Below are 60,208 nucleotides of genomic sequence, written 5' to 3'. Positions count from 1 at the left end.
GGTCTGCATGACTCCAGACAATGGGACGTCAGACAAAAAAAGCTGTGTAAGTTGGGTGGTTTGCGGGGGGACATCCAAGCAACCCAGCCTGCACCAGCCCTGGGTTCTCAAACTCAGTGACAGGGGACAACGCGTTCTGATGAATCCATTATAATCCGTTGAGATGGCCAATTCGATTCCTCTTGGTTCCCTTCTCCGAGCCCTGCTCTGACATCCCCCCATCACCCGCGTCTGCGGAATGATGGATGTTCTCGGGATTATTATCCATTTTATCTCCCCCGCTTTTAAGATCAGGGCTGGGCTTGCTTTTCCAGCCTTTGATCTCTTATCTCTTGGTTCTTGGACTTGCTTTGACAGCAGACAGCCCCCATCGTCCTTTGAAAGAGCCCAGTAAAAATGCCTGGGCCTGCCTCCTCCCTAGACAGCACCAAACAATAAGAAACACCTGGGAAGGATGGGGCCAAGAATACTCTGCTCTGTGGGGTATCCAGGTGGCCTCTGTGGGTACAAGAAAGAGCTGTCGGAAGCCCTGAATCAGTAGCACAGGTGATAGGGTGGTGACGCCCGAGAGATGACTAACAGTGTTTGGCTCTGTCTTGACTCTCGACCTTGAGTTGATTCGGCTGTCACGTAGGCAACGGGGAAAATGTGTATTTTTTGCAAACCCAGCTTTTAATCACAGGTAGTAAGTGTCCTTAATGTGTTTGATATCTCAGCGGTATGTGCATGGTTGGACCCCTCTTCCTGGCCTCCGTGACCTCATTCTCAGGCTCCCCCCCCACCACCTGTCTGGCTGTTTCTTCTCAGACTCCGCCACGGCCTCTCCCTCTATCCATCAGTCCCCCGTGTTGTGTCTTATGTTCTGTGCTCTGTCTTCTATATCAAGAGTTCATAACCCAGGACTGGATGTCTGAATTGAGTGGTTTACTTTCCTCTCGCCTCTGAAACTGGCTCCTTCTCCAGTGTCGACTACCTCAGCAAACAGCAGCGCGATCCCTACCCATTGTCCATGCCAGGGACCTGAAAGCCACCTTGCCCCTGCCGCACAAAGTCCCCTGCTTCCTATCATGCGTTGTGAACCAGGCATTTGCAAAACCCTTGCCAGTGGAGCCTCCAGATTTCCATTGAATGTCTTGTTTTTTAAACAGTATGTAATGATTTTCATTTCTTCTATTATAGTTGGTTTGCAGTGTTCTGTCAATTTTCTCCCATACAGCAAAGTGACCCAGCCACACACACATACAAATATATATACATTCACATTATCCTGCTCCATCCCAAGTGAGTAGATATAGCTCCCAGTGCTATACAACAGGATCTCATTGCTTATCCATTGCAAGTGCAATAGTTTGCATCTATTACTCCCAGATTCCCAGTCCATCCCATTCCATCCCCCTCCCCCTTGGCAACCACAAGTCTGTTCTCCAATCCATGAGTCTATTCTGTGGAAAGGTTCATTTGTGCCATATATTCGATTCCACGTGCAAGTGATATCATATGGTATGTCTTTCTCTTTCTGACTTACTTAATGTGAGAGTCTCTAGTCCCATCCACGATGCTGCCAATGGCATTCTTTTGTTCTTTCTTATGGCCGAGTAGCATGAGTGGGTGTCTGGGGCCCCACTGTACTGTTGTCTGTTTCCTCCCGCGTAGATTCAGGTGAAACACATATGACCTGAATACAGCCCAGGCGATGGATGTTTCCGCGGCACCACATCGGGACCACAGGCTGCGGGTTTATTGGCCCTGGGAGGGTAGCCGGCGTGGTGAAGGGGTCCACCAGACCTCTCTCTCCATTGCGTTCCCTCTGCCTGTAACAGGTTAGAAATCTGCAGGTGATGCTCTTGAAACTATGTGGGTACCCTGCTCCCCGGCACCTTGAGGATTAGCAATGGATGATTTTGGCCTGAATCTGTGGTTATACTGGCAGCTGAAAAGGGTGAACTTTTTTTTCAATGGGCATATCGTTGATTTGTAACGTTGTGTTTGTTTCCGGTGTAGAGCAAAATAATTCATAGATATATATGTATGTATTTGTTTTTCTCAGAAAAAGCTGCAAAACCTACCCCCTATGTACCTTTCTTTTTTGGTTTTAATTGACAGGTGAGATTGTTTCCTAGAGCTCCTCCTTATCTTTAAAAGACGGCAGCGTGGCCCTCCGCTGTGCAGATCGTTTGCCGTTTATTCAACCAGTCTCCTGCGTAAGGGCATCTAGGTTCTCTCTGGATGTTTTGCTATTTCAAGCAGCGAGCAGCCTTGTGCATGTGCTGCTTTGCGTTTGTGGGGGTGCATCTTCGGGATGAAATCCCAGAAATGAGGTTACGGGGTTAAAGGCTCCATACCTGCTTCGTTAGATGTTGTCGACGTCCCCTGCCTACTGGTGGGGTTTGCTGTCCCTCCGGGATGAGTTCTTCCCAACCCACTGTTTCCCCAAGCGAGTGCTGTCCATCCTCAGAACTTTTGTCAGGCTCACAGCTGACAGATGGTATCAGTATAATTCCAACTCACATTTCACTTTTGAGTAAAGATAAGCATATTCTCATGTTTACGGGCCATTGGTATATCTCTTTCTACGGGAGTTCTCTGTTCAAGTCTTTTGTCCACTTTTTATCTTTTTCCTCCTTGATATATTTTTTTAAATTTTTCCCCTTGATTTTTTTTTTTTTTCTTTTTAGGGCCACACCTGCAACATATGGAGGTTCCCAGGCTAGGGGTCGAATAGGAGCTACAGCTGCCAGCCTATGTCACAACCACAGCAACGCCAGATCCAAGCTGCGTCTGCAACCTGCAGCACAGCTTATGGCTACACTGGATTCTTAACCCACTGAGTGAGGCCAGGGATCGAACCTGCATCCTCATGGATACTAGTCAGGTTCTAGTCAACGGAAACTCCCTCCCCCTTGATTTTTTTTTTTTTTTAAGCCTTTCCCATGGCACGTGGATGTTCCTGAGCCAGGGATTGAATGCAAGCCACAATGGTGACAACACCAAATCCTTAACCACTAGGCCACCAAGGAACTCCTCCCCTTTGATTTTTTTTTTTTTCCTGCTGTACAGCACGGGGACCAAGTTACACATACATGTATACATACTTTTTCTCCCATTGTTGTGTTGCGATGTAAGTATCTAGACAGAGTTCTCAGTGCTACACAGCAGGATCTCATTGTAAATCCATTCCAAGAGCAATAGTTTGCCTCCGTGAACCCCATGCTCCCACTCCCTCCCTTTCCCCCGGGGGCAGCCACAAGTCTATTCTCTAAGTCTATTATTTAAGAGCTCTTTATATGAAGAGTTCTCTCCTTTTTAAAATTTTATTAAATTTTTTAATTAAATTTTATTAAAAATTTAATACTATATTTTTAATATGGTTTTGAAAGTTACTTTCCATTTGTAATTATTACAAAACGTTGGCTATGCTCGCCATATTATATAACATACAATATGTAGCTTATTTTGTACCTGAGAGTTTGTACATCTTACTCCCCAGCCCCTAAGTTGCCCCTTCCTTCCCTCTCCCCACTGGTAACCACTAGTTTGTTGTTTATATCTGGGAGTCTGCTTTTTTTGGGTTATATTCACTAGTTTGTTGTATTTTTTTTAGATTCCACAGATAAGCGCTATCACACAGTATTTGTCTCTGTCTGATATATTTTGCTTCACATAATACCCTCCCCGTTCACCCATGTGGCTGCAAACAAAATTTTGTTCTTTTTTAGGGCTTAGTATTCCCTTGCATATATGTACTGCATCTTCTTGATCCATTCATCTGTGGGTGGACACCTGGGTTGCGTCTCTAGCTTGGCTGCTGTGAATAGAGCTGCGGTGAACCCTGGGGTTCTGGATCTCGAGTCCAGCCTCCTCCGTCCATTCTGCCAGGTAACCTCATGCATCTTCCTTCTCACTTGGATTAGGACAGTTACGTCCTAAAACTGGCTTCCAGGCCTCCATTCTTGGCTTTCTCCAAGCCATTCTCTACCCTTGGCCCCCAGAGTGCTCTCTCGTCTTCAAATGCAGCTCTGATTGCATCACTGCCCCCACTGAATGGATTCTCCTCACCCTTAGGATAAGCAATTGCCTAAGGAGGCTTTGAAGACCACCTAACCTCGCCCCCTCTCCCCTTTGCCCTTGTCCCTCCATCCTGTTCACCTGAATCTCTCCTACTTCAGGCTCAGAGCTCAGTCTAAACCTCACTTCTCCCAGGAGGCCTTCGTTGACAACCCTCCCCCATCTCTGTCCCTGGAGCACCACTCACCTCTCTTGGTTTTTGTATATTGGTTTGTTTGTTGTCTTTTAGGGCTGTACCCACGGCATATAGAGTTTCCTAGGCTAGGAGTCAAATTGGGGCTATAGCCACCAGCCTACACCACAGCTCACAGCAATGCCGGATCCTTAACCCACTGAGTGAGGCCAGTGTCCTCATGGATGCTAGTCAAATTTGTTAACCACTCAGCCACGACAGGAACTCCCCTACCACTCTTGTTTTATCACTAGCCACAAGCACCAGGAGGGCAGAAAGGGTGCCTAGGGCCACAAGAGCCTGACACCCAGTAGGTGTTCCATGAGTACTTTTTTGAATGAATGGCCAGTGCTGCAGATGGACAGGTGCTCTGTGCTGGATGAGCACAGGAGGAACAGGCCTAATGAATCATTTGTTCTGCACTCGAAGACCTGACCCAGGTTTCTAAAGGTTCAGTGCTTGCTTTCAGAATTAACCGGCAGGTGCTGCTACATCTCCTTCCAGCTGGACATTCTGATCCGAGTTGCTTCAGTTCCAATTGCCAGAGACTCTTGAGCACCAGGGGGAGGAACAGAGTTAGGCGTTTGTTATTGAGCAGATGTTGATAAATGAAGCTGAAGGTGACAAGCTGTAACTGAGCTTCTCCAGGCTTGACTGAACCGGCCATCGGTTAAAAGGTTCAGATTTCAGCCCCCGAAGTGCAGCGTCACTGTCTTGGATGGGGGATGGCAATCGGTGTCGCCGGGAGTCCATCCTGAAGGGCTCTGTCCCTTTAGTCCTTATCACAGGACTGGAAAGAAAGTCAGATTTGGTGAAAACAGAGAAGCGCTGAGAATACACCAAGGTACTTAGCTCCGACGGTCCGAAAGCAATGCTGGGGAAGGGCAAGCAGACCCCCCGCCCCGCTCCTGGCTCTAGGGCCCCAGAAGGACCCCCCAGGGCAGCAGCTTCCAGTGACTAAAACCCTGCCTGCAGCAGAGTACAGGATGGGATCCATCCTCGCATAGTGAAGCCCATGGCATTGACCACACCGCATGCGGCAGAAGCCCTGCTGCCGAGGACACTGCAGTGTCCTGAGCTGCTCAGTTTGTCCACCGAGCCCCCAGGGGCAGAGGCGGAGCTGTGGGTCCCGCTGTTCCCACCTCCATCCTGGCCTCAGACAGAGTTTGCACGCAGTAGGTGCTCAGGGGACTCTGTTGACCTGCCACTACCACTCCGCTGTCATAGTTGCCACGACATTGCACGTGGGCAAATCCAGGGGACACCAGCGACTTTGTCCCTCAATAAGGGCTTTGGTGTAACCAGAGCGGGATCTGGGCGAAACTAACCAGGGATCAGGGGCTAGTGAGCCCCGTGGGAGGTCCTCTGTCGTGAAGGGGTACCTGATTGACAAGAGTCTTGCCTCCCACTGTCCCCATTCTCTCTCCTCCCCGACCTCCCCACCCCCCCAGCAGGGCTGGGCTCTCACACACCAGGCCTGCCCCCGAGAGGGACCCATTCCGCAGAGAAAAACCCACAGTTCTGCCCAGAACTGTGCCCCTTGCCCGGCTCGCTGCAGGCTTCCTCTGGGCCTAGGAATTCCATTCCAAAGGAGATCTACTTGTTTCTTTCTGTTACTTTATCCAGCAGGCTTACGCTGACCCGAGGAGGGTGACTAAGGGGAAAGGGAATATTTGCAGCCAGGGGCCATCGCAGTTGCTGTATCAAGTATCTTTTGGGGCAGTGGATTTCATGACAGGTGTGTTTTTATTCAGGAAAAATAATGCACTTAATTTAGAGGGAGTTCTTCTTCCCTTCCAAGAATATTCCCTCACCCTCTCCCCTGCCCCCATCCCACCCGCCCCGTGTGAGCCCGGATGATGGCAGCCACCGCGTTTATCGCCGAGACACCATCGCGCCATACACCGGAAGACCTAGCTTCCAGTCTCTGTCTTTCGGTGACTAGGTGAACTCACTGAGCCACAGTCACAGCTTTCTCCTCTTTCAAATAGATGCCAGCCTTGCCCCCATCAGCGTGGAAGGGCTGGGGAGGGGGTTTTAGTGAGATGACCTGAGACTTGGGATGCTGCAGGGGTCCTCGCTGGAACCCCATGGCAGGAAGGGGGACCCAGGTTGGTCTCAGCTCACTTTTGGGCCAGACACATGAAGGAGAAGGCACAGAGTGGAAAGGGAGCTGGGTTGGGGTATTTTCTAAAATTGCCCTTGCCCAATGGATTGGTTATTTTTTTTTCTCCTAGACATTTAAAAAAGTGATTTGAGTGAAACAAAATGTACATCCTTTAGAAAACTTTTATCAAAGTAATACATGCACATAGGCTTAAAAGACAAATGGTGCTAAAAGACATGGAAAAACACCAGCCCCCTTCCCCTTCCGCACATTCGCAGTCTTGCTCCCTGGAAGGAACTATCCTTAGTGTTCCTTCTTCTCCGTATTTCCCTTTGCATTTATCCTCACTTTTTTTTTTTTTTTTTTTTTGCTTTTTAGGGCCACGCCCACGGCATATGGAGTTTCCCAGGCTAGGGGTCTAATTGGAGCTGTAGCCACCAGCCTGCGCCACAGGCACAGCAACATGGGATCCAAGCTGCGTCTGCGACCTGCACCACAGCTCAAGGCAACCCCGGATCCTTAACCCACTGAGCCAGGCCAGGATTCGAACCCGCAACCTCATGGATGCTAGTCAGATTCTCTTCGGCTGCGCCACAATGGGAACGCCTCTCCTCACATTTCTAATTGACACTGTTTCATTCTTCTCTCCTCTCTGGATCTGCCCTTTGTACACCCCCGTCAACGTCCCTCAGCGAGAAGGTGCCCCTCCCACATCGCAACTCCACCCCTCTCTCCCAGCAACACTCCCGCCCCAATGGGGTCACATCACAAGTTTGGGTTAAACCAGTGGTCAATGCTCTGTTTGTTATGACTATGCACATAGTGTCTTAAGACCTCAGGCAGAATTATCCTGCTAATGTGTGAGTCAGATCACGTCCCTTCTCAGCAGCAGCTCCCCTTTCAGCCAGTGTGAAAGCCAGGGTCCTTACGGTGGCCGACAGTCCCTTTACATCCGGGTCCCTCTTGCCTCCCCGACCTCATTCCTGAGTCTTCTCCCCTCCCTAGATCTGCTCCAGCCCTGCTCTTCCCGCTAGTCCTAAGTGCAATAGGCTTACTCCAGCCGTAGGCCCTTTGCACAATGCATCCTTTTCCTTTATTTCCTGGAATTAATCACTACATTTTGTTGTTTTTATTTGCTTAGCATTCTATATACCAATTGCTAGTTTTTTCCTCCCCAAGTGCTTCAGTGTTTTGGATACTATTTTTGGATACTGGATGCTATTTTTGGATACTGGATACTATTTGGATACTGGGTACTATTTTTTTTTCATTGTGGTTTGTTATAGGATATTGAATATAGTTCCCTGTGCTATCCAACAGAACCTTGTTGATCCATTCTATATATAATAGTTTGTCTCTGCTAGTCCCAAACTCCCAATCCATCCCTCCCCGCCCTCCTGCCCCAGGGGAACCACAAGTCTGTTCTCTGTGTCTGTGAGTCTGTTTCTCTTTTGTGGATAAGTTCATTTGTGTCATATTTTAGATTCTGTCTTTAAGTGATATCACGTGGTATTTGTCTTTCCCTTTCTGCTTACTTTGTTTAGTATGATAATTTCTAGGTCTATCCTTGTTACTGTGGATGGTATTATTTCAGTATTTTTCTGGCTGAGTCGTATTCCATTGTATATATGTACTGCGTCTGGATACCATTTTCTATGTCCTCAAACATGTCATTGTCTTTTATTCCTTGGGTGTCTCCATCCCGGTCCCCTCTCAACTGGTTTTCACTGTCATCCTGGCATTTGCTTTCACTGTCCTCCTGTATTGAATCCCATGAGTGCTAATTCCACATCTCTCTTAGTTTCCTTCCTTGTTCGGTTGACGCACATCCTGCAGTAGCTGTTTCAGAGACGATATATGTGTGAGGTTAAATTAAGTCCTTGCATGTTTGAAATGTTTTATTCCACTTTCATACTTCATTGGTCATCTGGTTACAAGTATTCTAGGCTGAAACTCATTCTCACACAGAAGTTTGAAGGCATTGCTCCATGATGTGCTAACTTCTTGTGGGTATTTAGAAATCTAATGCCATCCTGGAACCTTTTTTTTTTTTTTTTTTTTTTTTTTTTTGCTTCTAGAAGCTTTGAAAATCTTTTCTTTTCTCAGGATCTTCTGAAATTTGTGCTGATGAATCTTGGTGTGAGCCTTTATTTATTGTGTCAGACACTCAGTGGGGCCTTTCAATCTGGAGACTCATGTCCTTCAGTTCTGGGAAATATTATTTTTGCTAGAATTTCCTTCCTTCCATTTCTCTCTTCCCCTGTTCTCTTTTGAATTCCTATTAGTTGAAAATTGGACTTCCTAGACTGGTCCTCAGTCTTATCTGTCCTCAAAGTATTATTATTATTTTTCAATCTCTTTGTCTTTTTGTTCTATTTTATCTCCTAAACTTTCTTTAAGCATTTTCTTCTTACTCTCCTTTTAAAATATTTCCAAAATCTTGGAGCTCTCTTGTGGCACAGCAGGTTGAGGATCCGGCATTGCCACTGCAGTGGCTTGTGTTGCTCCTGTGGCATAGGTTCAGTCCCTGGCTCTGGAACTTCCACATGCTGTGGATGTGACCAAAAAAATATATATTTCCAAAATCTCATTCTTTTTTTTCTCATTAATCACTCTAAAAATAACACCCAACTCTATCTCTCCTTTTTTTTTTTTTTTTTTTTTTTGTCTTTTGTCTTTTTAGGGCTGCACCTGCAGCTCGTTTTCAAAAGCAGGAGAGGGGAGTTCCTGTTGTGGCTCCGCAGTAACAAACCCAACTAGGATCGTGAGGTTGTGGGTTAAATCCCTGGCCCTGCTCAGTGGGTTAAGGATCCAGCACTGCCATGAGCTGTGGTGTGGGTCACAGACACAGCTTGGATCCCGTGTTGCTGGGCTGTGGTGTAGGCCGGCAGCTGCAGCTCCGATTCAACCCCTAGCCTGGGGACTTCCATATGCTGCAGGTGCGGCCCTGAAACGCAAAACAAACAAAAACAAAAAAGCAGGAGGAGGAATGTCATCACCCCCTACACGTGTCATTTCGCCCCCTGATTCTCATGCTATGCCTCATTCTCACTTTCTGTAGACCTCGTGCCTCCGAGTCCCCAGAACACAAGAGCTTCCTTTTGCTTGTTGGCCTCCTTGTTTGCAGAGACCCAGCGAGGGATCCCCAGTTCCACCAAGTCAGCCACCATCCTCCCCATCTTCCACATGGGCGTGGAACTCTCTTATCCATGTCTTCTCTGCTCCCACTCTCTCCCTTACAGGTTATGTGTATATATTTTTTTCCTCTGCTGCCGTCCTAGGGAGGCGTTGGGAGTGGGAAGTCTGCCATCTGCCATGCTTCCTGGGAAGTGGGTTGCATTCCAGTAACAAAATTGGCTGTATTCCTTAAAGATAAGGGAGGGCAGCTAAAATACCCAGTCAGTGGGCAGGATGTGCCTTCTCGCCTGTAAGCCACACATGCCTTCCACGAGGGGCCAGCCATCAAATTCCCCAATGGTGGACTCGCCTCCTAGAGCTCTTATGAAGATTCAGCCAACTAAGGCGAGTAAAACACACAGTGCCTGGCATTTGAACACTAAAGTGCAATTACTCTTATCATTTCGAATGAACTTGACTGAGGGCTCTAACTTCTAACGCTCCTATTCTGTGCCCTTTCTTTTGAGCTTCTCCCGGGAGGTCCACCAGCTCCTGGGTCTTGGGGCTCTGGGTTTCGAAGAGACGAGGGGAGATGCTGGTCTCGGTTGTGCATAACTGGTATATACAGGGCACGCAGCTCAACCCAGAATGTTCTTGGTTCTTGACATGAACCCATCTCTTTGCAAACACAGATATTTTGTCTTTCTCCTCAGCCCTCTTCTAAAGTTTTCTTCTATGTATTCCTAAAAAAAGGACACAATGAACTTCTTTGCAGATCAGATACTGACTCACAGACTTTGAAAAACTCATGGTTTCCAAATGAGACAGGTTGGGAGGTGGGGGGATGCACTGGGGTTTGGGGTGGATATGCTATAAAATTGGGTTGTGATGATCATTTTACAAGTATAAATGTAATAAATTCTTTGAGTAATTTAAAAAAATCTTCCATGTATTCCTGCGCAAACGCATCTTTTTTCTCTTTTGTACATTTTATTGAAGCATAGTTGATTTACAATGTTGCATTAATTTCTGCTGTACAGCAAAGTGATTAGTTACACATATACGTCTTCTTTTTCATGTTCCTTTCCCTTACGGTTTATCACAGGATATTGACTAGAGTTCCTTGTGCGCTACAGTAAGACCTTTGGTTTATCTATCCACATTTAATAGTTTACATCTGTCTGTTCCAAACTCCCACTCCATTCCTTCCTCCGCACCCCCTTTCCCCCTGGCAACCACAAGTCTGTTCCCCTTGTCTATGAGTCTGTTTTTGTTTCATAAATACGTTGATTTGGGTCATATTTTAGATTCCACATATTAGTGATATCATATGGTATTTGTCTTTCTTTCTGACTTACTTCACTTAGTATGGTACTCTCTATCTCACGTTGCTGCAAATGGCTTTTTTTTTCATTCTTTTTACGATTGAGTAATATTCCATGGTACAGATATATCATATCTTCTTTATCCATTCATCTGTTGATGGACGTTTAGCTTGTTTCCACGTCTTGGCTGTTGTAAATAGTGCTGCCATGAACACAGGGGTGCATGTTATCTTTTCAAATTACAGTTTTGCCTGGGTGTATGCCCAGGAGTGGGATGGCTGGATCCTATGACAACTCTGTTTTTAGTTTTTTGAGAAATGATACATATCGTTTTCATCATTAGAGTCACTCTTTAATTTGTAAGAAAGAGACCCTGGTCCCAGTTCTGTCTTTGCCACAGATTGCCTGGAAATAGCTCAATCGTGGCATCTAGATTCAGTCAGCCCGGTTTGAATGCCAGCTCTGCCACTGATTTGTGGTGTCATCAGTAAGCACTCAGTCTTCCATGGGCTTAGTCTCCGCATCTGCCCAAGTGGTAATAATAGGACGTAACTCATAGCACTGCTGCGGGGATTAAAGAGATAATCCATGTGAAGCTCCCAGCCTAGCACACAGTGTTCAAAAAAAAAGCTAGCTACTATGGCTCTTCTTATCGTTCCCCTTTTAAGCCCTCGCACAAACTTTGTTGCTCTGAGCACAGCTGGAGATGAGTTTCTTAGGGGTTTGAAGCTTTTCAAATGGCTGAGGCAGAGGAAATGTGATCTTGATTATGTTTGTAGCTTCTACTAGACCACATAGCAACAGAACAACATAGCAACTAGAGAAAGCAGTTCTGTTGTGTTCAAGTCAGTCAACTTGCTTTTTTTTTTTTTTTTCTTTTTTTGGTGTCATTCTGACATTTTTTTAAAAAAACTGCTTGAGAGGAGTTCCTGTCATGGTTCACTGGTTAACGAATCCGACTAGGAACCCTGAAGGTGTGGGTTTGATCCCTGGCCTCGCTCAGTGCGTTAAAGATCCAGCTTTGCTATGAGCCGTGGTGTAGGTTGCAGATGCGGCTCGGATCCCGCGTTGCTGCGGCTCTGGCGTAGCCCGGGGGCTGCAGCTTCGATTAGACCCCTAGCCTGGGAACCTCCCTATGCCGCAGGTGCAGCCCTAGAAAAGACAACAACAACAACAAAAAAACTGCTTGAGTAGTTTTCATGTCATAGAGACAAAGCTCCTCGGATAGAAATGGTACTTGATTTTTCTGTCTGCTCAGGGCAGTTCTCATCACAAATTTAGAAGGAATCATAAACTCCTTCCCTCCGTTCTCTTGAGCCTCTTTTATAAACTACTTACCAGATTGTTGCCACAGTGCCCTCTAGTGGAACGTAATGATTTCCTTGAGTTGGGTTGCTTAGATTTTCTTAGTTCTTGTCTATTTTTTCTTTTTTAATTGAAGTACAGTTGATTTACGATGTCTCAGGTATACATCAAAATGTTCAAATATATATATATAATATATATATACTTTTTCCGACTCTTTTCCATTATGGGTTATTAGAAGATGCTGGATATAGTTTCCTGGGCTGCAGAGCAGATCTTTGCTGTTTACCTATTTTATATATGGTAGTGCGTATCCCATTTATTATTTATTATTCATAGTATTAGGATAATTTGAAGATATGGCTTATCCACATATTTCACAACACTTTAAAAAATTACTTAACGATTTAATTTTCAATCCTTTTGAACTGTGAGACTTGGTTTTCACCATCTAAGATTCTGCCTTCATCCAGAGCTGTGCCACCTGCTGGGCACATACGTCCTGACTCCTGTGGTCCCTCTGGGTTCAGAGCGGTGCTCGAAATTAGTCCACAGCAGTTCTGGGGTGGTGGGGACAGCAGGCCTCACAGAGCAGGGGCCCATTGCTCTGCATGGAGTGGGGGAGGGGGGTGCAGTTAGAACTCAAAGAACCTGCCCACAATCACCCATTTGTGCCAGTTCCTGTGCAGCTTCTCCCCAGTGGGATGTGCTGATGATCCTGAAGGCGATCTGAATATGCCACCCCCAAATATGCTGCATAAGGATTATTTTGAGCTGAACGTAGCTGAGAAACAACAGGTGCAGGAAAAGTCCTCTGCCCTCCCCTTTTCTACCTAAAAGTAGGGCATAAATTTCCTGTGAGGAAGGTGCCCCTCTGTATCAGGAGGAGGAAACTAACTCTTATCACCGGAGCTTCAGGTCACACGGAGGTCCATCTGCATAAACAGACCTTACTAAAATAACTCCTATATTCCACTAGTTTCCCCATACATCCCCTGGCCACTTTCCCAGAATTTACCCCCTCTAGAAACCCAAAGCTCTTTTTCTCTTGTCTAGTCACTTCTCCACAATGTATTGCTCTTTATTAAAATGGTATCTAAGCCCCAAGTCTAGCTGCTGCTTTGAATTTTCACTTCTTTTTTGGTGATGTCCCCAGGCACCCCAAAATATTAACATCAGTCAAAATTGTATGCTTTTTCAGAAGTGAGGGTGATCTGGCTGCAATATCTGTCACCCCGTTGATCGCCAGGGTTGACTGGGCTGATCTAGCTGGCTAGGCGGGTGTCCCATTCGTCCCTCACCGCTCCATGTGCGTCCGCCCCAAAGCTGCATGCTCGGTTGAAAATGACAACATCCCCGATAGAGGAGGCTCATTCTTCGGTCAAGGGTATAGGAGTAGCTGTGCTCCCCTGCTAGAACCTCCAAACAAGCTTTCAGAATTGTATGCTTTTTCTTCTTCTAATTGCTGTTGGTTTAATTTGCATGTCCCCAGACACTGAACCTAAGAGGATGCAGGAACCATTTTTCCTTTCCTACGATCCTAAGTGTGGAGACAATTGTGAAAAGAGCAGGCGGTGGGTTAGCACCCTTGGCTCCACCCCCCAGGGAGCATCTTGCAGCCGCTTTGACTCTTGAACTTTTCTACCTTATCCAATTCAACACCTTCAGCCGCTGTGCCTAACAAATGGCTAAAGGCAAGAAACCAACCACACCAAGAACCCAGGGCACACTTGGCCCTACCTCATCTTGACTTTCAAGGGGCTCGGTGTGCTCTGTGAAATGTTAATCCTCCAGGGTGAAATCCAAGCTAGTTTATCCTCAGAGCTACCAGAGCCAGTAGTGACGGTGAGCAATGAAGCACTAAATTTCTTCTCCTAAAGTACAAAGGATCCATTCACCAAACTCGCTGTTGCAGCACAAAAAGCTATTCTTGTATCAGATCAACAAAGGGAACTGGTCCAAGTGCAAAGACAATTTGAGGCTTATGTTCTGTTTCCTGTGGAAAAGTGAAACCCAAGAGAAGCGCACTGGTTGGACAGAACAGGCCCCACCAAGGTGCAGCATTTCTTGAACTGAAGTTCTGATCCAGCAGGTTTGTGGTGGGGCCTCGGAATCCATACTTTAACAAGCACCCCAGGGGGGTTCTCTAGCCACGTATTGGAGGGTCGCCCACATTCTGAGAAATACTCGGTGGTGTCTGCCAAGATTTAATAGCAGATGCCATTAAAACTATCAGGAGCACAAGGCCATGACAATATAGTAAAAGAATAAGTATAATTACTTTTTCCAAGGTTTGGCTCAGTTGGACTTTGCTTGGCCCACATAAATGCTAGTAGATAGGTATTTATAAACAATAAACTTATGTTTAGCATCCTGAACTATATATAGTTGGTCTTTTTAGGGCTGCACCCGTGGCACATGGATGTCTACTCAATGTGCTGATTCACTTTGCTATAAACCTAAAGTTAATACAACACTGTAAATCAACTATACCCCAATAAAGTTTTTAAAAAATTTTAAATGAAAGTAAGGAGTTCCGGAGTTCCCGTCGTGGCGCAGTGGTTAATGAATCCGACTAGGAACCATGAGGTTGCGGGTTCGATCCCTGCCCTTGCTCAGTGGGTTAGCGATCCGGCGTTGCTGTGAGCTGTGGTGTAGGTTGCAGACGCGGCTCGGATCCCGCGTTGCTGTGGCTCTGGTGTAGGCCAGTGGCTACAGCTCCGACTGGAACCCTAGCCTGGGAATCTCCATATGCCGAGGGAGCGGCCCAAGACCAAGAAATAGCAAAAAGAGAAAAAAAAAAAAAAAAAAAAAAAAGAAAGTAAGGAGTTCCCATTGTGGCTCAGTGGAAATGAATCTGACTAGTATCCATGAGAATGCAGGTTCAATCCCTGGCCTCACTCAGTGGGTTAAGGATCTGGTGTTGCCCTGAGCTGTGCGGATCCTGTGTTGCTGTGGCTGTGGCATAGGCTAGCCTGGGAACCTCCATATGCCATGGGTATGGACCCGAAAAGACAAAAAAAAAAAAAGTTAAAAAATTAAATAAAAATAAAAGATTTTTGAAGTGTAAACACTAAAAAAAAAAACCCTGTTATTTCTATACACTAATAATGAACAGAGAAATTAAGAAAATAACCCCATATAATTGCATCGAAAAGAACAGAATGCCTAGAAATAAATTTAACTAAGCAGGTGAAGTACATGTATATTGAAAACTGCAAGCGATTGAAGAAGACACAAACAAAAAGATATTTTATGCTCATGGATTGAAGAATTAATATTGTCAAAATATCCATACTACCTAAAGCAATATACCGATTCAATGAAATCCCAGTCAAAAATTCCAATGGCATTTTTCACAGAAATAGAACAAACAATCCTAAAATTTTTATGGACCCATAAGAAACCCCAAATAGCTAAAGCAATCCTGAGAAAGAAGAATAAGGCTGAAGGCATCACATTCCCTGATTTCAAACTATATGGCAAAGCTATAGTAATTAAAGAAGTATGGTATTGGCATAAAAACAGACACATAGATCAATGGAAAAGAATAGAGAGCCCAGAAATAAACCCACATATATTGGTCAATTAATTTATGACAAAGGAGCTAAAAATAAACATTGAAGAAAGAACAGTCACTTCAATAAATTATGTTGGGGAAACTGGACAGCTTGCAAAAGAAGGAAACCGTACCACTGTCTTACATCATACAGAAAACTAACTCAAAATATGCTGAAGACTTGGATGAAAGACCTGGAACCATAAAACTCCTAGAAGAAAAACATAGGCAATAAACTCCTTGACATTGCTCATGGTGATGATTTTTTGAATCTGACACCAAAAGCAAAAGCAACAAAAGCAAAAATACAAGTGAAACTACATCAGACTAAAAACTTCTACATAGCAGAGAAAACCATCAACCAAATGAAGAGGCAACCCACTGAATGAAAGAACATATTTGCAAATCATGTTGTTGTTGTTTTTTTCCCACTGTACAGCAAGGGGATCTAGTTATCCTTACATGTATACATTTTTTCCCCACCCTTTGTTCTGTTGCAACATGAGTATCTAGACATAGTTCTCAATGCTACTCAGCAGGATCTCCTTGTAAATCTATTCTAAATTGTGTCTGATAACCTCAAGCTCCCGATCCCTCCCACTCCCTCCCCCTCCCATCAGGCAGCCACAAGTCTATTTTACAAGTCCATGATTTTCTTTTCTGTGGAGAAGTTCATTTGTGCTGGATAATAGATTCCAGTTATAAGTGATATCATATGGTATTTGTCTTCATCTTTCTGGCTCATTTCACTCAGTATGAGACTCTCTAGTTCTATCCATGTTGCTGCAAGTGGCATTATGTCATTCTTTTTTATGGCTGAGTAGTATTCCATTGTGTATATTATATATACCACATCTTCCTAATCCAATCATCTGTTGATGGACATTTGGGTTGTTTCCATGTCCTGGCTATTGTGAATAGTGCTGCAATGAACATGCGGGTGCATGTGTCTCTTTTAAGTAGAGTTTTGTCCAGATATATGCCCAAGAGTGGGATTGCAGGATCATATGGAAGTTCTATGTATAGATTTCTAAGGTATCTCCAAACTGTTCTCCATAGTGGCTGTACCAGTTTACATTCCCACCAACAGTGCAGGAGGGTTCCCTTTTCTCCACAACCCCTCCAGCACTTGTTATTTGTGGACTTATTAATGATGGCCATTCTGACTGGTGTGAGGTGGTATCTCATGGTTGTTTTGATTTGCATATCTCCTATAATCACCGATGTTGAGCATTTTTTCATGTGTTTGCTGGCCATCTGTATATCTTCCTTGGAGGACAGTCTATTCAGGTCTTTTGCCCATTTTTCCATTGATTATTGGCTTTTTTGCTGTTGGGTTGTATAAGTTGTTTATATATTCTAGAGATTAAGCCCTTGTCCGTTGCATCATTTGAAACTATTTTCTCCCATTCTGTATGTTGTCTTTTTGTTTTCTTTTGGATTTCTTTTGCTGTGCAAAAGCTTTTCAGTTTGATTAGGTCCCATGGGTTTATTTTTGCTCTAATTTCTATTGCTTTGGGAGACTGACCTGAGAAAATATTCATGATGTTGATGTCAGAGAGTGTTTTGCCTATGTTCTCTTCTAGGAGTTTGAAGGTGTCCTATCTTATATTTAAGTCTTTTAGCCATTTTGAGTTTATTTTTGTGCATGGTGTGAGGGTGTATTCTAATTTCATTGCTTTGCCTGCAGCTGTCCAGGTTTCCGAGCAATGCTTGCTGAATAGACTTTCTTTTTCCCATTTTATGTTCTTGCCTCCCTTGTCAAAGATTAATTGACCATAAGTATCAGGGTTTATTCAAATTATGTTTTTGACAAGAGGCTAATGTCCAAAATATAAAAAGAACTCATACAACTCAAAAGCAAAAGAGAAAATCAATTAAAAATGGGCAGAGGATATGAATAGACATTTCTCTCTCTTTTTTTGGCCACACCTGCAGCATTCAGAAGCTCCTAGGCCAAGGATGGAACCTGCACCACAGCAGTGGCCCAAGCCACTGCAGTGGCAACACAAGATCCTTAACCCACTGCACCACAGGAGAAGTCCATGAATAAACATTTCCCCAAAGAAAACATACAGATACTCTACTTCATGAATCATCAGGGAAATGCAAATCAAAACCACAATGAGGTAACACTTCACACCTGTTAGAATGGCTGTTCTCAAAAAAACAACAAATAACAGGTGTTGGCAAGGATGTGGAGAAAGGTAACCCTTCTGTACTGTTGGTGGGAATGTAAATTGGTGTAGTCACTATGGAAAACAGTATGGAGGTTCCTCAAAAAACTAAAAATAGAACTACTACGTGATCCAACAATTTTACTTCTGGGTATTTATCCAAAGAAAACAAAAACACTAATTCAAAAAGATATAAGCACCCCTATGTTTATTGCAGCATTATTTATTATAGCCAAGATATGCAAGCAACCTAATTGTCTATAGATGGATGAACAGATAAGTAAAATGAGACATACACAGAATGGAATATTATTCAGCCATAAAAAAGAACAAAATTTTGCCACTTGTGACAACACGGGTGGACCTTGAGGACGTTATGCTAAGGGAAATAGGTCAGACAAAAAAAATAAATAATGCATGATCTCTCTTACATACGGAATCTAAAAAATTAACTTAAAAAAAGAAGAAACCGAGCTCATAGACACAAAGACTAGATTGGGGATTGCCAGAGGCGAGGAGAGGGGTAGGAGAAATAACGGAATGGTTTTTGAATTTTAAAAAGAACAAAAGAGCCCTGCCCTCAAAAAGCAAACACTTTAATAGGAAGAAAGAAAAAAGAATAATAAACATACCAAGCATATTATCTAGTAGGAAGGAAGGTTAAGTAGGATGGGGTTAAAGGGCAGGATAAGGAAGATGGTGCAGATTGAAACAGGGGTCAAAGAGGTTTTGCTGTAAAAGTGGACATGCACTTGAAGGCCGGAGCGAGAGAAGCCTGCAGATCGCTGGGAGCCCCAAATCCTCCTCCTCTCCTTCCTGGACGGTGCTGGATGGTGCTGCAGCCACAACTCCATGCCTTCAGTAAGCAGTTCATTAAGCAAAAGGGAAGGAGGCATGCGTTTCTAATCCCAATTATTTAAAAATGACCAATGACAGAGGTTTAGTCATTCACTTATCTCCAATGCCTAGCAGTGTGTGAGGATTCAATTAATATGTATGTGTTGAATCAATCAATTCATCTATAATCAGTAACTTTTAAAATTGAAGAGAATGTGGAGTTCCCATTGTGTTCAGTGGAAATGAATCTGACTAGCATCCCCGAGGATGAAGGTTCGATCCCTGGCCTCCCTCAGTGGGTTAAGGATCTGGCGTTGCCGTGAGCTGTGGTGTGGGTCGCAGATGTGGCTCAGATACCATGTTGCTGTGGCTGTGGCATCAGCCGATTCAACCCCTAGCCTGAGAATGTCCACGTGCCTCAGGTGCGGCCCTAAAAAGACAAAAAACAAAACAAAACAAAACAAAAAACATAAAATTGAAGAGAATCAAAGACACCCCACATAACGTCTCCATAAGTACTAAACTTGATACAAACTGTATAGATAATAGATCCGAGGCTTTTTAAAGATGTAAACATGTCACTCATAAGATAATCAGAATATGACTTAAGTTTTGAATTTTCCCTCCCAGGCCTTGTCTGTATGCCTCACTTACCATAGGTATGATTTAGTGTTCTGTAATCACAAACACACAATTTAAAAACTAGATATACTCATCATTTATGCAATTAACAGTTAATTGACACACAATTTTTATTATGCAATACTAATTTTAAAATATCTCAAGGAGATGTTCCCATCGTGGAGCAATGGAAACGAATCCGACTAGGAACCATGAGGTTGCGGGTTCGATCCCTGGCCTCACTCAATGGGTTAAGGATCTGGCATTGCTGTAGCTGTGGTGTAGGCCAGCAGCTACAGCTCCAATCTGACCCCTAGCCTGGGCAGAATTTTCATCTTTTGATAACTGGAACTCACAAATGTATAATAATCTTTTAAAAAATCTTTATAATTAAATTGACTCTTGGTAGGTAAGCAAAAGCAATCATAAAAAGAGAATCTGTTTCCTATAGCTTTTTCTCTGGTTAAAAAGGAAAGAATCACTACATTTGGTCATTTACTGTAAAGAAACGGTAAATCAAATTTCCACTTTGGTGAAGCCATTACATCATCTTCATTTGTCATGATTCCCTTGAAATTTTGGTTCCTAATAACTTCCTTCCTCCCTCCCTTTCTCCCTCTCTCCCTCTCTTTCTCTCTTTCTTTCTCCCTCTCCCTCTCTCCCACCCATGCCCACCACATGCAAAAGCTCCTGGGCCAGGGATTGTATCCACACCACAGCAATGATCTGAGCCACAGCAGTGACGACTCTGGATCCTTAACTGGTTAGGCCACCAGGGAGCTCTCCTAATAACCATTTCTTACAGTCACAGTCTCAGAAGAAGTCCAGGCATAAAAACAAATAGAAATTTGTAGTTTTCATCACTCTCACCAGTTAGGCACTTGCGTTTCGGGAAGACTACATTATTTACACATTCACTTAACAAGTCCCTTTCTGCTCTCCGTGGCTGGCATGTTTCAGAATGGGCAGCGAGGGGCAGCCTCTGGAATCAGACCTGAGTTCAAATCCAGCTCAGGCTCATGCCAGTTTTGTGATCTTGGTCAGATTACTTGTTTGTCTGCATCTCAATTTCCTCATCTGTAGAAAATGGACACAATACTCCCTCACAGAGCACATTATGGATTAAACTAATGTACGCACAGCGCTGTGACATGGGAGACACACAGGACATGTTTGATGCCCTTTTTCTTTAAGGTGCTTGATGTCTTGACATACTCGGAGGAACATTCATTTACAAGGTCGGAGGATATGGTGTCACAACAGCAGATACCAGAGGCCAGTAGTTCCCAGGCAACACTTCAGATACCAGCATCAACCGAAACCTTTTTAAAAACTTCTTTTTAGCAATACTCAACAGGGTAGGGGTGCGGTATCTGAGTATAGTATGCACTTATTTCCTAATTAAATAGGTAATATACGCTGATGACTAAAAACTTAAATGATGGAAAGTGATGTGCAATGAAAAGGGAATTGCTCCCCCCATTCCCAGCCCCTGGCCCCTAGTCCCCTGCCACGGGGCATTCATTTGTTCCAAAGATATGTCTCATTTTCCCTATCTTTTTTCTCTGTGTTCTTCAGATTGGATAATTTCTATTCTAAGTTCATTGATTTTTTTTTCATTTACATTTTGCTGTAAGCCCATGCAGTGATTTTATGTTTCTGATACTGTGGGGTTTTTGTTGTTGTTGTTGTTTTAGTACTAGGACTCAATCATTTGGTTATTTTTTTCTAATAGTTTCTATTTCTTGATGATATTTATTATTTATTCATTCACTATGAATAATTTTCCTTGATCACCGGTTCTTATCCCATGATCTAGTCTCCTTATCCATTAAAAAATCTTTTTCCAGGAGTTCCCGTTGTGGCTCAGTGGTTAAGAACCTGACACAGTGTCTGTGAGGTCTGTGAGCAAGTGCCTAGCGCAGTGGGTTAAGGATCCGGCGTTGCTGAAAGCTGTGGTGTAGGCCTGCAGCTGTAGCTCCAATTTGACTCCTGGCCCGGAAACTTCCATATGTGCAGATGTGGCTATAAAAGAAAAAAGAATTTTTTTCCATGTCTATCTATCCTATATAGATAGCATTTCCTATCCACCTAGAGAATGAAGAATTAGACCTGGGATGCTGGAATAAATAATGTAGGCTCCTGGAGTTCCCATCGTGGTGCAGCGAAAAGAATCAGACTAGGAACCATGAGGTTGTGGGTTTGATCCTTGGCCTCGCTCAGTGGGTTAAGGATCTGGTGTTGCGGTGAGCTGTGGTGTAGGCCGGCAGCAACAGCTCCGATTAGACCACTAGCCTGGGAACCTCCATATGCCGTGGGTTCGGCCCTAAAAAAAGACAGAAGACATAATAATAATAATTAGTGTAGGCTCCTGAGTCCACTAGCTGAGAGAAGGCAGGTCTCTCCTGGCCACTCACTGCATCAGGGGAAACACATTTCCTCTGCCTGGGGGAAAAGGAAGCAGAATTGCTAAAACCATGCCCAAGAAAATAATTTCTTCTGAAATGATTCCATTATCTCTTCGTCATAGGAAGTATTTAACATCTAATTAGTGTATATTAAAGTCACTGAAAATTGCTTTCAAGATGAAATGAGGCCAAAACTGAGAAGAGTGTCTAGAAAAAAATAACCACTCATAAGCTTTTTTTATAAATGAATGAATGCCAAAAAAATTTAAAATAAATTATTTAACTGAATTGTATTTCCTAGTAAAAATACCAGAACCTTCCAAGAAAAGCAATGTCTGAGGGATTTTTTTTCCATGTAGATTTTATATTTAACACATTTAATAAAGAATAGGAGTTCCCATCATGGCGCAATGGTTAACGAATCCCACTAGGAACCATGAGGTTGCGGGTTCATCCCTGGCTTTGCTCAGTGGGTTAAGGATCCGGTGTTGCCATGAGCTGTGGTGTAGGTGGCAGACGCGGCTCGGATCCCGTGTTGCTGTGGCTCTGGCGTAGGCCAGTGGCTACAGCTCTGATGGGACCCCTAGCCTGGGAACCTCCATATGCCACAGGAGCGGCCCAAGAAATGGCAAAAAAAAAAAAAAAAAAAAAAAAAAAAAAAATCCACACCATGGCAGAGTATGTCTGGATATTATAGTTACGTTTGTTCTTTATGATGAAATTATCAGACATATCAACAAGATCTCAAGATCCAGTTTCTGAGAAAGGAAGATGGGAAGGGGTACAGGTTCAAGCAGGGACTTCTACAAAAGCTTGAAAATCACCTGATCCTGGGAGTTGTAAAAGATATTTTATTTGATTAATTTTTTTGGCCATGGTGTGCTTGACTGGGGACCTCGGTTCCCTGACCAGGGATTGAATCTGGGCTGTGATGGTGAAAGCACTGAGTCTGTTATAACTGCTGGACCACCAGGGAACTCCTGAGATATTTGATTGATTGGTTGATTGATTGATTGTCTTTTTAGGGCCACACCTGCAGCACAGGGAGGTTCCCAGGCTAGGGGTCAAATCGGAGCTATAGCTGCCAGCCTATGCCATGGCCACAGCAACACCAGATGCGAGCTGCATCTGTAACTTTTTTTTTTTTTTTTTTTTTTTTTTTTTTTTTTTTTTTTTTTTTTTGCATCTGTAACTTACACCACAGCTCGCAACAAAATTCTTCAAGATCTTAGAAAGCATGTGATTTGAGTATAATTTTTAAAAGTTGTCCTTCGTGATTACCTATTTGGGGCTTGTGAAAACCAGGAAAGGATGCTATCGTGTTGTCCTTTTATCCTAATGCTCCTCTCATTCTCATGGACATTTCCCAGTGTGGCCACGCCCTCCGACTAGTGGATTTTTACGGAGGCTTCCTCACACGGGCATGATCAATTACCAACTTGATTTCTAGTTCCTCTCCCCTCTGTAGAGAAACTGGGGGTGGGGCTGAAAATGCCAAGCTTCCAATCACGGCGTGTGCGGTCTACAAACCATGCCATGTGACCAGGAGGGACCAACTTCTTCGGCTTGGTGACCAGCCGCCATCCAGGAGCCCATCCAGAGTTGCCTCATTAGAACGAAAGCTGCTCCTAGTGTTCTTATCACTCAGGAAATTCCAAGGAGCCCTGTGAGGGTAAAGACTAAAAATATATTTATTATAAATCACCACATCACCGTATTCTTTCCCCCTCTTTTTTAGACACTTGATAGCATGCAGTACCAACCTTCTGCACAATGGTATTTATTGTTGTTTGGGTTTTTTTTTTTTTCATTTAATATTACCCCTGGGGATTATTTCATTTGGTGTACAAGGACTTTCTTGTTTTTTACAGCCTCATAGTTTATGATTACAAGCCTGTACCGTAGTTTATTTAATAAGCCCCTTATTGGTGGGCATTGGAAGTTGTTTCTAGTCTTTTTCCATTATCAACGATGCTGCAGAGAGTACCATGCTACCTGCAGGCATCATTTTAAAGCCCTCTCATCGCTGCTTTCTTTCTTACCTTTGATTACTTCGGCCTTGTTTCTGGAGAACCTGTCAAGCAAGCCCTGAATATTTGAACGTGTTCAACTTCCTATTTGATTGACTAGAAATCAGCCAGGAGCAAGCCTTCTAAGACTGATCAAATGATACTGATTCTGGAGTTCCCATTGTGGCACAGAGGAAACAAATCTGAGTTGGAACTTGAGGTTTTGAGTTCTATCCCTGGCCTCACTCAGTGGGTTAAGGATCTGGCATTGCCAAGAGTTGTGGTGCAGGTTGCAATTGCGGCTCATATCTGGCATTGCTGTGGCTGTGGTGTAGGCCGGCAGCTGTAGCTCCCATTAGACCCCTGCCTGGGAACCTCCATATGCAGCCCTAAAAAAAAAAATACATAAATATACAATTCCCTGGGTGTTTCTAAAACAAAACCCTTAAAGACTTGAAACAAAAATAGGAGTTCCTACTGTGGCACAGAGGCTTAAGGATCTGGTGTTGCCACAGCTGTGGCATAGGTCGCAGCTGTGACTTGGATTTGATCTCTGGCCCAGGAACTTCCATGTGCCATGGGTACAGCCAAAAAAAAAAAAAAAAAGTACTTCCTGTCATGCCTCAGCCGAAACAAATCCAGCTAACATCCATAAGGACACGGGTTCGATCCCTGGACTCACTCAGTGGGCATTGCTGTGAGCTGTGGTGTAGGTTGCAGATGTGGTCGGATCCCATGTGGCTGTGGCTGTGGTGCAGGCCAGCGCTGTGGCTCCGATTTGACCCTTAGCCTGGGAACTTCCATATGCTCAGGTTCAGCCCTAAAAAAGAAAAAAAAAAAAAGTTTCATAAAAATTCATCCAGCAATCTTCAAGAGGAAAGACCATTGTCTTCCTCAAGGTCCAACTGCCGAGGCACTGCCAAGATTCAGATGCGATCCAGGAGCCCAGACTCCAGGGACGGACAGCCTGGAAACAGGATCCTGCCCAGGATGTTGTTGGCTGGGGGCGCAGCCCACAGGAGAGCTCCCAGAGGCAGAAGGGGGCACACGCTGACCCCTCACGTGGCTTGCCTTTCCTTTGGAGATCCGTGTAGCACGTGGGAAAGACATAGCATGGCCCCTTGGCTCAGATTCCAGAAGGCAAATGTGGGCGAGATGTCTCGCCACATTCAGAAGAGGTCTCAGTCGAGCCTCTGGCATTGCACGTTGAAAAGGCCACTTTGGACCACCCTAGAGATGACCCGCCTGAGGGCAGTGCTCGGATAATGGACACAGTGGTTAAATTACAGAATCTGGAGTCAGGTCCTTAAAGCCTCTTTGTTTTTCCCCCAAGACAACTAATAAGGGGTGGAGCTGGGATTCCAGATATAGTACCATATCAGCTTCAGTATCTATTAGGCCGCAGCTGCAGCTCTGATTTGACCCCTAGCCTGACCCCTCAAACTTCCATATGCAGCGGGCGCAGCCATAAAAAGAAGAAAAAAATTAGCTGCATGACAGAGAAAATCCTGCAATAAGTTTTAAATGATATTATTTTCCAGACACACAGAGCCTTGGATTTTTTCAAAACTCTGCTGAATAAACCCTTCCTAATCAAAGCACCTTTCAGATGTAGTTCAAAAATACGACAAAAGCTGGTTTTAGTCCGAGGTCTGCAAAATGTTGTTTGGCTCCAATGAGCTAAATGGACACATAACATGTGTAATATATGACAGATTTGATGTATGTATTTTGATGACTTTTTCTAATAGTTTAAAATAAAAGCCAAACGTTTTGCGAAACCAGTGAAACATCTATGCCAACCCCTGGAGTTCTGGGCTTCTGCAGTGCCCTCTCGTTTTACCAATGAGGAAACTGAGGACCAGAGAGGGGAAGCAGCTTGCTCAAGGGGTCACTGGCATCACCCCTAAGTGCCTGCCCCTCAGCCTCTCCTGGGCAGTTCATCTTCAGCTCTGCAAAGGGCCACAGTTGAGTTAATGGTGCTGCAATCAATAGCTCTTGTTCTGCATATTTTCATGCTATAACGTTATTCTAGGAAATTTCCATTAAAATAATCAACACCTGCTGGTATGGGAGTATTACATATAATTTGGGACTGTAGGTAAACTGAAACAAGTTAGGAAGAAAGGGTATAATGAAAGTTGGAAATTTTAGAAGTCAGGGACTGCACCGCCTGGTTTTTCTTTGTTTGTTTTTTAGGGCTGCACCCACGGTGTATGGAAGTTCCCAGGCTAGGGATTGAATCGGAGCCGTAGCTGCCAGCCTATACCACAGCCATAGCAACGCCGGGTTCTTAACCCACTGAGCGAGTCCAGGGATTGAACCCTCATCTTCATGGATACGAGTTGGGTTTGTTACTGCTGAGCCACAATGGGAACTCTTCTTCTTTATCTTTGAATAATGAAATTTCACCAGAATAGGATGTATTAATATAGGTGGACATATAATGTGTGTATTACGTGTGTGTGTGCGTGTGTGTGTGTGAGAGAGAGAGAGAGAGAGAATTATTTCGGATGGGTTTTTCAATCTCAAGACTTGACTCTTAAATTCTGTATGATATCACTTATATGTGGAATCTAAAAGAAAAAATCCAAAAAAACAAAAAACTAATGAATATAACAAAAAAGAAGCAGACTCACCCATACAGAGAACTAACTAGTGGTTAGTTAGTGGCAGGGGAGGGGCAAAGAGGGATGGGGGGATGGGAGGCACAAACTATTGGGTGTAATATTGGCTCAAGGAATGACTATAGAACACCAGGGTATAGCCAATATTTTGTAATAACGGTAAGTGGAAAGTAACCTTTTAAAATTGTATTAAGTTTTTTTGGCGTTCCTGCTGTGGCAGAATGGGATCAGTGGTGTCTCTGGAGCTCTGGGACGAAGGTTCAGGCCCTGCCTGGCACATTGGGTTAAGGATCTGGCATTGCCCCGGCTGTGCCCTACCTAGGTCACAAAGTGTGGCTTGAATCTGATCCCTGGCTTGGGAACTCCATATGCTGTGGGTGCAGCTAAGGAAGAAAGAAAGAAAGGGAGGAAAGAAGGAAGGGAGGAAGGAGAAAAAGAAAGAAAGAGAGAGAGAGAGAGAGAGAGAGAAAGAAAGAAAGAAAGAAAGAAAGAGAAGAGAGAAAGAAAGAAAGAAAGAAAAAGGAAGAAGGAGAAAAAGGAAGAGGGAGAGAGAGAAGGAGGGAGAGAGAGAAGGAGGGAGGGAGTGGGGGGGGGAGAAAATTGTATTCAATTTTTTTTGCTTGATTAACTTAAATAAAGTCTTTAGCTCCAGGACATTTTCCCTTTCTCTTTCCTTCACCTTCTATTCTTCATTTTCCCCCTTTCTGGAAGTTCCACTTGACAAATATTAAACCTCTTGGGTCTATCCTCTTGGACTTAATTTTTCTCCTGTATTTTCCATCTCCCAGTGGACACGTGACGGGGGTGTGTGGGGGGTGGCACCTCCTCCCCACACCTGCCCTCAGAGTTGCCCATTCAGGCCTCTCAGTTTCTCCAAAGGAAACGCATTGCATCTATTTAAAATCAACTTGGGTGTGTGTTCCCGTTGTGGCGCAGTGGAAATGAATCCAACTAGGAACCATGAGGTTGCAGGTTCGATCCCTGGCCTCGCTCAGTGGGTTAAGGATCTGGTGTTGCCGTGAGCTGTGGTGTAGGTCGCAGACGTGGCTCAGATTGGCATTGCTGTGGCTGTGGCTGGCAGCTGTAGCTCCAATTAGGCCCCTAGCTTGGGAACCTCCATATGCCAAGAGTGTGGCCCTAAAAAGCAAAAAAAAAAAAAAAAAAAAAAAAAAAAATCAACTTGGTTTTCCAATTAAAACCTTTCAGTTCCAGGGACGAAGTGTCAAGAGGTAAGTAGGTGTAAATATACATTTATATGTATATATATGCCACATCTTTTTTATCCATTTCTCTGTCAGTGGACATTTAGGTTGCTTCTGTGTTTTGTCTATTCTAAGTAACGCTGCAGTGAACACTAGGCTGCATGTATCTTTCCGAATTATGGTTTTTCTCCTGATAGATGTCCAGGAGTGGGATTGCAGGATCATATGGTAGTTCTCTTTCCAGTTTTTCGAGGAGCCTCCATACTGTTTTCCATAGTGGTTGTACCAGTTTACATTCCCAGTAACTTCCCTTTTCTCCACACCCTCTCCAGCACTTATTATTTATAGAACTTTTGATGATGGCTATTCTGAAAGGAGTGATACCTCTTTGTAGTTCTGCTTGGCATTTCTCTAATAATTAGTGATGTTGAGCATGTTTTCCTGTGCTTTTTGGCCATCTGTATGCCTTCTTTGGAGAAATGTCTATTTAGATCTTCTGCCCATTTTTTGATTAGGTTGTTTGTTTTTTGTGATATTGAGCTGCATGAACTATTTGTCTATTTTGGAGATTAATCCCTTGTTGGTTGCTTTGTTTGCAAATGTTTTCTCCAATTCTACAGGTTGTCTTTTCGTTTTGTTTACAGTTTCCTTTATTGTGCAAAAGCTTGTAAATTTAATTAGGTCCTGTTTATATTTGTTTTCATTTTCATTACTCCAGGAGGTGGATCCAAAAAGATATGGCTGTGATTTATGTCAAAGAGTGTTCTGCCTATGTTTTCCTCCAAGAGTTTTATAGTATAGTATAGTCTTACATTTATGTCTTTCATCCGTCTTGAGTTTATTTTGGTGTGTGGTGTTTGAGGATGTTCTAATTTCTTTCTTTTACATGTCACTGTCTAGTTTTCCCAGCACCACTTATTGAAGAGACTCTTTTCTCCGTTGTATGTTCTTGCCTCCACCGTCCTAGATTCACTGACCGTAAGTGCGTGGGTATAAAGTCTTCTTTTGAAATAATTATGCCTACAAGTAGAAATGAGCGTATTTTAAGAAAAATATCAAAATAATTTTATAAGTGGTAAATGTCAATGGATATGTCAAAAATGAAGAAGTTGGTACTAGGATGACAAGTTTTGGAAGCATAGTTTTATTCTAACCAACAACAACAACAAAAAAATCTCAAAATCACTTCAAACTTCAGTGCACCTTGCCTGCCTGTTTCTGCTTTGAATGTAACTTTTGGTTGCATGTTTCTGAGTTTGGCAAATTCTAAGCCCTGAGCTGCGTATCTGCTTTACATTCTATTACTCCCTACCTATATACTGATGCCAGACACACTGAGTAATCATTAATAATAAGCTGTTCCATATGTCCTCTATTGGACTCATTCTTTTGCTGGTCTATGTTGGTGCAAACTAAGATTTTTCTTTTGCAAATGTTTTCAAATACTTGCAATTACACTTAAACTCCAGAATAAATAGTTGAAGGAGAGTTATTTTCTTCTTTTTAAAGTATGTCAAGAGATGCTAAAGCATCCAAGTTAGGCCTTTCAGAGGTCAGAACCAGCAGAGGAAAGTCCACTTGGCTGGACTCAACTATAAGCATGAACTTCAGTGAGAGTTTCAAGGTTTTTCTATCCCTCTCCAACCCGTGGAGTAGGGGCAGGGGATTTAACTTGTATAGGGATGAAAAATACAATGGTTACCTTCGATCATAATTAATATTGCAAATTTCATGTACTTTGGCCAATTTCCAACAGGTCCAAGAAATTTCCCCTTCTTTATTTAAACTGAGGTGAGGGAACCCCAGGGTCAGGGCCTCCAAAGGAAAAGACAAGGGCCATTCAGGGTTGGCTCGCTCTATGAGGACGCCGCCTCTTTTTTTTGGTCTTTTTAGGGCCGCACCCATGGCATATGGAGGTTCCGTGGCACATGGAGGTTCCCTGGCCAGGGGTCCAATCGGAGCTGTAGTCGCCCCCTGCTAAGCCACAGGTACAGCAACGCTAGATCCAAGCAGCGTCTGCGACCTACACCACAGCTCAAGGCAACGCCGGATCCTTAACCCACTGAACGAGGCCAGGGATCGAACCTGCAACCTCATAGTTCCTAGTCGAATTCGTTTCCGCTGTGCCACGACAGGAACCTCTTTTCTTTTCTTTCTCTCTCTCTCTCTTTTTTTTTTTTTTTTTTTTTCCTTCTTTAGGTGTCCTTGGAATGGGGCTGGGACTCCGGCCGGTTCCTGCAGGACGGCCTTCCCCCAGGTCCGCCGAGTGGGGAACCCGGGCTCCAAGCCCTGAATAGCCAAGTGTAGCCAAGACCCGCGAATCTCCCGCTGGGTTGTGGGTGGTGGCAAGGATACCTTGCTCCTTAAGTCGCCGCTGCTCTGAGGTGCAAGGAATATGAATATGCAACACGAGCTCCTCCGCTGGCCAATGAACAGGCGGTGTGTTTAATATTCATAACACTAACATAGATCTCGCGATATGTTAGGGAGGCGGGCTTCACGAGGCAAAGCCTCCTCTAATTGGTTGCCCTTTAGGAGAGGTTGACTTCGATTGACTGGTGTAAAGGGTGTCGAGGAAAGTTTGCCATTTGGGCGCGAGATTTGAACATCCATTTTCTGTTTCAGGCTATCCGGGGGAGGACACAGGTCTGCAATCTGCATTACGTCCCCCACAGTATAATTCCTTTATTTTCTACATATTAGTGCTTTACCAGTATTACAGCCATAAAGAACATGTTCCATCACCGTACTCTTAGTTTGGGAAATAAAATCTACTACTAGCTCTGGGTCCAGTCCCCGCCCCCAGCTGGAGACGGCCGTCGGTCCGCTGAGGGGCAGGCCCGGGGTGCAAGAACGAGCACCTCCTTCTACCTCCTCCTCTTAACCTCCTCGCGGCCGCGGGAACCCGAGGAATCCCTTCCCCCGGGTTTGCGGCTTAGTGGTCCCGGGCCAGCCCAACCCCGCTGTACACCTGGGGAGTCCAAGGTGACCCAGTCCTCAGCAGGGAAAAGGCTAGTCGCAGTTCCTGACTCCCAGCTTGGGGGTTTGGTCGCTGTCTCCTGTTTGGTGTCCCGAGTCTTCCGGCCCTAGCGCTCCCAGGCAACAACCCTCTACCTCCAGCGGGGGAGGGTGGGGGTAAGGAAACTCAGAACTCGCGCCTGCGCAGAGCCTTCCGGTAATACAGCCTCGTTGCAGACCCCGCCCCCTTTGCCCTGTTGACGTGTCGCCGGTTGCCATGGAGACTGCGCTGTTTACCTCCCAGTTCTGCAAGAGCCCGGAGCTCCAGTTGGGGTAAGGAGATCCCATCCTGAAACTATCGTAGTACTTTGTGGTGCTGAGGTAAGTAAACCCTGGTTCCACCCCACCAACTGTGAAGGGTAGCCCTCAGACCTACCCAAAGTCTGTGCCCACTGGAATCAGCCAGAATTTAGGTTTAATTTCGACCTCATTTAGCTCTAATTTCAATTTTTCTGGGAGCTCCTCAGACTTATCCAAGAATCCTGGGTTAAATGTTGAGCCCCACACTCAGACAACCTCAGCAGAGGCCATAGGAAGGGCTGGATTAGGAGAACCTGAGTTGTCAGAGGTGGCCGGGTGGCCTGGGGTGCAGCCCGGTCAAGATCTGACTCCAGTTTCATCCTTGTATGCTTGAAGAACTTTAGAAAGGTCCAGAAGCCTTTAGGGGCAGGAGCTGATTTTTTTTTTTTTTTTTTGTGGGTGTTTTGTTTTTGTTTTTGTGCTTTTTAGGGCTGCTCCCACAGCATATGGAGGTTCCCAAGCTAGGGGTCTAATCAGAGCCCCAGCCACCGGCCTACACCACAGCCACAGCAACGCAGGTTCCCTAACCCACTGAGCGAGGCCAGGGATAGAACCCACAACCTCACGGTCCCCCGTCAGATTAGTTTCCGCTGCTCCTCGTCGGGAACTCCAGGCGTCCCGATTTCCTGAGTGGGGATGTGGGTGGAGGCATATTTTAGCCCCATCTGGGGAAGGCGGCCCTCACAGTCAGAGCTGATGCAGATGAAGTGGGGAGAAGTTCCTCTTTCTATTGCTGCTGGCAGTTGCCTGCTGCCTCCCAGTGTGTTCCTCTTGTTTTCTCCTTTTCTTTGCTCTGGGAAGGTTTTGTTTCTTTCAAGTTCTGGGTAGGCTCAACAGGCAATTCCTAATGAACCTGAGCACTGCCCTTTGACCTAGCACTTCTAATGAATCATAAAAAGGAGTTCCCGTCGTGGCTCAGAGGTTAACAAATCTGACTAGCATCCATGAGGACGCAGGTTCAATCCCTGGCCTCGCTCAGTGGGTTAAGGATCCACTACTGCCATGAGCTTTGGTGTAGATCAAAGACACAGTTTTGATCCTGCGTTGCTGTGGCTGTGGCTGGCGGCTGCAGCTCTGATTCGACCCCCAGTCTGGGAATCTCCATATGCTGCGGGCATGGCCCTAAAAAGCAAAGGAAAAAAAAAAAATACATGCATGTGTTCACCAAAGAACACTTCTGAGAATATTGATAGCCTTCTCATGATAGCCCCAAACTGGAAACCTAAATATCCATAAACAGAAAAGAGAGAGAGATTTTGGTATATTCAGAATATATACTATACAATATATACTGCACTGTAATGAGAATGAACCAAGCTATAACTATATGAATAATACTGATAAATTTCTTACAATGTTGAACAAAAAGAAGTCAGATACAAAAGACCACAGAGTGATTTCATTTACATTAAGTTCAAAAATACAAAAACTAACATATAGCGTTAAAAGTTGGAATAGTGGTTACGGTGTGGGTGTGGGGGTGAAGAATAGTGACCAGAGAGTTCTCATGGTGGCTCAGTGGGTTAAGAACCTGACATAGTGTCCAGGAGGATACAGGTTCCATCCTTGGCCTCACTCAGAGTGTTAAGGATCCAGCATTGGTACAAGCGGCAGCGTGGGTCACAGATAGGGCTCAGATCCAGCGTTGCTATGGCTGTGATGTAGGTGGCAGCTGCAGCTCAGATTCAACTTCTAGCCCAGGAACTTCCATATACCACAGGTACAGCCCTAAAAAAAAAAAAAAAAAAAAAAAAGAGTGGCCAGAAAGAGGCAGGAGGTACTGCTAAAACTTGTTTCTTAATCCGGGTGCTGGCTATCCAGAGGTTCTCATTTTGTGTACAGGTTATGGTTTGTGCACTTTTGGGCATGCCATGTCACGCTGTAACAACAACTGACATTTAAAAAACTTGCTTTCTGTAAGTCTGAAAAAAAAAAATTCTGCTTTTGGTCAGGACATTGGAAACCTCAAATGGCCAAATTACTGCAACCTCCGCCCAAGTTCTTGCCCTCAGAGTGGCACATTGCTAACAAGAACCACTACCACCGAGCAGAGGCCCAAAGGTCACGCTCCGAACGCCTGGTGGCAGAAAGTCAGAGGCTTGTGGATGAAATCGAAAAGACCACAAGAAAATCTCAAAGCGATGTGAACAAGAAACTAGGTAAGAAGACACACTTGGCCTATTTGTGAGCACATTTGGATGATACTGTGGACGGATGGTGACACTGTCACTTGCACTTCATGTTCAGGAGTGGCAGTGTAGTATCTTGAAATAGGAGGGAGAAACAGGTGTACTCTCCAGGTTCTGTCTTTAAGTTCCCTGCCCTAAGTTAGATCCATGATAACCCAGTCTGATTTTCAGCCACCTGTCATTCATTCTTTTATCGATTTGATACATATCTGCTGAGCATCTAAGAAATGGACCAAGCACAGGGACTATCACAGGGATGACCAGAGTCTCTGTTTTTTAGGGGCTCCTGGATTGAGGAGGAGAAAAATACAAAAATCACTAAGCAGACAATAACTGGATAGGTGCTGGGGAGAGGGTGCAAAAGTAGGGGTGAGGAAGGCCCTTGAGAGTTGGAAAAAACTTCCTAGAGAGGAATATTTGAGATGAGTCTTAAAGAAAGAGTAATGCCGGCGTTCCCGTTATGGCACAGCGGAAACAAATCTGACTAGGAACCATGAGGTTGCGGTTCGATCCCTCGCCTTGCTCAGTGGGTTAAGGATCTGGCATTGCCGTGAGCTGTGGTGTAGGTTGCAGATACGGCTCTGATCTGGCATTGCTGTGGCTGTGGTGTAGGCTGGCAGCTGCAGCTGTGATTAGACCCCCTAGCCTGGGAACCTCCATATGCCGAGGGTGCAGCCCTAAAAAGACAAAAAGACCAGAAAAAAAAAAAAAAAAGAGTAATGCTGTCTTGACAGTTCCATTCCTACAAACGTGATTTAAAAGTTGGTGTGCTTTAATCAGCAAAACAAGAATAAACATAAAACCTTCCAAATGCCAAACCCAACAGTCTGTCAGGGTTGGGCAGGCAACACAGGAGTTTGGATAAACCCCCTTGTGGCAAATGGGAGTGGTGGTGACTACAGGCACCTGGAGAATGCATTCTCCATCTAAGCAGGGAGCAGCTACTCGATTTCAACCCTTTTTTTTTTTCCAAAAAGAATATGGGCCTGGTATTGCCAAACTGCCTGATTTTTTCTCTTTTTTTAAAGAAAATGTGAGCGTTCCCTTTGGACACTCAGTGTCCATAAGGGTTCGGGTTTGATCCCTGACCTTGCTCAATGGGTTAAGGATCCGGCGTTGCCGTGAGCTATGGTGTAGGTTGCAGGTGCAGTTCGGATCCCATGTTGCTGTGGCTGTGGCGTAGGCTGGCGGCTGTAGCTCTGATTTGACTTCTAGCCTGAGAACTTCCATATGCCACAGGTGCAGCCCTAAAAAGCCAAAAAGAAAGAAAAAGAGAGAGAGAGAGAGAGAGAGAGAGAGAGAGAGAGAGAGAGAGAGAGAGAGAGAGAGAGAGAAAGAAAGAAAGAAAGAGAAAGGAAAAGAAAAGAAAAGAAAATCTGGGGAGTTCCCATTGTGGCTGAACAGGTTAAGAACCCGAATAGTATCCATGAGTATGCAGGTTGGATCCCTGGCCTCGAGCAGTGGGTTAAAAATCCAGCATTGCCGCAAGTGCAGCATAGGTCACAGATGCAGCTTGGATTCGACCCCTAGCCTGGGAACTTCCGTATGCTACAGGTGCGGCCCTGAAAAGTTAAAAAATAAATAAATAAAATTTGGAAAGATAGAATTATCCACTTTTTAAATGCTGGCAATTGTGGTGTATTTTTTTTTCTTTTCTTTTTCTTTTTTTTTTTTTAGGGCCACACCTGTAGCATATGGAAGTTCCCAGGACAGGGGTTGAATCAGAGCTGCAGCCACAGGCCTAGGCCACAGCCATAGCAATGTGGGATCCGAGCCACATCTATGACCTACACCACAGCTTGCTGCAACACTGGATACTTAACCCACTGAGCAAGGCCAGGGATCAAACCCACATCTTCACGGATGCTAGTTGGGTTCTTAACCCACTGAGCCACAGTGGGAGCTCCAATTGTGATGTATTTATAACAATAGGCAGAAAGAACAAACACATCTATAGATAAAACCTAGTCTAAGGGCTGCTAGTTTTCTGGCCTCCAATAAACCAAAGCTTTATTCAGGCCTGCAAAGTTAGATGTTAGGCTTCTCCTGATAAGTTGATCCTTATACCTGATACCAGCCTATACCAAGCAGACCTGTCCTAAATAATTGTGTAGATAGGTAGGTATTTGAAATGAGGATGCACCATTCATTTTTCACAATAATCATGTTTTAATAGGCATGAGAAGAAAGTTTTTAAGGTCTGAGTTGATTTCATTGATTCATTGACTCATTATAAAATTAGCCATTGCAGTGGCATTAAAAAACATCAAATATCTAGGAATAAACCTGACAAAAGACAGGTAAGAATTCTGTACTGAAAATGATGAACTGATATTGAAAGAGGTTGAAGAAATTCTAAATAAATGCAGGGATAGATTAGCTAATAGATTGGAAGAGAGTGTTTTAAAGATTCGATTCTCTTCATATTAATCTGTAGATTCGATGCAAAGTCAATGAAAATCTCGCAAGTTTTTGTGGTGAAATTGGCAAACAGCTTCTAAAATTCGCATAGAAATGCAAAGGGGCAAGAATGGACATAGCTTTCTTGAAACAGAACTAAGCTGGAAGGCTTTCACTGAGGATTTAAGGCTTACTATAAAGTTATAATAAGGAACACAGTGAGGTATAGTCAGAGACAGAGCAATATTGACCAATGGAATATAGTAGGGTCTAGAAGCAAACCCACACATATACAATACATTGGACTGTATTAAAATGAAGAATCTTTGGAGTTCCCTTGTGGTGCAGTGGGTTAAGGATCCAGCCTTGCCACTGCAGAGGCTCAGGTTGCTGCTGTGGCATGAGTTTGATCCCTGGTCCAGGAACTTCCACATGCTACATGGCCAAAAAATAATAATACAATAAAATGAAGGAATTTGTTTATTAAAAAGACTTCATTGGCGCTCCCATCGTGGCTCAGTGGTTAACGAATCCGACTAGGAACCATGAGGTTTCGAGTTCGATCCCTCACCTTGCTCAGTGGGTTAAGGATCCAGCCTTGCTGTGAGCTGTGGTGTAGGTTGCAGACTCGGCTTGGATCCTGCTTGCTGTGGCTGTGGCGTAGGCCGGCGGCTACAGCTCTGATTAGACCCCTAGCCTGGGAACCTCCATATGCCGCGGGAGTGGCCCTAAAAATGGCAAAAAGACAGGGAAAAAAAAAAAAGTCTTCATTAAGAAACTGAAAAAGCAGGACCTCCCATCATGGCTCAGCAGTAACGAATCCGACTAGGAACCATGAGGTGGCGGGTTCAATCCCTGGTCTCACTCCATGCGTTAAGGATCTGGCGTTTCCGTGAGCTGTGGTGTAGGTTGCAGATGCGGCTTGAATCCCACATTGCTATGGCTGTGGTGTAGGCTGGCAGCTGTAGCTCCGATTCGACACCTAGCCTGCCACAGGTGTGGCCCTAAAAAGCAAAAAAAAAAAAAAAAAAAACTGAAAAAACAAACCACAAAATAGGAGAGAATAGTCATAACATACATACCTGACAAAGGATTTGCATCCAGATTTATATATAAAGAACTTTTAAAAATAAAGAAGAAAGAGGCAGAAAACTCAATACAAAAAATGGGTAAAAAACTTGACAGACACCTAACAAGTGAGGAAATCTAGTGCACGAGGAAGATAGAATTCAGGTTAAAAAGGCAAGTAAGTGAAATTATTCCAAATTGTTCTCTTGGACTAAGACAATGTCAGTAAATAGGGAGAAATGGGGCAGATTCGAATCGTATTTTGAAGACAGAACCAGCAGGACAGGCTGAAGGACTGGGATGGGGCACAGAGGTGTCGCAGGGCTACGCTCTCTCTGAAGGCTTTACGGGGAGATTCTGATCCATGTCTTCCTCTTAGTTTCAACTGTCGCTTGTAAATGTCAGCATTCTTTGACTTGTGATACTATTTGGCTTTTCCAATATATATACATTCATATTCTGATAGAATAAAAGTTATTAAAAACAGTGGGCATTGAAGTCGATGTGTAGAATGATATTCGGATGAATTTGATATTGCATGTAAGAAGAAATCTTTCTTTCCTTCTTTCCTCCCCTCCTTCCCTCTCTCCCTGCCCCCCCCTCCAATAAACACTTACAAAAAGACATTAAAATGCCTCAAGGAGCGCTGCTCTAAGAAGAAAAGAAAATATCTCAGGTAGTTTTACAATAGTCTGATTCAAGTTTCCAATCCAAGAGTTGGTTGCCCAGGAATTAGATTCACCCTGGTGTAACTTCTCTGTGTGGTTCAGAACAGAGGCTTGAGGAAGTCAGGTTCTGGAAGAAGGAGTTAGATGACAAACTCGAGCAGCTGGTGTCCGCAACCGAAGACCTGCTCATATATCAGACCAGATTGGAGAAAGCGCTCGAAAGCCTTAAAGAGCCCCTGCACATCACTGAGAAGTGTCTGGAATACAGGTAGGAGGCAGTGAATGCTCTCTAATGAATCACCTGTCATGAAAAATGAACCGCTGGGTAGTAGAGCCTGAAATTCTCTGGGGAGGCCTCTGGTGCGGGGCAGCAGAAGGAGCCGTGGATGAATTCATGTCTCACTTCTGCCCTTGACCAACTGAAGTGTCAGTTAGGACTAAGTCTGGCTGCGGGTCATCAGAAAAATGAGCAGAATAACCTTGAACTTAACCAAGTTCGTTTCCTTCTCTCTCACATTTAAGGAATCTGGAGATAGGTCAGGGTTGGCATGGTGGACCAGTGTCAGGCTTGCAGGCCTTTTCTGTCTCGTTTGGTCCATGTGCGTGGCTTTGACTCCCAAGGCTACCCCATGATTCAAGATGGCAGCTGGAGCTCCAGCCCTTATGCCTACATTCCAGCGAGTAGGAGTAATTACGGTTTGGTATCCCCCATTTCAACCTGCACTCCATTGACCAGAGCTTAGTCACACGGCCACACCAATGCAAACTGGGGAAAGGGAGTCTTTCTTTGGCACAGGTAGAGCAGATAGAGTTACTAGAGGACAACAAGACTGCTCCCCTCCACAGAGCCACGTGGAAGCACTTTGCAAACCAGAGAGCACTCTACAAACATGCCTCCTGGAAGTCCCATGAGTAGGGTCATCCTCTCTGCTCTGGGGTGATGCTGATTTCCAGACCTGATCCCCATCGCAGCCCTTGCCGGAGCCCCCTGCTGCCAGCATAGCCCCCTCTGTTCAAGAGCATCCTCCATTCTGGTTATTTTCTTTCTCTTTCTTTCTTTTTTTTTTTTGGCCCGAAGCATATGGAAGTTCCCAGGCCAGGGATCAAACCCGCACCACAGCAGCCACCCAAGCCACTGCAGTGACAATGCCAGATCGTCAAACCACTGCGCCCCAGGAGAACCCCCATTCTAGCTACGGAGTTAACTTTCCCCAGGGCAGATCTTCACAGGTGACTCCCACGCTTAAAACCCTTTCCTTACATCCCTACGCCCTAACACCTTCCAAAACGAGGTTCCTCACAGGTGGGGCCCCCGTGACCCCAGCAGTGGGTGTGCTTAGGGGCACTGAGCTGCTTGCAGTTTCCCACATGCATCGTGGCTCAGTCCACGCTGTTCCTCCTTCCCAGAAAGCCCTGTCACCTCAGTGAGCTTAGGCGGGCAACGATCCCCCAGCCAGGCTGAGAGAGTCTGTGAAGCAAAGGTTAGTAGTAGCAGATCAAAGAGGCCAACATCGGTTGGCTGGAGCCTGCACCTAAGGGTGACTAGGATGTAGAGGTTGCTGAGTGGACTGAGCACTTGCTGTTCTGTGCCAGGTCCTCTGCTGGCTGCTTTCGTTCCTTGCACAAACCAGGGACGTACTAATAGTTACCCCCATTTCACAGAAGAGGAAACCAAGGCGCAGATAAGTATTCAGTGAGCCTGAGGCCACACAGCAGGAGAGGGGTGGAGCCTTCCACACACTGTCACGTGAGCAGATGGAAAAGAACAAATATATGGCAGTGACGGATCAATTTTGGGAGTAAGCGGTTAAAAGCAGGTGCAATGCCCAGTTCTAGGACATGGGGTGAGTTAACCTCTGTGAAACTCCCTTTGCTCACCTGTACTTGAAAGGTTATGTGAGAATGAATATTCATATGAAGAGCTCAGCTCGTGGCTCAGCAGAGACAAATCTGATATCCATGAGGACGCAGGTTTGATCCCTGGCTGTAATCAGCAGGTTAAGGATCCGGCATTGCCGTGACCTGTGGTGTAGGTTGCAGACCCAGCTGGGATCCTGCCTTCCTGGGGCCGTGGCGCAGGCCAGTGGCTACAGCTCTGATACCACCCCTAGCCTGGGAACCTCCATATGCTGCAGAACCTCTGTGTGTCCAGATAATTTTAAAAGTTGGCAAATTTCAAGTTGCCTCCCTCCGCTCATGGGATGACTGACCGACCACCTTTGTCCCGGTCAGGGAGAAGCGAGTTGGCATCGACCTGGTGCGTGATGAAGTGGAGCAGGAGCTGATCAAGGAGGCCGAGGTCATCCAGGGGGTGAGGGCACTGCTGACGCGCACCCTGGAGGAGACGGCCGAGCAGATCAGGTAGGCTGTCGGGGGTCTGCCCTCGTGTCTTCACCGACCGTATCTTAAAAAGGCAGCAACCACCCAGGCCGTGCCCCACGGCACAGAAGCAGTGGGGTTTAACATCCTACCAGCTCTTTTCCAACCTACAAGGTGGCACAGGGAACACTCAGGATGAGACCTGGACCACCTCTCGTGCGTGACAGTCGCCCTCTGGTGGTGGGTCGGGAGGGAGCTGGAGTACAAACTGGAGGACAATGGAGCCAGTTCTCCCCGGGTGGACCTCGCAAATAGGATGCCACAGCGGTGACATGGGAAAATGTCGCAGTTGGAGGGAGGACTTGAAGTTCAGGCTTGCACACGTTCATTTGTCACCAAGTACCTAATGGGGTGTGTGTGTGTGTGTGTGTGTGTGTGTGTGTGTGTGTGTGTTTGGGGGAATGGGAAGGTGGGAGGAAGGGCCTCCTTCCTGCACTAGGCCAGCTTTAGCTCCGTTTTGCAGGGTCTCCCCAGAGCCTGGGGTAGGTGCCCGCGGGGCTTTGCAGAGGGAGAAATCCAGCTTGGCTTCTCCCTTCAGGCTGAACCGCTCTGCCAAGTACAGTCTTGAGAAGGACCTGAGGGACAAGTTCACGGCCCTGACCATTGACGATATCTGCTTCTCACTCAATAACAACTCACCCAACATCCGCTATTCTGAGAACGCTGTGAGGATTGAACCGAAGTGAGTGGGTCTCTGCCGGCCCGGCCATGCTGTGTGACATCCCAGTGCTCCTGGGACAGGTAGCAGGACCTAGGACGTCCCCCTGACCATAGGCTGCAAGCTGGGAAGAAACAGGCTTAGGGCAAAGGCTGGCGCTGAGTGGTGACAACCCTGACACAGGGCCGAGGGGTGCCTCGGTACCTCGTGTATCACATTCCTTCCAGTCAGCATTATGCTAAGATCCCCCAGTGTGGCATAAAGCAATTCCTTTTCAAGCCAGCAGTGTATGCATTTGTTTGTTTTCAGTATGGACTCCTGTTCTCCTGTTTTATTCAGTGTGTTGTAATCTGGCACTATTATGATTTATTTTGATACTTAAATTGCCCCTACCTGTATGATTTCGACCAAGTCGCTCCCATCTTCCTGAGCCTCAGTTTTCCTCATCTGTCAAATGGGGGTACGAAAGTTACTAAGCTCACTAAGCCACTGCAAGGATTAAATGAGACGCTGTCCGGAAGGTGCCAGCCCAGCGCGTGCCGCAGAGTGAGTGGGTTTCCCCAAAGTGACAGCTATTGCCGCTGGCCACTGCTCCCTCTGCCTAGAGCTGGGGAAATATTCTAGTGCTTCTGATGGCGGAGGGAGGCTTGGCTGCTTGGTTTCCAGTAGCTTGTCCCCTTCCCCCCGCCCAGCCCAAATGCACTGTGGCTGAATGCACGGGTTGTCTTCCAGCTCTGTGAGCCTGGAGGACTGGCTGGACTTCTCCAGCACCAACGTGGAGAAGGCTGACAGGCAGAGGAACAACTCGATGACACTGAAGGCCCTGGTGGACCGCATCTTGTCCCAGACGGCCAGCGACCTGCAAAGGCAGTGTGACGTGGTGGACACCGCGTTCAGGAATGGGCTGAAGGAGACCAAGGATGCCAGGGACAAGCTGGCTGCTCATCTGGCCAAGGTGAGCTCCCGGGAGGGACCATGGACCAGCCTGTGCAGAAGGTTTCACCCCGGAAACCTAGCATGGCCTCTGGGCTTGTGACCCTGGGCGACCTAAGGAGTAAAGTCCCCCACCTCGCTCCATCTTAGCAGCAGGCTCTGGGTGCAGGGGGCCTGGACTCGGCCCCACTCCAGGCCTCCTGTGTCATTGCTGCAGAGCACAGGCTGTCTGCCTACACTGGGCCTAGTTCCTGCTCCTGCGAGATATTCTTAGACATTCTTTATGACTCAGAAGTTCCATGAGTTGAATGCAACCAATTCCTCCAAACTCAGCTGCCACCCTGGTCTGGCCGATTGTCTGTCCTTCCCAGTTATCCAGCTGAGTGCTGGTAAACTGGCTCCGGCGGGGAGGGTGGAGAAGGCAGTGGGGACTGGGAGGGGGAAGGCCCTGATTTGTAGAAGTTGCAGATTTCTGTAGCATAAATACTTCTACTATGGTCGGTTTCAAGTTGCCCATTAAACACTGGTCTGGTGGAATTCCACAATATCTAACAATCAGCCCAGTAAGCCAGCTCTAGCCCTCCTCCTGCACCAGCAAGGACCCTGGATCCTGAGCCTCTAGGCCCACCCCACAGGCTAAGCTCAGGGACACTGAGTAGAGTCCAGCAGAACAAGAGCTGAACTGGGACTGAAGATCTGGGGGCCCAAGTTCCAGTCCTGCCACAGACCAGCTGAGGGACGTAGGCAGGTGAGCTTGTACCTCAGCGGGAACATCGGGTCAGTTACAGCTACCCCATGTGGCCACTGATGGCATCTCACTGATGGTGAAACAGACACAGAGGGCAGAAGGGACCCCAGGTGGCAGGTGCACTGCTGGCAGCTTGGGATTAGAGCCTTGTCCCCCCGCGGCCTTCCCACCTTGCCTTCCGTGAACCCAGAGTCCCCCTGTCAGAAAAGGTCTCTGCGATGAGCAGAGCAAACCACAATGTCATCGGGTGTCATACTGCAATGTTCAGCCAAACGACAGGGAGAAGAGGCTGCAAGTGAGTGTGCAGAGCCCGGAGCCAGACAGGCCGGCTTTGACTTGCGACTTCAGCACTTGCTGTACGATCTTAGGGAGGCTACTTAATGTTTTGTGTGCTTTTGAGATGGTCAGTCAAGCACAGCCACGAGGAGGAGGGAGGCTCAGGAAAAACGAGGTTTATTGGAAATTCCCTGGGGGTCTAGTGGTTAGGATTTGGCCTTTTCACCGCTGTGGCCTGGGCTCAATCCCTGGTCTGGGACCTGACACATCCAGCTGCTTCAAAAAACAATCAACCTTTTTTAAAATGTATTATATTCACAGGTCCTAGTGGCAGGAGGCGGGGCTCCCCAGGCCAGGCCACCGGGGCAGACAGCAGGGTGCTCAGGAGGCAGAGAGTGGGAATGCGGGGAAGGGGCAGGCCACAGCCTTTCCTGGGGCAGGCAAGGCAAGGCCGGGGAGTCGTTTGGGATCTGCTACTGTGTGCCTAGCCTCAGTGGGCTGTGGGCTGTGGCATGGTCCCCAGTTGCCTGGCACCCGGCCCTGGGATGCTCGAGGAAGAGGAAGATGGTCACCTGAGCTGAAAGGGCACATGGCAGGGAGGTCTCTGGGCTGGTGAGTCTTCATATCCCAGGCTGCTCGGGCTGGGTCCTCTGCCATCTCTAAGAATCAGGGAGCCCAGGGAGGGGCAGCCTCCCCACAGCCAGACAGGTTTTCTTAGGTGTCAAAGCATCATAATATACAGAAAGTTTAAAACATTTCCAATCCACTGTTCCTTAGTTTCCTCCTTAATAAATAATAAGGACAGCAACAGCCCTCACCTCCGAGAGTTGGTAAGGGTAAAATTCGACAACCCAGACAAAATATTTAGAACAGGAGTTCCCACTGTGGCACGGTGCGTTAAGAACCTGACTGCAGTGGCTTGGGTCGCTGTGGAGGTGCAGTTTTGATTTCCAGCCCAGGATCCAGCATTGCTTCAGCTGTGGTGTAAGTCACAGCTGTGGCTGGGATTCAATCCCTGGCCTGGGGAACTTGTACATGCTGTGAATGCAGCCATAAAAAAAAAAAAAAAAAAAGAAAAAGAAATTTAGAAGTTCCTGTTGTAGCTCTGCAGTAACAAACCCGACTAGTATCCATGAGGATGCAGGTTCAATCCCTGGCCTCACTCAGTGGATTATGGATCCAGCATTGCCATGAGCTTTGGTGTAGGTACCAGATGCAGCTTGGATCCCACGTTGCTGTGGCTGTGGTGCAGGCTGACAGCTCCAGCTCCAATATGACCCCTAGCCTGGGAACTTCCATGTGCTACATGTGCAGCCCTAAAAAGCCAAAAAAAAAAAAAATTATAACAATGCCTGGCCCATATCCATTTTATATGTGTACACACCTATGTATATATGTTTATATAATTTTTATATATAGTCAATATAATAATCAATGAAAATTGGCAGCTGCTGTTGATGATAATAATGATGATTGAACACAGCCAAGGAATAGTCAAGTGGCTTCCTGGTGGAGTAAGAACTAAGTCCAGGGAGTTCCTGTCGTGGCGCAGTGGTTAACGAATCCGACTAGGAACCATGAGGTTGCGGGTTCAGTCCCTGCCCTTGCTCAGTGGGTTAACGATCCAGCGTTGCCGTGAGCTGTGGTGTAGGTTGCAGACTCGGCTCGGATCCCGCATTGCTGTGGCTCTGGCGTAGGCCGGTGGCTACAGCTCCGATTCGACCCCTAGCCTGGGAACTTCCATATGCCGCGGGAGCGGCCCAGGAAATAGCAACAACAACAAAAGACAAAAAGACAAAAGACAAAAAAAAAAAAAAAAAAAAAAAAAAAAGAACTAAGTCCAGGCATGGAGAGTTCCCTGGTGGCCAATGGTTAAAGATCCGGTGTTGTCACTACTGTGGCTCAGGTCACTGCTGTGGTGCTGGTTCAGTCCCTGGCCCAGAAACTTCGTATGCCATGGGCACAGCTGAAAAGAAAGAGGTTGGAACCAAATTAAGAAGAGGCAAGAAGCTGGTCTTTGCAGGGGCCTGTGAGAAGCCCTGTCCTGCTGGGGGAGACCCTGGCAGGAGCTGGGAGCTGTCTGGCGGAGGCCTTGGAGGCCACATCTAAAATGAACACCCCAAGTGGTCTGGACAGGCTGGAACATGGACTAAAACAGACCAGGCGAGACTTGCTGCCCCATCCGGAGACACTGACCAAGGCTCCATGAGAAAAGGCTCTACCTGGTCGTCATCTGGCTGGAAGCCTCTGTGGTCAAGAGGCAGAAAACTGAGGCGAGCACCTCCAAATTAAAGGGTAGGGTAGCCCCCGTTTTGATTTCAATAACACCATTGTTTCCTTATTGAATGAAACCTATTTTGACCCCAGTAAGACTTAGAATTAGTACCACAGTGTTTAAGATAAACTAACCAAGGGTTTCAATTACCTTAATGAGTCAGCAGACTTTTTCCATAAAGGGTCAGTTAGTAAAATAGTTTAGGTTTTGTGGACCAAGAGGCAAAATCAAAGATAGTACATAGGTATTAATATAATAAGAGAGAAAACAAATTTCCACACATTCTTCATCAACAAAATTAAAAATAGGGAGTTCCCATCATGGCTCACTGTAAATGAATCTGACCAGCATCCATGAAGATGCGGGTTCGATCCCTGGCCTCGTTCAGTGGGTTAAGGATCCAGCATTGCCGTGAGCCGTGGTGTTGGTCACAGACATGGCTCAGATCCTGCGTTGCTGTGGCTGTGGTATAGGCTGACGCCTACACCCCCGATTAGATCCCAAGCCTGGGAACTCCATATGTCTCAAGTGCAGCCCTAAAAAGACAAAAAAAAAATTAAAAATATAATAACCGGGGAGTTCCCATTGTGGCTTAGTGGGTTCAGAACCCAATGGTATCCAGGAGGACATGGGTTCCATCCCTGGCCTCAATCAATGGGTGAAGGATCTGGCGTGTGGTGTAGGTAACAGATACAGCTCAGATCTGGCGTGGCTGTGGCTGAGGCGTAGGCTGGCAGCCGCAGCTCTAATTCTACCCCTAGCTTGGGAACTTCTATATGCCATACCTACAACCCTAAAAAGGCAAAAAAAAAAAAAAAAAATTTAAAAAAAATCTATTGCAAATATTCATCTGCTAATGCTGATCTGTAATGAGATTTTATATATTTCATCTTTGAAACCGTTCCTTCGTTCAGATAAGTACTGCCACAAACAGATAACCGTCTTGGAGCAGACAATTTTAATTGAACACTTTCGCCTGGAAGGCATCCACAGATTCCCGTTAGACTGTTCTCCTGATATCCGCCTTGTCATACGTCATTACATTTCAGATTAATCACTCCCTGTGGAAGCGTAGTTAGAGGCTCTTAAGTGCATAGTTAAGTGGATTTTGAAGAATGGAAATTTGCTTTGAGTTTCCAAAAAACCCTTCTGCAGCTTGGAGAAATACTTCTGCAAATGTGTGTGGGAATGGAGGTCTTGCTTCATGTTTTAGCGGTGATGGCGGTGGTGGTTTTTTATGTTTTTCTATCTTACTGGAGTATAGTTGACTTACAATATCGTGTTAGTTTCAGGGGGTCAGCAAAGTGAATCAGTTATACACATACATCCACCCATTCCTTTTCAGATGCTTTTCCCACACGGGTTATTATACAGTATTGCGTAGATTTCCTTTGCGACACAGTAGGTCCTTGTTACGTATCTATTTTATCAACAGTAGTGTATCTGGGTTGATCCCAACCTCCTCATTTTTCCCTCCCCACAGTGTTTCCCCTTTGGGAACCATAAGTTTGATTTTGAAAACTTTGCCTGTTTCTGGTTTCTGAATAAGTTCTTTGGTATCTTTGGGTTTTTTGTTTGTTTGTTTGTCTTTTTGCCATTTCTTGGGCCGCTCCCGCGGCATATGGAGGTTCCCATCCTAGGGGTCCAATCGGAGCTGTAGCCACTGGCCTACATCAGAGCCACCGCAACACGGGATCCAAGCCTCGTCTGCAACCTACACCACAGCTCACGGCAACGCTGGATCCTTAACCCACTGAGCAAGGCCAGGGATCGAACCTTATGGCACCCATGGCAACCTCATGGTTCCTAGTCGGATTCGTTAACCACAGGAACTCCTGAATCATTTTTGTTAGATTCCACATGTGAGTGATCTCATATATTTGCCTTTCTCTGTTGGACTTAGTGTGATTGTTTCTAGGTCCATACATTTTGCTGCAAATGGCATTATTTTGTTCTTCTTTATGGCTGAGTACTATTCCATTGTATATATGTAGGTTGCTTCTGCATCTTTGGGCAGCACAGAAAGAGGATAAAGCAGTTTGATATTACTTGTGGCTCAAGTCATGTTAGTTGTTGAAATAACTTTAGTGCAGTCAGTGTTTGAAGGGCCTGTCTTGCCCTGTGATTTTAGGTTGATTCACTAAGAATTATTTTACAGTGTGCAACAAAAGCTCATTTCCAAAGCCACTCAGTGTTTGATAACAGTGGTTGAGGGTGGTTGTACTTGTTCAGAAAAATTTCAGTCTTGGCCCTGAGCTAAAATAAATCACAGAAACGTTTCACCACTGCTAAACCATGGTACCAGGCAAGTCGGGAAAACCAGCTTCTACCTCTGACGAAAATTCTCAGAACCGATGATGGTCAAGTCCATGAAAGCTAATGAAGTTCATTGACACTGCTGGTTCAATACCACATGACGGATCCAAGTATTTTCTGCAAAGCCCTTCCTGATGTGCAACATAATCAATAGCCAACCACAGGCAGTATTTAAATAGCTTACGTTTCCACAGGCTCTAAATATGTTCAGCTACACCTTCTTGTGCTCAACACAGAGAGGTACCATCATCAGCTCTCTCTCTTCTCAGCAGGTTCCACTTCAGGTTGTATTGACCTTGTGCTTGCTTCTCAATGTTTTGAAAATATCTTTGCCTGTATTCTTTCATGCACCCATTCATAGAGGCTCATTCTTTCATCACTTCCAACCCCGCCTTGACCTTGAATGAACAACCCTGAACAGAGTTTGAACAGTAGCGGAACCCCCAGTTCAGGAAGAGCCTAGGAAACCATCCAACGTCGTGCGCTTTGGTTTGCGTGCTTTTAACTGACTCTCGATGTTCCTCCGAAGGTCCTTCACTCCTCAAGTAGCTCTTCAGGCAGAAAGACCAATAGTCTGAAAATAATTTCTATCCTCTGGAGCCCCTTCCTCAGCTGCTGCAAATCAATCACAATTTCATTAAGTCACCATCGAGTAACTGGTGTTCCTTCCTTGGAAAACCCATGACCACTTGGAACCTTATTTTGATGACAGCCTCATTTTCATTTTTGTGAAGAAGTTCTGCGGGGATGAGATCCTAAGTTTCTAATGTTTCTGGCCGTCGCTCCCTGGTGAGTTGGGAGTCTTGCAGGGAATGCTTAGTCCGGTCCTGCTGTCTCCTTCAGCACAACCATGGTGTCGTGGCACCACAAACGCAGTGCTTTGCTACCCAAGAGATGAACAAAACCGACCCTTCGCTGTACCTGACAACTACAACACACGAAGCCCATTCTTCTTGTCTTGACATGATGGGCATGCATTGGCGATAAAAAATAAAGCAAGATGCCACCATATGGTGACACATAAACACTCGGAAAGCTGTCAAGTTATGACCATGTCACTCGGACCGGCCTTCCTCTAGACAGCAGTGCAAAGCAATGAGAGTAAAACACACAGTCTGTTACAACGTCCCAACTCTGCCTTGCAGTTCAAAAAGCAGACGTGTAAATGAATGAACACGGCTGTGTTCCAACAAAACTTTAGTAATAGACCCTAAAAATGTGAACTTGATATAATTTTACAAGATACAACATGTTATTCTTCGTTCGATCTTTTTTCCAACCATTTAAAAATGCAAAAACCTCTCTTTGAAGAGAATGTAAAGAGAAATATTTGATAAAGGACCGTTACTCAAAATATACAAAGAACCCTTAAAACTCACAGTCAGAAAACAAACAGCCCACTTATAAACTAGGCCAGGAGTTCCCATCGTGGCTCAGCAGAAACAAATCCAACTATGAACCATCAGGTCGCATGTTCCATCCCTGGCCTCGCTCAGTGGGTTAAAGGATCTGGCATTGCCATGAGCTGTGGTGTAGTTTGCAGATGCAGCTCGGATCTGGCGTGGCTGTGGCTGTGGTGTAGGCCAACAGCTGTAGCTCCGATTAGAGCTCTAGCCTGGGAACCTCCATATGCCATGGGTGTGGCCCCAAAAAGCAAAAAAAAAAAAAAAAAAAATGGCAAAAGTGAGAGTTCCCACTGTGTGGAGGCGGATTAGGGATCTGGGTTGTCACTGTAGCAGCGGGCATTGCTTCTGAGGCTCGGATTTGATCCCTGGCCCAGAAACTTCCATATGCCAAGGGTGCAGCCAAAAAAAAAAAAAAAACCTGGGTAAAAGATCTGAACAGACACCTCACCAAAGAAGCATATGGCAATGAAGCATATGAAAAGATGCTGAACATCATACCTCATTAGGGACTGAAATTAAAACAAGATACCACCACATACCTACAGATAATCTAAAACAGGGAGTTCCCTTTGTGGCTCAATGGTTAACGATCCCGACTAGGATCCATTAGGATGCAGATTCAATCCCTGGCCTCACTCAGTGGGTTAAAGATCTGGCGTTGCTGTGAGCTGTGGTGTAGGCTGCAGACACGGTTCAGATCCCCAGTGGCTGTGGCTGTGACATAGGCCAGCAGTTGTAGCTCTGATTCGACCCCCAGCCCAGCAACTTCCCTACACCTTGGGTTCAGCCCTAAAAAGCAAAAAAAAAAAAAAGAAAGAAAGAAAATCTAAGACATTGACACATCAAATGCTGGCAGGGAACTGTCATTGCTGGTGGGAAAAGCAAAATGGTACAGCCACTTTGGAAGACAGTCTGACAGTTTCTTACAAAACTAAACATATAATTCAGCAATCTCCCTCCTTGGTATTTACCCAAATGTGCTGAAAATGTATGTCCACACAAAAATCTGCATGTGAATGTTTATAGCAGCTTTCTTCATAATCGCTGAAACTTGGAAGCAACCAAGTTCTCCTTCAATAGGTAAAGTTTATCCAAACCGCTGTAACCATACAACGGAATATTATTCGATGATAAAAAGGAGCAATCAAGCCACACAAAGACATGGAGGAAATTTACATGCATATTACTCATGAAAGAGACCAATCATAAATTCGTACTGTATGACTCATACTGATTGATTCCAACTATATGACATTCTTGAAACGGCAACACTATGGCGAGAGTAGAAAGGTTACTGGTGGCCAGAGCTTCAAAGGGGGGCTGAGTGAATGAGGGACGAAAAGGAGGAGCACAGAGTATCTGGGGGGCAGTGGAACCTATTCTGTATGATAATCTTTTTTTTTTTTTTTCCCACTGTACAGCAAGGGGGTCAGGTTATCCTTACATGTATACATTGCAGTTACAGTTATTTCGCCCACCCTTTCTTCTGTTGCGACATGAGTATCTAGACATAGTTCTCAATGCTATTCAGCAGGATCTCCTTGTAAATCTATTCTAGGTTGTGTCTGATAAGCCCAAGCTCCCGATCCCTCCCACTCCCTCCCTGTATGATAATCTGATGGCAGATACTTGAATGCCTTTGTCAAGACCTGCAAAATGTATACCACAAAGAGTGAATCCTAATATTAACTGTGGACTTTAGGTAATGAATGCGAGTTGTTAATAATGCGAGGAAACTGTGGGAGGGGAGATAAGGTATATGGGAATATGGTATATGCTCACTTTTGTTATAAATCTAAAACTACCGCAAAAAGGAACGTCTATTCATTTAGAAAAAAATTCCTGTTTCCCAGTCTGTACAAAAACAGGTAGCAGACTGGATTCGACTCAGAGGACATAGTTTACTGACTCCTGATCTAACCCATAGTGTCAGTCATTTTGTTTTAAAGAGTCTGTGTATTTTGGGTATTTTAAAGTATTTGTAAAATACTTAAAATATGATCTGATTTTTTAAAATTATACCTTAAGTATATTTAATTAAAAAATTAGGAGTTCCATCGTGGCACAGTGGAAATGAAGCCGACTAGGAACCATGAGGTTGCAGAGTTGATCCTTGGCCTCGCTCAGTGGGTTAAGGATCCAGTGCTGCCGTGGCTGTGGTGCAGGTCGCAGGTGCAGCTTGGATCTGGTGTTGCTGTGGCTGTGGTGTAGGCCGGCAGCTGTAGCTCCGATTAGACTCCTAGCCTGGGAACCTGCATGTGCTACAGGTGTGGCCCTAAAAAGACAAAAAGACCCCAAAAAAAAAGAGTTAACTTAGCCTTATCATATTAAGTTGAAATTTTGAGTTTGAAGTTAGTGTTAGGAGTTCCCTGGTGGCCTAGCAGGTTAAGGTTCTGGCATTGCCACTATTGTGGCTCAGGCCACTGCTGTGACATAAGTTTTATCCCTGGCCCAGAAACTTCCACATGCCACAGGATGGCCAAAAAAGAAACAAGTTTTAGTGTTAAAACATTTCAGAACCTAAGATTAATCATTTCTAATAGTTTACTAGATTGACAAGATATTTTAAAGAATTCCAGGAGTTCCTGTCATGGCTCAGTGGTCATGAACCCGACTAGTATCCTTGAGGACCTGGGTTCGATTCCTGGCCTCGCTCAGTGGGTTAAGGATCCAGCATTGCTGTGAGCTGTGGTGTAAGTCGCAGATGCAGCTCGGATCCCAAGTTGCTGTGGCTGTGGTGTAGGCCAGCAGCTACAGCTCCAATTTGACCCCTAGGCTAGGAACTTCCCTATGCTGCAGATGCAGCCCCCCCCAAAAAAAAAAACCTCCAGAAGGCCTTAGGACAATTCAAGTATTTGTAAAAGTTATATATCAAATTCTAAATTGTTTTAAACAAATGTTCAAAGGATTTTAACTGAGTTTGGTGGGAGCAACTATTAATCAAAATCAATTTAAAATATTAACGTATGGAGTTCCCATCGTGGCTCAGTGGTTAACGAATCCGGCTAGGAACCATGAGGTTGCGGGTTCGATCCCTGACCTTGCTCAGTGGGTTAAGGATCCGGCGTTGCCATGAGCTATGGTGTGGGTCGCAGACGTGGCTCGGATCTGGTGTTGCTGTGGCTCTGGTGTAGGCCGGTGGCTACAGCTCTGATTCAACTCCTAGCCTGGAAACCTCCATATGCTGCAAGTGTGGCCCTAAAAAGCAAAAAAAAGACCAAAAAAAAGAAATTCTTCTGTTTTTGTGTGTAAAAAAATATTGTTGTTATATTAACAAGAAAAAAGAATTCTTATATTTTAGAAACATATACTCAAGTATTTATTTAAGGCTGAAATGATATAATATCTGAGATTTCCTTTAAAATAAGCTGATGGCAGGGGTGCAGAGAAGGCATTATAGATAAAATAAGATTGGCAGTGTATTGACCATTGCTTAAATTGATGATGGGTCCATAAGGCTCACTGTACCATCTGCTTTCACCTATGTTTGGAAATTCCCATGGTGCAACATTAAAAAAAAAAGTGTAATGATGAAATAAAATTTTCAACTAGTTAAATATGACCAGAGTAACTTCTAAGGAATCTTTTCTTTGCACAAAGCCACCAAAGAGACCTACAAGATTCAGATTAAACTGCTCACATGCGGAAGTTCTCGGGCCAGGGATCAAACCCACACTGCAGCAGTCACCAGAGCCATGCCAGATTCTTAACCTGCTGAGCCATCAGGGAAGTCCATAAACTTCCCCCTCTTTCTTCAGGCTTTTAGGGGGCAGGTCTGGTACAAATGGGTGGATTGATGAGAAAATAGGCAGCTTTCAAAGGGACTTTGCACCAAGGCAAATGGGCTGCCTCCAGCCTTTGCTGAGGGGCTTCTCCAGGGAATCCACTTATTTGGGGAGGAGATGAGGCAACCATGGCCCCTCGTGTTCCTTCCACATGTGAAGTTGCAAGGTTGGGGGAGGTACTTTGCCCACCAGCAATCACGGCTGTAGGGAGGGGAGATCAGACCCGTTCTGGGGCCCTGCCTGGGTCAGAAGTTGAGGTCCGCTCTTCCTAACTTCCTGAGTGTCTGCTGTTGCGTTTTTGAGGAACACAGCCTGGCCTCACCCACCCTCATCCCCTCGTCCCTTCTGTAAGGTCATGGAAGAGATTGCCTCCCAGGAAAAGAACATGACTGTTCTTGAAAAAGCCATCCTTGATCAAGAGGGGCCTGCCAAGGTGGCTCACACTCGCCTGGAGACCAGGACCCATCGGCCCAACGTGGAGCTGTGTCGCGATGTGGCACAGTATAGGCTCATCAAGGAGGTTGATGAGATCGCTTACAACGTTGCAAGGTAGGCAGAGGGCTGCTGGGGCTCCATTTGAACCCCGATTGTGGAGTTCCATCATGGCGCAGCGGAAACGAATCTGACTAGGAACCACGAGGTCACAGGTTCGATTCCTGGCCTCCCTCAGTGGGTTAAGGATCCAGCATTGCCATGAGCTGTGGTGTAGGTCGCAGACGAGGCTCGGATCTGGCGTTGCTGTGGCTGTAGCATAGGCCGGTAGCAACAGCTCTGATTAGACCCCTAGCCTGGGGGGTGCGGCCCTAAAAAGACCAAAAAAAAAAAAAAAAAAAAAAACCCAGATTGTGAGCCAGGCTCAGCAGTGTCAACATGGGCCAAGCAGGCTAGGCACAAGGACCTGTGCATCTGTGATGTTTGAGGGGTTCCTTTATAAAGAGCAGTCCCTCCTACCTCCAGCCAATCGCTGCCCTGCAGGGACTGGATCCCAGGGTTTAAATTTTTCTAAAGTTCACATCCCGAGGTTTAGGTTAAAATCTACAGTTTTAAGCCTGTGCAGTTCATGGCTGGATCTGCCTTGTGAATCTGGCCCGCAGCCACCAATTTGAAATCTCTGTCTTAAGAGAACGAGGGCGAAGACACAGCAGTTTGGGTTCTGCATGGAGTACAGAAAGAGCGATAAATTACTAATTCCCTTGTGTTCCCTTGTGTTCTTCCTGTTCTCGTAGGTTAAAGGAAACGCTGGCGCAGGCTCAAGCAGAGCTGAAAGGCCTGAATCGCAGGCAGCTCGCCCTGCAGGAGGAGATCCAGGTCAAGGAGAACAGCATCTACATCGACGAGGTGCTGTGCGTCCACATGCGGCGGTCCATCCCTCCGCGCGACGGGGACGACCGCGGGCAGTGGGCCGGGGGGCTCCGGCCCGACGCTGTCTGCTGAAAGCAGGATGCCCACCAAGCCATTCCCATTAAACCGCGTCCTGAACCAGGAGCGCAGAACTCTCCTTTCAGGTTCCCGCCAGAAACTCTGGGCGGGGGTTCCCAAGCCCGAGCTGTGGGTGCAAGGCTCTATCCTGCTGCTGCTGCTGCTGCTGCTGCAGTGGCCGTTGAACAGGTAACCCCATGAATTAGCACGGGCCAGTCTTGTATCAATGGACTTCAGGCCTGGGGGAGGGGCCCAAGACTTTTTCGTTCCGATTCATTTCAATTCGGGAGTTGGGCGGGACCCCCCTATTCGGACCAACGCCCACCTTACCCACAAGAGGGCGTGCGAACGCCTCTCCTGGTCCCAAGATTCCCTTCCCTGGAAAACAGCGCAGCGGTGGCTGCTTTAGACCCCCTCCGGTCGCGGGAAGCAAGTTCAGGTCATAGGGAACTTAGAAGAGAGAGAAGCCGCCCTGGGTCAGGAGTCCCCTGAAGTCTTCCCAGCACCTGCAGGCGTCTCTCTGGGCCCCGTTCTCGCGGCTGAAACAGGTAGGCTGCGACCCGGGGCCCTTTACCGGAATGCCTGCTCCTCGGCAAAGGTTTCCTTGAGCAACGGAAAACAGTGAAGCTATAAGGGGCTAAAAATAACAGCACGTAGGCAGAGTCGCGGCAATTATGAATGATACGGTACAGAAAGGCCACAAACCAAGTGCCACGTCTGAGGTGCCAGGAGCAAAAACAGGGTACTGTGAGTGATCCCCAAACAGCACACCACCAAGGGGGTAGGCAGACCGCCTAAGCCGCCCCTCTGGCCCAACCTATGAACCCACCCCTGTTCTCATCCTCATTTAAGGAACCAGCTGGTGCCCCCTGTGGGGAGTGAGCAAAGGCACCTGTTACTTGTTTTCACTCCTGCTGCTGGTCGGGTCCCAATAAAGCCTTGCCTGGATATCTTGTGTGGCCTTTTATCAATTTCTATTGACTAAAGAGCCAAAGGCCTTTAACAAAATGAATAGGAAGGGGAGTTCCCGCTGTGGCTCCATGGGTAAGGACCCAGTGATATTTCTGTAAGGATACAGGTTGGATCCCTGGCCTCAATCAGTGGGTTAAGGAGCCCTCATTGCTGTAAGGGTCAGCGTGGGCTGCAGCGGCAGCTCTGATTAGACCCCCATCCCAGGAACTTCCATATGCTGCAGTCCAGCAGTTAAAAAAAAAAAAAATGAAGAGGAAGGATAGGGCCTGAGGGCCGTCCAGCTCTTAGGAAGTCAGTCCTGGTGGGAGGGGTTGAGGAGCAGGTGAGCCAGGCGGCCGTTTTCTGGGGTCATGGTGTTACCCATTCAGGTCCTTGGACTCTTTGGTTTATAGAAATTGATAAGAGGCCAGACAAGGAATTCACGGCTTCACTGGGACTCAAGCTGCAGCAGGAGGGAACAAAACAAGTCACAGGTGCCCTTGCTGGCTCTCCAGGGGGCGTGAGCTGGTTCCTCCGATGGGGGAACAACAGGGCCGGGTCCCTGGGTTGGGCCGGGGGTGGGGCTTGGGTGGTGCCTTACATGGGGGTCCTGCCCAGACCCTGCTTTTGCTCCTGGCACCTCAAAATGCCCGTCGGCTGGTGGCCTTTCTGTACTTCATCATTCCTAAATGCCCCACTCATATGTGTGGTTATTGTAATTGTTATTTCCCCAATACAGTTTTTTTTGCTACTGCACAGCGTGGCGACCCAGTCACACATACATGTGTACATTCTTTTTTCTCCCATCATCATGCTCCATCATAAGTGACTAGACAGAGTTCCCAGTGCTACCCAGCAGCATCTCAGGGCTAACCCGTTCCAAAGGCAATAGTCTGCATCGATTAACCCCAAGCTCCCCATCCATCCTGCTCCCTCCCCCTCCCCCTTGGCAACCGCAAGTCTCTTCTCCAAGTCCATGATTTTCTTTTCTGTGGAAAGCCTCCTTTGTGCCGTATGCAGTTACTTTTAGTCCCTGATGGTTTTTCTGTTGCCGGAGGAGATAGTTGTCCAGGCACAAGCATTCCGGTAAAGGGCCCCCGGTCCCAGCCTGTTTGAAGGAGGTATGAGAGGGGACGTCTCTGGTTCCCAGGGCGGGGCAGGGCTCAGCGGGCACCAGTGGACCCGCATGTCAGCTGTGGCGGTGGGTGGCTCTGGCGGGAGGACCTGTGAGTGACCCTGAGGAGGCTGGAGGCATTGGTACCAACAGGGCAGGGGTGGCGACGGCTTACAGAGGGTGCTCCGACCGCGTTCTGAACCCAGTGACCAGAGCCTCAGGATTGGCAGCCTGGGGAAGAGGGAGGCAACCGTGCTGGGCTCCGGAGGTCCCGCCGCCGAGGGACCTGTCACACCACTGCCTGGAAAGGATTTCTGGGTTTTGTTTCCTTTCCTGAATGTAAACGCAGTATGAGTTTGGTGTTGGTTTTCAGACCAGGTAGCAATCATTCTTTTTTTTTTTTTTTTTTTTGGCCACGCTCATGGCCTGTGGAACTTCCCAGGCCAGAGATTGAACCTGGGCCACAGCAGTAACCAGAGCCACAGCAGTGACAACGCCAGATCCTTAACCCACTGAGCCACCAGAGGATTCCTGTAGCATCTTTTTCTTAATACTCAAATAACAGTAAAAGAAAAGAACTACTCCCATTCTTGCCACAGATTCAAGTCAGTGGCTAAGCATTTGGGTTCCAGAGTCAGGCATAGCTGGTGGTCCTGTCACACCCACCTCCTGGGGCTCCTGCGGGATTGCGTCTGATCACCTGTGATCGGTCTCAGGGGGCAGCAAGCAGAGAAGGGACAGAAGCCGGATAGTCTGGGTGGCCGGGGCTCGGTGACTGCTTAGACCTAATCCAGAGCAGGGGAGGGAGAGTTTCTGGCTTGGGGAACAGGGTGAATGGTGGCACCTTTTGCCGAGAGGCAAGGTGGGAGGAGGGGGGCTGCTGCCCCGAGGGCGGCGGTGGGGGCATGGAGGGAAGGCACTCCCCGTTGAGAATGAGGACCCTCTGGTGGGGAGAGAGGTCCAGCTGCAACCAGAGAGCTGGGGGACATCTGAAGAAAGGCCGTGATGCAAACCAGGGGATGTGCGGGCATTTCAAGCGCTCGGAGACGGGGTCTGGGCTTGAGGCCCAGAAAACACCAGTGCATCCCGGTTGAGCAAAGAGCCAGACCAGCAGGCAGACTGAGATAGAACATCCGAGGGGCTAAAGGAAGTCAAGAAAGCATGGTGTCACAGAGGCCCAGACAGCAGATGCAAGGCACTGGTGGTCAGCGGCTCACATGCTCCAGCGTCAGCTAAGAAAGGAAGAGCATCCTTGAGATTTGGCAGCTAGGCAGTCACCAAGGACCCTTTGCCAAAGGCAATTTCAGTAGAGTGTTTGAGGCAGAAGTCAAGAAGTGTAGATGCTTATTTTTCTTTCTTTCTTTCTTTCTTTTTTTTTTTTTTTTGTCTTTTGTCTTTTTAGAGCCACACCTGTGGCATATGGAGGTTCCCAGGCTAGGGGTTTGATTGGAGCTGTTGCTGCTGGCCTACACCACAGCTCACAGCAACGCCAGATCCGTAACCCACTGAGCAAGGCCAGGGATCGAACCCGAAACCTCATGGTTCCTAGTTGGATTCATTCCCCCAGCGCCATGACAGGAACTCCAGTGCTTATTTTTTAAAGATGCTCATCTCAGGATGTGCTTTGAAAAGAAAATTGCTAACTCCTGCTCGCTGCTGGTACATATTCTGCCCCAAGCACTAAGGCACGGAGAGGTGGGAGCAGAAATAGTGCAACATGGGAGTTCCCTGGTAGCCTCGCAGTTAAGGATTCAGCATTGTCACTGCTGTGGTGAGGGCTTGAGGCTGGGCCCTGGGCCTTCCTCATGCCATGAGTGTGACCAAAAAAAAAAAAAAATTGTGAAACATCTCTTTTATTACACAGGAGTCTGCGGTCAACAGCATAAGATGCCATGTTGATTTTTTTCAACTTGGCCTATAGCCTTGAAAAATCAGTGTGTCTTGGAAGTCATAAACCTTGAAGCTATGCCTGCAGACTTTGAAAAGTAACTAGTCCAACTCCATCATTGCACATTTGGGAAAACTGAAGCCCCGTGGGGAAGTAGTAGAATGCTAGACCCAACTGCCCTCCAGCTAATAAAGTCTCAGTCGCACCTACTGCTGTTCACCTTTGCAGGTAAACACCTGATAAAGTTATCACAGAGAACCAGATACTGACTGGGTTGGAGCCCTGTTAATGCATTGTGGCCCTGGCATAGTCTCGAAATCCTCAAAGAAGAACTTTTTTTTGGCCTTTTTTTAGGGCCTCACCTGCAGCTTATGGAGGTTCCCAGGCTAGGGGTCGAAACGGAGCTGTAGCCACTGGCCTACACCACGGCTACAGCAACGCCAGGTTGGAGCTGAGTCTGTGACCTACACCACAGCTCACGGCAATGCGGGATCCTTAACCCACTGAGTGAGGCCAGGGATTGAACCTGTGTCTTCATGGATACTAGTGAGATTCGTTTTCTCTGAGCCAGGACAGGAACTCCAAAAGACCACTTCTTTCCCTTTTTTTTTTTTTTTTTTTTTTGCCTCTTTAGAGTCGCACCCTCGGCACATGGAGGGAGGTTCCCAGGCTAGGGGTGGAACTGGAGCTGGAGCTGCCAGCCTACACCACAGCCACAGCAACGAGGGATCCAAGCCACATCTGTGATCTACACCACAGCTCACAGATCCTTAACCCACCGAGCAAGGGCAGGGATCAAACCTGAAACCTCACGGTTCCTAGTCAGGTTTGTTTCTGCTGCGCCACGACGGGAACGCCTCCAGGAGATCACGCCTTCACAAACCACTTCCCATCACCTTCCTTAGACCGTAAGTGGCACTCGAATAGCAGCTCTCAATTAGGTACAAAGACTCTTTAACGGGGGGAATGAGCGTGTCTCAAATTGACAGAGGCAGTTACAATTGAGGAAAGGGTGCCTCTACCCTAACAGAGGTTAACCCGTCAGTAACAAGCCAACTCAAAGAACACCTGCTTCTCAAACCGGTAAGTACACTGTTCCCTCTCTACTCCCTGATGCCATGGAAACTCCTCGGGTTTCAGAGCCCCTGAGGTTTAAATAAATGTCATCTGTGAGTACCAAGGGGTGAAAGGTGTTATTACCAACCCAAACTTGGTTCCGCTCACCTGCATACAGCAAAGTCCCTCTATTGACAGCAGTTTGTCATGAAGGACGGTGCAGCTTTTATTGCAGATGTCAAGCAACGGAACCAGGCAGCTGGTGCCTAAAAGGCCCCAAATCCCCGAAGGCATTCAGGGAAAGGTTTCTAACCACCCGGTGAGGGAGGGGTTGCAGGGTGGGTGAGCCGCTCAGGGACACTCTTCTGATTGGTTGGTGGTGAGGTAATCAGGAGTCAGCATCCTTGACCTGGTGGCTTCCAAGCCCTCTGGGGTCTGAGTGCTCACGAGCAGCATAGTTACCCTCCTCCCCTCGACGGGAAGTTTCCGCTTCCTGCTGTTTTCAGTATCTGCAAAACAGCTCAAAGGACGAGGCTCAGACCCTCATCTTCCGACCTTGAAGAGGAACTACAGGTCCGTGACTTTGTTAATGGTTAAACTATGATTATTTTGTCTGGCTTGACCGGTTTCCTTTCTTTCTGCATTTTCTCACTCCTCTGATTAAAATCACTCTGTAGGGAGTTCCCATCGTGGCTCAGTGGTTAACGAATCCAACTAGGAACCACGAGGTTGTGGGTTCGATCCCTGGCCTTGCTCAGTGGCCTAGCTGTGGCGTAGGTCGCAGACACGGCTCAGATCTGGTGTTGCTGTGGCTCTGGCGTAGGCCGGCGGCTACAGCTCCGATTCAGTCCCTAGCCTGGGAACCTCCATGTGCCGCAGGAGCGGCCCAAGAAAATTACAAAAAAAAAAAAAAAAAAGACAAAAATTAATAAAATAAAATAAAATTACTCTGTAACTCTGGGAAGCCCTAGGAGACTGAAGTTTTTCGACAGACAAGAGGCAGGCAGACGATGCGGGGGTGGCGGGGCAGGAGTCTGTTCCAGGAGGGTCCCCCCCAACCCGTTCCCCTGTTGGGTCTCGGGGCGCTGAGTCTTTGACAGTAGATCACTCCGTCTGAGAATCTTTTTACATCACTCACTTCTGAAACCTTAGAGATTTCCTCAGAAGGTTCTGAGGTTTTCAAACCCACATCATCATAGATACTATGTGGGTTCTTAGCCCACTGAGCCACAACAGGAACTCAAGTTGTTTTTATTTATTTTTATTTTTCAGCCACACACATGGCACATGGAAGTTCTCAGGCCAGGGATCGAATGAGCTGGAGCCTCGACCTATGCCATAGCAGCAGCAATGTGGGATCCTTAACCCATTGTGTCACAGAGGGAACTCCAAACAACCAACTCTTTCTATGAGATGCCCGGGTATAGCACCTTTCTTGGCTTTAAGCTCCCAGAAGTTTTTTGTTAAGCTTGCTCCATGAAGAACCTTAACTAGGGCGTTCCCCTAGTGGCGCAGTAGAAACGAATCCGACTAGGAACCATGAGGTTGCAGGTTCAATCTCTGGCCTCACTCAGTGGGTTAAGGGTCTGGCATTGCCATGAGCTGTGGTGTAGGTCGCAGAGGCGGCTTGGATCCCAAGTTGCTATGGCTGTGGCTGTGGCTGTGGCGTAGGCCGGCAGCTGTAGCTCCGATTCAACCCCTAGCCTGGGAACCTTCACATGCGGCCAGTGTGGCCCTAAAATAGGAAAAAGAAAAAAACCCAAAAACACCTTAATTAGGGTAGTTCCTGTTGTGGCTCATTGGGTTAAGGACACAACAATGCCTCTGTGA

The 60,208-nt window shown here is 46.3% G+C and overlaps 1 protein-coding gene across 4 annotated transcripts; it reads left to right on the top strand.

The window, feature by feature from the left end:
* TEKT1 (tektin 1) lies at positions 28,424–54,319 on the top strand. Of its 4 annotated transcripts, none has more exons than XM_003131872.6 (9): positions 28,424–28,509; positions 30,727–30,870; positions 32,802–33,008; positions 37,277–37,442; positions 39,407–39,535; positions 40,092–40,235; positions 40,944–41,166; positions 52,303–52,499; positions 53,177–54,319. In XM_003131872.6, the coding sequence occupies exons 3-9, from the start codon at positions 32,819–32,821 to the stop codon at positions 53,382–53,384; spliced, it is 1,257 nt and encodes a 418-aa protein (XP_003131920.4). In that variant the 5' UTR covers positions 28,424–28,509; positions 30,727–30,870; positions 32,802–32,818; the 3' UTR covers positions 53,385–54,319. The 4 variants fall into 4 exon arrangements, with proteins under 4 accessions (XP_003131920.4, XP_005669191.2, XP_020923368.1 ...); XM_005669134.3 differs by having other exon boundaries at positions 28,430–28,509; positions 30,727–30,822; XM_021067709.1 differs by lacking the exon at positions 28,424–28,509 and adding an exon at positions 30,008–30,177 and having other exon boundaries at positions 30,727–30,822.

This window comes from Sus scrofa, chromosome 12 (assembly GCF_000003025.6).
Source record: "Sus scrofa isolate TJ Tabasco breed Duroc chromosome 12, Sscrofa11.1, whole genome shotgun sequence".
NCBI lineage: Eukaryota > Metazoa > Chordata > Mammalia > Artiodactyla > Suidae > Sus > Sus scrofa.
Note: the sequence above shows the minus strand (reverse complement) of the source record. Positions and strands in the feature narration are given on the sequence as shown.

Excerpts from the sequence above, each read along its gene's own strand:
- TEKT1 (XM_003131872.6), top strand. The coding sequence starts at position 32,819 with ATGGCCAAATTACTGCAACCTCCGCCCAAGTTCTTGCCCTCAGAGTGG. Across the intron at positions 33,009-37,276 it reads CGATGTGAACAAGAAACTAG|AACAGAGGCTTGAGGAAGTC; the intron begins GTAAGAAGACAC and ends TGTGTGGTTCAG. Across the intron at positions 52,500-53,176 it reads ATCGCTTACAACGTTGCAAG|GTTAAAGGAAACGCTGGCGC; the intron begins GTAGGCAGAGGG and ends CTGTTCTCGTAG.